Genomic DNA, 72089 nt, shown 5'->3' with positions numbered 1-72089 from the left:
ATACAGTTCTTACCAAAGAAGAGGAGGATTTATTAGTACACTGGATTTGTACTATGGCTAAGGCCGGATTCCTCATAACAAAACTCTAACTTCTGGACAGTGCGCAGCACCTGACTGAACAACCGCAACGTAAAAATCCCTTTGTTTGTAACCGCCCAGGGAAAACTTGGTACAATGCTTTGCTGAAGCGCCATCCCAATATTGGCATTAGAATGTCACAAAATCTGACATCAAGCAGGGCAGAAGTAAACTTGGAAGCTATAAGAAACTGGTTTGATGAGATAGATAAATATTTAACGGAGAACAATTTTAAGTCAATTCTTCAAAGTCCCGAAAGATTTTTTTAATTTAGATGAAACTGCTTTCCTTCTGAACCCCAAAGGAAACAAAGTGTTGGCCCTGAAAGGAGAAAAAAAATTTGTGCCAGCAAGTGAATAGTGACGAGAAAGAATGTCTAACGGTTTTGTTGACTGGAAATTCAAATGGTGATTTAGCACCTCCATTGACAGTGTTTAAATACATTAGATTACCACAGGAACTAGCAGAGAGAGTACCAAAACAGTGGGGAATAGGTAAATCTGAACCAGGTTGGATGACAGGTCCATTATTCTTTGAATTTATAACGAATGTTTTCCATCCTTACCTTCTAGAAAGGAAAATACCACTGCCAGTCATTGTGTTTATTGATGGCCGTGTGTCACATCTCACCTTACACACTAGTAAGTTTTGTAATGAGCATGGGATAATACTCGTAGCTTTGCTTCCAAATTCTACACATCTTCTTCAACCTATAGATGTTGCTGTCTTTCATTTGTTAAAGGAAAGTGGGAAAAATAAGGTACATCAGTGGAGATTGGAACACTTGGATCAACCAGTGCTTAAGATGATTTATTTTGCACCCTTACTGGAACAAACTTTGGATGAGTTCATTAAACTGTCTGTCCTGCAGAATGGATTCAGGAGAAATGGACTTTTTCCATGGAATCCAGAGGCTGTAAACTATTCAAAAATTCCAACAGTGAGTGATGATGTTATACTTACTACTCACAGAACTGCCACTTCTGAAAAATTAAACTTAAGATTTGGATTAGAGGTCCTAGAAACATAGATTGGGAAATATAAACTTTGATGTTTTGAGTCTTCAAGTGATGTGTGGGAAGGAAATGTAACTGACCAGTCTTTGTTTTTGCTTTGGAAGGAAATTAAAAATGATTGTCATAATTCTATCCTTTCCCAGTCTGTTGATGACACAAACAACTGTGTGGCAAATCAAAATGAAAAAGTGGAGGAAGGAAATGTCCATCCAGAAGAAAAACAAAATAATGAAGTAACTGAAAAAAAAACAGGAAGACATGAAAAGCTTGGCAGGCAACAACCAAAATAAAGAAAGGAGACTTACGTAACAGTCCAGTGTGCGTGACACCCATGAATTCAATGAAAAATTCTGATTTTCCTCAGTGTGCTTCTAGTAGAAATATTAATAGGAAATCAGGGGACCAACTAATACCCTCCCCATTCAAACGTGCATTATTTTGGCCACAGAATACAGGAAAACAAGGGAAAAGAATATTAAGAGAAAAACTGCCAAGTGTTGTGACATCTACACAGTGGCAGGAATATCATCATAGGAAGGAACAACTGAAGCTACAAGAGAAAGACTAAAAGCTGAGAGAGCAGAAGCACGAAAACTGAAGAAAGAACAATCTGAGATTGCTAAGAAACTCAAGAAGCAAACTAAAGCAGGGAATCGTAGAAAGCCAAATGTGCAGAAGGAAAGAACAATTTCAGTGTCCTCAGATTCTGAAGCTGAAGAATGGAGTGAGTCAGGTAGCAGTATGGATGACATTAGTATGCTCCCTGATAGTGACGTCTGATGGCAAGGAAGACGACAATTCTGATCAAACAATTATAACAGAAAATGATACAGCAAACACAGAAGAAAATACGAATACATTTTATAAAAATGGCGAATTTCTTCTTGTTTCTTTTCCTGGAAAGAAGAGATATTTCAAATATGTTTTTATTGTTCAGCGTGTGTTTGAGGATGGTGAAATAGAAGTAATGGCTCTAAAATCTTGCAACTGTCAGAAAAAAGTTTATGTTGATGAAAATGATGTTAGTGTTATTAGTCCATCACAGGTTATTGACAAGCTTCCTTACCACTCTCAAATATCACTAATGAACATTTGAAATATGAATTCCAAAACAGTATTGACAGTGATGTGCAGACTAAAGTTATTTATTTAGCGTCAACTACTGAATATTTTTCCTGTCAACTACTGAAACTTTAGTGTCTCACTAGTGTCACAAGAAACCTATCCAATTCAATAACCTTGAAGCGGTAATGATCACCGTCCCACGACCCAGACCTCGTCGACTGCTTATAGTCAGTCTCTCTGTCACCCCAGGCACAGAAATTCCGAGGGCCTTCCTCAGATACGTGGCCACTTTCCAAGAATATATCCTAATGGCCGCCCTTAACGCTAGACACGAACTCCTCGGGGACACAGGCATCAACAGAAATGGCGAAGCACTCCTTGACTTCCTGACCATAGAAAACATGACGAGAATACCGATGACGACATACACCTTCGTAGCAGAGATGGGTAGTTCGCGAATGAACGGGTGCAAAGGAACGGTCACCAAGATGAACGAAAGGACCAAGGAACGAATTCCAAGGAACGATCGGTTCATAGTTCACTTTGGTCGCGGCGGTCTACTTATAGTTCCCGGGAATGAGGAACGATCGGTTCATAGTTCACTTCGGTCGCGGCGGTCTACTTACAGTTCCTGGGAACGAGGAACGATCGGTTCATAGTTCACTAGTACAAATCGGTCGCGGCGGCCACTTCGGCAGTTCCCGTTCCAGCCTCGGTCGCGTGCTCGTCTCAGTCTCGGTCTCCCTCGGCCACACTCTTCGTTCTTCGCATGACCGCCTATCTCAGTTCCACTGCCGGCTGCTCCTAGATAGTTCAGTATCCAGTTGTTCGTTTCGTTCACTGCGCTCGCCCATTTTACGTGTGTTCCAAACTGTTCTTGCACTTAGGTCTGGCTATTCAGCGTCCACGAGCGGTAATAAGAAAGTATTTTATAGTTACGTAAATTACATAAAAATTACATTGTATGTAATAGGTACGTCTTTTCAGGTAACAAAAGGGCATATCAGCTCACTTCATTATATCGATGAACAGCAGAAGACATACTTATACCAAGGCAAGTTTTTTTTGTTATTCATATATTTTTTGGTTTCATTGACTTGATTTAGCAACTAACTTTCAATAATTTGCTTATTTTTAGTGTAAGAAAATTCATATAAAATGATTTTCGTGTATCTTTCATATAAAAACATTACATTTAGCAAGGCTCTAATTATTTTTAAGTTTGGTAGCTTCCAATTTGCATTACTTGCTAGTTTGGTTTCTTTGAAAAAGAAAAAAAGTGGGTTGTGGGTCATCTTGGCTCAGCAGGAAAAGCGGTGTCTCTCCATTTGAAAAGAGATAGATTGCCATAAAAACGTTTTTACTTATTATCTCAAAAACATTTGTTCAAAAGGAGTTTTCAAACCAAAAACTTTATTACTGCGAACTTTATTATTATTATTATTACTACCCATGTGGAGTTGCTAGTCTCCCATCGGGCGCCTCCCCAGGTGGCGGATAAGGGAATGCCCACCAGATATGGAGGGTACCGGGGAAATAAAATACCCGGGGTGGACCAAAACTAGCAACTACTGCCTTGTAGTTTAGGTATTGGATTACCAAAGGCTAAAGGAAGAAAACCTTGAGCAAAAATTACCTGGTCCTCCAGGTTGGGGGTTAATGCAATGGGCCAACTCCCCATTCATTGGAAAAACCTCACTGGTTAAAAAGCCTATAAGATTATAGCAGGACGGATATAATAGGAGACGAAAAAGGCTAAGAAAACGGACTGTCTTAATTGGTGTATGGAATATACAAGGATTACAAAATAAAGTAGGAGAAGTGATTAAAGAAATGGAGACTAGAAATCAAGATATTATTATATTCCCAGAAACTAAGAAAAAAGGACGATGTATTGAACGAATAGGATCATATACACATTTCTATAGTGGTGTCCCAAAAAATCAAAGAGCAAAACGGGGGATATCGATATTGATGAAAAACAAATTCAAAAGAATGGTCACAAACTGGGAACCTATTGATGAAAATCTGATTAAAATTAATATTGATATTCATGGATACAAAATTACTATTACAGGAGTATATGGAATAAGCGAAGATGAACCAATTTGTAAAAAGGATGATTTCTATAATAATTTAAATGGAATCATAGAGGATATCGGGAAAACCAGGGAGATTATTATTGCAGGGGATTTTAACAGTAGAACTGGAAGTAAAATTGGAAATAAAATTATAGGACCATTTGGAGAAAATGTTATAAATGATAATGGTAATAGACTTATTGATATCTGTGAACAAAATTCATTGAAAATATTAAATGGCTTTTATCAACATAAAGAAATACATAAATACACATGGCATAAAGATACACTGAATCAAAAATCAATAATAGACTATATTATAACTAAACAGCAAACGAGGATAAAAATACATGACGTAAGAGTATATAGAGGGGTAACTCTTAGCGATCATTATTTGGTAAATTCCAAATTTTTATTCCCCTTCAGAGGAAAAAGCACTGAAGAAAATCGAAATTGTCCTATAGAAAATATACAAACAGAAATCAAAATTCCTAAATATAATTTGAATAGTTTTGAGAATGAAAGCACAATATTTTTATATCAAAAGAGATTAGATGAAAAACTGGTAGAAACAGAGTTTGATAATACAGAAGATCAATATCATTATATTGTAAATAAACTACATGAAGCCGCCAAGGAAGCTTTAGGAGAAACAGAAGAAACACGTACAAACCATCCATTATACTACTGGAATGAAGAAATTAAAGTGAAATTAAAGAAAGAAAAATATTTAAAATGGTTAAATACCAGAAATCTTCAAGATAAAATAGAGCTTAATGCACAACAAGCGAAAATCCGGAAAAAGGTTGCAGAAGCAAAAAACAAAGTTTGGGAACAGTCATGTCAAAAAATTGAATCCTATATTGGTGGTAAAAGAAACACAGAAGCATGGAAAACTATAAAAAATTTAAGAAGGAATTCCAAAGAAACAACACATATTAAATATATTACTCATGACTCTTGGGAAAAATATTTTAAAAGTTTATTAACAGAAAACGCCGCAAGCCGGTCCCAAGCCCGGGCCCATCTAAAAACAAGAGGTTGGGGAAGTGTGGAGGGGGAGGAGTAACAACCTCGTAAAAAAACCAGGGTCCGTCCGGCTCCAGATGGTAGCACCCTGTCATAGGGCCCCTGCCTAGGGTTACTAGGTGAAACCCAGCCAACGGTCTCAATGGCGGAAGAGGAACAATTTCCCAACGGCAGAGAGAGCGGAAGAGCTAACTCCAGGGCTTACTACCTTGGTTTTAATTTCGGATTCGGGGCAACCCGATCCCCCAATTTATTATCCAACAATTACTGCAAAGCATGATGGGAACGTCGTCAAAGATAGACACTACTCCAAGAGGTAGACCGAATGGCAAATCCTCCGTTGTTCGTAGAAACAATGCAAAGGGGTCAAAGGATTTTGGAGGACCCCAACCAACATGTATGCAGCCCTCAACACTGAAATTTAAGAAAGCAACTATGTTTGCAACCCTAAATGTAAACACTCTAATTAAAGTAGGAAAATTTAAATTATTGATTGAAAAGCTGAACCAGAAAGAAATTTTAATATGTGCATTACAAGAAACAAGGTTTTTAGATGAAACTGCTTTAGATTTTGAAAACTATCGTTTATTTAAAGGAAAACCAGGTAAAATCTTAATGAAACAAATGCCATACCTGGGAACAGCATTTCTGGTACATCACTCAATTTTAGATTCAGTTACTAACTTCTACTCGAGTTCTGAGAGACTATCCATTCTTGAGATTAAATGTAAAAACAAAGGATACTCTATAATCAACTGCCATGCACCCATAAACCAGGACAACAAAAATAACCCGGAGAAAGTTGAAGAATTTTGGGAGATACTTGAAATGGAACTGGATAGATGCTCAAAGAAGAACATAAAAATGTTAGTAGGCGATTTTAACGCACAAATAGGAAGGGAGAAAAAATACCATGGAACAGTAGGCCTCTTCCCAGGTCACAAAAGAACTTCAAAAAATGGAGAAAGGCTTATAGAGGTATGTAGGCATTTCAACTTGAAAATAATGACAACACATTTCAAAAAGCTGAGCCGAAAAACTAAAACATGGAGATCACCAAATCCACTTCTCGGAGAATTCCAAATTGACCATGTGGCTATCTCACTTCATTGTCAAGAAGAAATTCAAAACACTAAAGTGCTGAAAAGCCTTGATGTTGATTCAGACCACTATTTGACTACGATTAAATTCAGACCACTCCCATTTCGAAAAGAGAAGAAAACCTTTTACAAAATTCCAAAATATAACACAGAAACGTTAAAAAATGAAGAAATTAAACAACGGTTTCAAAGAGCATTGCACAAAGATAGCGATGGCATATCCACAATAAATAAGGAAGCGGGATGGGAGGAGATCAAAAACGAAATAGTTGAAATAGCAAAAGAAAATTGTCTCGTGAAAAGAGTAAGAAGACATCCATGGTGGGACAATGAATGTGATGAGAACCTGGAGAAGAGACAGAAATTGTGGCAGAAATGGAACTCCACAAAAGATCCTCAAGATCTTGACAATTTTAAAATTCAGAGAAGAGAAACAGCTAAGCTTTTCCGTAATAAAAAAAGAAGACAATTTCAGGATAACCTAGAACAGATTGAGGAAGACTTTAAAAGAAATAATTCTAGAGATTTCTACAAAACTTTTAGAAAACAGCTAACCAAATACCAATCCCCAAATTTATGTTTTAAAGATGAAGAGAACAAGCTAGGTTTGACAAACAAGACTAATTGTGAAATATTAGCAAAATATTTCGAGAATCTACTAAATTGTGAACCACCCAAAGATAAAATGAGTTTTGAAAACCACCGAAATACTAATACCGAGTCAAAACCTCCAGACGCTGAAGAAATAAAACACATAATACACAGTCTAAAAAACAATAAAGCCCCAGGTGAAGACTCCATAGTACCAGAAATCCTAAAAATAATGGATACCAACCTCCCACAAGTTTTGGAACATATGTTTAAGAAGATCTGGGACGAAGAAAGAATTCCTGAAGACTGGCAGTGTGCCCTGATACACCCACTACACAAAAAGGGGGATAAGATGAATGTTAATAATTATAGAGGGATCTCGCTACTACCAGTAGGATACAAAATTTTGTCAAGGAAATTACTTCAAATCGTGGAGCCAGTTCTGGATAAAAAAATAGGTGAATATCAAGCAGGTTTTAGACAAGGTAGATCCTGTGTTGAACAAATATTTAACCTGAAAACACTAATTCGTTACAGAATCTCAAGAGGCCAGAGATTTGCAATAGTATTTGTAGATTTCAAAAAAGCATACGACTCGGTAGATAGAGAAACATTACTGAAAGTATTGGAAGAATTTGGGGTCGATACGAAAACAATTCAAATTATCAAACAGACGCTAACAAACAGTAAGGCCAAAGTTAAATTTATGGGTGAAATTTCAAGGAAGTTCGAAATTAAAACAGGTGTTAGACAAGGTGATGGTTTATCCCCAATCCTCTTCAACTGCGTACTGGAAAAGATATTGAGAATATGGAAAGAAGAACTCAAAGGCACCAAGAATGACATCAGAATTGGAACAAAAAAAGAAAAAATAGAAGTGGACTGTTTAGCTTTTGCAGACGATCTGGCAATAATTACAGAAAACGAAGAAATAGCTCAGAACTACCTGGAGAAACTACAAGAAGTTTCGGCCAGAGCTGGACTGCAGATTTCATTTGAAAAAACCGTGTATATGTCTAATCATAGAAATAACAAGAAAAATCTTATTACTAAATACGGCAATATTAAGAGAGTAGAAAAATTTAAGTATTTAGGTGAAATAATTCAAGTGAATGGTTTAGACAAGAGTGCAAACCAGGCGAGAGCAAGGAAAATGGAATTTGCTTTTCAAAAAACCAAAGACATATATAACAAAAAAAACATTTCGATTCAAGCTAAATTAAGACATTATAAAACTGTCATTAGACCAGAATGCCTGTATGCATCGGAGTGCCTAACTCTTAACAAAAAGGGGGAAATAGAAAACATGGAAAAGAAAGAAAGGAAAATTTTGAGAAAAATATTAGGACCGAGAAAGATTGGAGAAGAGTACAAGCTAAAGAGTAATGAGGAAATATACAAAACTATTGAGAAAGTGAGTGAGGCAATGCGTAAACGCAGACTAACGTTTTATGGTCACCTGTCGAGGATGGATGGAAACAGACTAACAAGAAAAGTGTTTGAACATAGTAACAGGAACGAAAAAACCAACAATAAATGGATACAGATGGTGAAAAAGGATTTGGCCTATTTTAATGTCACCCGTGAGTCAATCAGGGACAGGGAAAAGTTTAGACAAATAGTGAACGAAATTAAGTGTTTTCCAGAAGAAACGAAACTAAAGAATAATAACAGGAAATGGTCGGAAGAGCGGAGGAGGAACCACTCGAAAATGATGAGGAAATATTGGGAAGAGAGAAAAAAAGATCAAAAAGCCGGGCAAGTGAATTGTTGAACGTGGTCCAAAGATGGCCGAAATCGAAAGAAGAAGAAGAAGAAAACAGGGAAGAATACTTGGGAAACCCTGAATATAATGAAATGATAGATCTACAAGCAGAGAATTACATCCGTTTGGAAACAGAGACAGTAAAAACTGCAATAAAATCTTTAAAGAATGGAAGGGCTACAGGCATTGGAGGTATTCCTGCAGAATTATTAAAATTAGGAACAAAGAAATTAATGGAATTGTTAAGAAACATTTTCGAAAGATGTTTAAATGGGGAAGATGTCCCAAATGATTTGAAAGTAGGATATATTTCAGTGATACATAAAAAAGGAGTGAATAATGAGTGTAAAAATTATAGGGGAATAACAGTGACCAATACCTTCAGTAGAGTATATGGAAGAATTATTAAATATTTGTTAGAACAAGAATACAAAGAAAAGGAGGCTGAAGAACAAGCAGGTTTTAGAGCTGGAAGATCAACTATTGATCATATCTTTTGCCTACAACAAATTATTGGAAAAAAATGGTTCGGGCACAACCTATACATTTAGTATTCATAGATATAGAAAAAGCCTATGATAGTGTGCCTTTATCCAGTTTATGGAAAGCTTTAATATCAATAGGAATAAATCCAAGAATAATTAAAGCAATTCAAAATTTATATAAAAATTCTATTTCAAAAATAAAAATTGGTAAATATCTATCACATGGATTCCAAGTCACAAAAGGATTACGTCAAGGATGTAGCATCTCACCTACATTGTATAAAATATATACAGAAGTAACTTTACAGAATTGGAAGAAAAAATGTCACGCTATGGGAATACCAATAAATGATAGAACAATATACTCGTTACAATTTGCAGATGACCAACTGATTATAGCCCAAGACTATGAGGACATAGAGTATATGACCAGAAAATTGATTCAAGAATATAAAAAATCAGGTCTAAATGTAAACATGAATAAAACAAAGAACATGGTAATTGGTGGAGTGAATGGAGACTTAATATTAGAAGAAGGGATGGGAACAATAACAGCTACTGAGGAATATAAATATTTAGATGTGAAAATTACAAATGATGGGAAACAGGACAAAGAAATTAGATCAAGAATAAATTCTGGAAAGACGACAATCTCTTTATTGAATGGAATTCTCTGGGACAAACACATAACAACTGATAACAAAATAAGGATTTTTAAAACAATAGTTAGGAGCATTATTACATATGGTTCAGAAGTGTGGACAACAAAATGGCAACTGAAATCAAAATTATTAGCCACATAAATGGATTTCTGGAGACGTTCAGCAAGAATATCAAGACGAGAAAGAATAAGAAATGAAGTAATCAGAGACAAGATGAAATGTAAAAATTCAAATATTGATTTCATCGAGCACAAACAACTTAAATGGTATGGACACATCAGACGAATGGAACAGGAAAGGCTAACAAAATGCATAATCGACTGGGTACCAATTGGAAGAAGAAAAAGGGGACGACCACCTGATACATGGATACAGGGAGTTCAGTCAGCAATGAGGAAGAACAACATTCCTGAAGATTTATGGACAAATAGAGAAGAGTGGAGAACAATAATTAGTGACTTACTGTAATCTAGAATAGGTGCTGGAAAAATGTACTCACATTGTAAATCCAGAATAATAATAATTTATTATTATTATTGCTGCATTAAGTTCAATAATGCAACATAAAAAGGTAATTTTTACTAAGCGTGTGACGCAAGTATGATGAGAAAACCACATTTTATTTTATGCCTCCATAAAGTCTACTTCGCTACGAACTCAGAGACAACCTGAAGTATATATAGGGTGTAAACGATTATTATTTACAACGTAGCATAGCTATGTAGTGGAAGTCGAAACGAAGAATTTTATACAAGACACTTGTGGTCTATTAAGTTGGGAAACAGCCACTAACAGGTTTACAGGAGTACATGTGCTATAGCCCATGCGCGTCGCGTGAGATTTTCATGTTCTCTTTTCCAGCTCTCTACACATCGTCATCGATTGTTTCGCCATTGTTGCTTGCATTAGCTTGTTATTTCTTCACTGCCTAATTATTACATGTTTGTCTGTTTGTTGTATCTGCTCGTAACGGGCAACACAGCGTCCGTAATTGGCGAGCAGTCTGTACTCGGGGCCGGTTTTCCGTGCGCCACCATATATTATTTCCCTGCGATCAGCCACACAACGCTACAGTTGGCTAAACGACAGGTTCTGCAGAATCACAGAAATTACTTCTAACAATTTGTAAGAATTCTGTAATGAATAAAAACTCTATACTCCAGGGGGGGGATGTAAGTGCCCCCTCTTGGTGCCCTCCTTCCTTTCGTCACCTACACCACTAGTTTCCAGTTTTTCATACGAATCATATACCAAGCACAAATGAACAGTGAACGAGTAAAAATGAACGGTTCCCAAAGAAGAACGATCAGCAGTGAACTAGTTCCCAAGGATGAACGAGTTTGCCCATCTCTACTTCGTAGGACACGGTGGCAACTCCCTTCCCGAACACATCCTCCACAGTCCAAGCTTGACAGACACCATTACCACAGCGACAGTAGGAGACAGCATAACGAGCGACCACCGCCCCATTCTCTTCAGCACAACTGCAATTAACCCTCCCCAACAAACCTCCAAAACTATACGACTATACTCAAAAGCAGACTGGAAAAAATACCAAGAGACGATAAACAACAATCTACTGGCACCACTGACTATTAATAACGACTTCGAGTTAGACTTAATTAACGACACAATCGTGGACACAATAAAAACAGCCATCTCCACCAAGACCATTGAACGCTGAAAACCTCTTCTACCCCCTGACGCACTAAAACTCATCAGAAACAAAAGACAACTACACACAAAAATAGTAAGGACAAACAACCCAGAAATCAAAACACTATGGAACAGGCTGAACGCGAAAATAAAACGACTTGTCCCGGAACATCGACAAAACCAGTGGGACAACACATGGAAACAACTTGACAAGACAAAGACGCAAGTTCTGGACGAAATTCGAAACTCTCACAGGACAGAACACTGACAGGAAATGCAAACTGACAACCGACAACACACCCACAATCAACGACAAAGAAATTGCAGAGGCATTCAAAAAAGTTTTGGTCAATGCCCACAGTTCCCCCCAAGACAACCTCTTCGACGAACAATTCAGACAGACAGTCACGGACGAACTCCCTCCCCCCCCCCCTCCTCCATATGGCCACTGTGCCCTCCGAAAACGATCACGACTTATTCCAGGGCACAACGGAAAACGAAGTAGCAGACGCCATCATGTCCGGCAAGAACTCAGCCCCAGGCGAAAACGGCATTCAAAGAATTCGTCTCACTAAATGCCCCATCATGACTAAAGCCCCCCCTGCTGACACTACTGTTTAACTACTGTATGATGCATGAAACCACCCCCACAGCGTGGAAAGAAACAAAAACTATAATGATACATAAACTGGGAAAACCAAAAACAGATCCGAAATCCTACCGCCCTATATCCCTAATAGACGTCCTCAGAGAAACCTTAGAAAGGATAATAACCGACAGACTGACAAACTTTACAGACAAACTGCAAAACATCCCCCCTTCTCCAGTTAGAAGAGATAGATGAAGCAATAAAGGACTTCACAGACGTCCTCCACGCCTGTGCTCGCTCTACAAGCGTCAGGCTCACCACAGAGCCTGGCGCCAGTGCGTGCCCCCTGACATCTGGGACCTCATAGGTTGCGTAAGCTGTGGCAGCGTCATCGCGACCCAGCTGACCGCCGCCTGGTGCGGCGGCTGGAGGACCAGGTGAAACTCCGACTACAGGAGCCGCTGCTGGGAGGAGATGTTACGGACCGCCGAAACAGAGAGTAGTAGACGCAAGATCTGGCAAATAGCCCGGCAGCGGAAAGCCCCCACCAGAGAGAACAGGCCATTCCACGGCGAGAACGGTCTAGTGTACGAAGACCAAGAAAAGGCTGTAGTAATTATTAGAGTCACAATTCCGAACTCACGTCATCGACAATTACGAGAGTGATAGGCAGGAAAGAATAGTCATCGGACGAGTGACTCACATTAGAAATTCGCGCTCAAACACAGAATTCGTGCCCGTAAACGAGCCGACAGTAAGTGCACTTATCAAGCGGCAGGGAAACCACAAAGCTCCTGGCCCTGACCACATCCGCACCCCACTCTAAAGCACCTTCCGCCTCCCGCCATAACATGTCTGGCAAGAGTCTTCAACGCTTGCCTAAAACTACCTACTTCCCCTCAGCGTGGAAAACTGCTAAGGTAATCACCCTCCCCAAACCTAATAAAGACCTGCTCCTTCCAGAAAGTTATAGACCATCTCCCTACTCAACGGCATGAGTAAAATACTTGAGCTGCTCTTCCTCTCACTCCTTCAACACTTCCTTACTGAACACAACATCCTGATGCCTGAACAGTTTGGATTCCGCGCTGAGTACTCCACAACCCAACAATGCATGCGCTTGGTAGAGCACATTTGTCTGGCGAGGTCAAAGAGAGAATCTACAGGAGCAGTGTTCCTGTACAGGTATATACAGAAGGCATTTGATCGCGTTTCGCACGATGGCCTAACATATAAACTAGATCAAATTGAATCTATTGTAGATCTCAAGAGCCACTAATGTAAAAAAAAAAAAAAAAAAAAACTCCAGGCCCCTCTTCAACTGGCTGACGACACCACCTCCCCACAAGGGAAAGTCCTGAACATCGATGACTTCCTCAAAGCCACGACCTTCAGTTTGACCAACCTTTTCCAAGGGCGCAAAGATGAAGCAATATACGCAGTCAGACAAGTGGCCCAACGCTTCATTGACAAAGACCTAATTTATAACCAGACCGGCCAACAAGTCACGACCACCATAACACGTCGCTCCTACGCACACACACTCATGACAAAGACCTCGCCGACTCGCCCCCTGCCCCCCCCCCCCCAGACTCACCATGCATACCTGCTCTAACAGGCACACCACTAACCTGATGTTCTTAAATCTTAAATGCGGGAGGCATCAGGAATTAAAAAAAAAAAAAAAAAAAAAAAAAAAAAAAAAAAAAAAAAAAAAAAAAAACCTGTTAAATGATATCCTTGCTAGACAGGACATAGACATCGCTGGCATAGCCGAGACATGGACCAAACAGTCACACAACGTCAACATTAACAGAGACTACGATAGCTACATGAAACATCGAACAGACGGCAGGGGCAGAGTTGCAATACCTTGAAGCGGTAATGATCACCGTCCCACGACACAGACGTCGCCGACAGTCTCTATGTCACCCCAGGCACAGAAATTCCGAGGGCCTTCCTCAGATACGTGACCACTTTCCAAGAAAACATAACGAGAATACACCTTCGTAGGACACGGTGGCAACTCCCTTCCCGATCACATCCTCCACAGTCGCAGCTTGACAGACACCATTACCACAGCGACAGTAGGAGACAGCATAACGAGCGACCACCTCCCCATTCTCTTCAGTACAACTGCAGTTAACCCTCCCCAACAAACCTCCAGAACTATACGACTATAAACAAAAGCAGACTCGAAAAAATACCAAGAGACGATAAACAACCAACTACTGGCACCACTGACTATTAATAACGACTTCGAGTTAGACTTAATTAACGACACAATCGTGGACACAATAAAAACAGCCATGGAGACAGCCATCCCCACCAAGACCACTGAACGCTGGAAACCTCTTCTACCCCCTGACGTACTACAACTCATCAGACGCAATAGACAACTACACACAGAAATAGTAAGGTAAAACAACCCAGAAATCAAAACACTATGGAACAGGCTAATCGCCAAAATAAAACGACTTGTGCCGGAACATCGACAAAACCAGTGGGACAATTCATGCAAACAACTTAAGAAGACAAGGACGCAAGTTCTGGACGAAATTCAAAACATTCAGAGGACAGAACACTGACAGGAAATACAAACTGACAATCGACAATACACCCACAACCAACGACAAAGAAATTACAGAGGCATTCAAAGAAGTTTTGGTCAATGCTCACAGTTTCCCCCCAAGACAACCTCTTCGACGAACAATTCAGACAGACAGTCACGGACGAACTCCCCCCCCCCCTCCTCCTCCTCCATACAGCCACTGTGCCCTCCGAAAACGATCACGACTTACTCTAGGGCATGACGGAAAACGAAGTAGCAGACGCCATCATGTCCGGCAAGAACTCAGCCCCAGGCGAAAGCGGCATTCAAAGAATTCGTCTCACTAAATGCCCATCATGACTAAAGCCCCCCCTGCTGACACTACTGTTTAACTACTGTATGATACATGAAACCACCCCCACAGCGTGGAGAAAAACAAAAACTATAATGATACATAAACTGGGAAAACCAAAAGCAGATGCGAAATCCTACCGCCCCATATCCTTAATAGACGTCCTCAGAGAAACCTTAGCAAGGATAATCACCGACAGACTGACCAACTTTACAGACAAACTACACATAATCCCCCCTTCTCCAGTTAGGTTTCAGAAAAAGACACTCAACAAACAACCCCCTACTAAGACTTACCACAGACATAACAAGACACCAGAACCTGGGACAATGCACACTCGCGGTCTTCCTAGATATCGAGCGCGCATTCGACAAGATCTGGCACGACGGACTACTGAAAGAACTACTAAAACTAGGACTTCCACCTAAGATCGTGAGACTCATACAATCACTACCACAAGACAGACAATCCCAGGTACACGTAAATGATGAATCATCCGCCTCCTCTTCCCCACTAGCAGGAGTAGCGCAGGTTGGAATAACCTCCCCCTGCTATATTCACTATACACACAGACGTACCAACCACCAGTAGACCTAACGAACAAGTCCAACTCAACGCAGACGATACTGCCTATTGGAACTCAGGACCCTCAACAATCACAATCAACCGAGAAACGGCAACATACATGACGAAACTACAACAGTGAATGCAGAAATGGCGCATAAAACCAAATTCACACAAAACTCAGCTAATCCTGTTCAGATACCGCGACATACCCAAAAAGACGAGACAACACCCAGAAAACATCACTCTAACGCTGTGGGGAACCAGACTGAACATGACCGACAAAGCAAAGTACATAGGAGTGACTCTAGACAAGTATCTAAACCTGGATGACCACGTCAAAGAAACACTGAACAAAGCAAGACAACGTCAGTCCCTAGTAAGACGAGTCCGGGAAAAATACCATGGCTGCAACGACAAAACAGCTATTAACATCTACAAAACATTTGAACGTCCCCTCTTCGAGTATGCGGCGGTCCCCTAGCCTACATGTCTCAAACAAAAACTGAAAGACGCATACTACGTAGCATACTGAGACTCCCACCCACCACACCCGGACAAGAAGCACACGACGAAGCAAAAGTCACACCACCGCAGACGGGATTCGCCGTTCTCCGCGCACGTCATGGCCGATGCGTACTAACAAGTCGCCCTGACCTCACACAGCTCTTCACAAACAGACCTAGACATAAAAACAAACCGAAGTTCAAGTAAACATTTCCGCCCCGAACAATTATACACAACATACTAACAACACACCCAGACACAATCCACAGTCATGAACACTCGGCACAGATGATACTAATAGCACAGGAAACAGCAACTCCACCGCACCTTCTGGCACTGGATCCAGATTCCGACCCAATGTGAACTCCCACACAACTTGTAACAACAACAACTCTGTACTGTTGTGCATATAAGTAATTGTTTTCATCTGATTTTACGATAACCTTGTGTAATTGATGTTCTGATTTCATTTCCCTTTGTTTCATGCCATTATGTTAAGAAAACTGTAAATAAGTTTCAATGTGAATATTAATGTTTATGTTAAAGGTCATGTAATATTGTAATAGAACTGAAATGTAACAAATGTTGAAACTGTTGTAAGATGTTTAAAACTGTAACTGTGCGTCTGGTCCATACGTAGGCAATGTGTTAGGATACGTAGAATGCAAAACCTCGGGTGAATACCCGGTCTGTCAGGGAGCGGTAAAAGGCGGATGGCAGGCGAGCGCGGGAAAATGCGCACGAGCACTGCACGGCACAACGGGCACAGTAGTAGTTGGAGTTTGGCACTGGCTTGAGAAACTCGTTCTGGAGCGAGGGGGGCTCTCCTGAAAGACATAGCTTCACTGAGCCTCGGGTATGCCGTTCCAACGCCCACACAGCATGGCAAAATTCCTAGGCACTAAATCGAAAAGTATTGCGACGCTAAGAAGAATTTAAGTGCCGATACGTCAAGAGTCATAGCTGTGGTTGTATGTGTGCTCTGTGCCTCGCCATCTTGCCTCCCGCCAACCACCGCAACGATACTAGCAGGTTGAAATTTTTAGTACTGTATTCGTGTGGATCAGAGAGTGAACTGTGTGTTTGGTGCAATAATAACCTAAATTTTACCAGAACTTTTCCATCATTCAATTATCCCCACAACTAACCTAGACAGGGTCCTTTCCACACGTTGTGCAATCCTAGTGTCCCGAAATGAAAATTAAAAATTGTGTTAATAATAATTATTTGCAGAACGAGCTATATTAGAATGGTGTTTAAAGAAATGTTTTGTTAATGAACCAGTAAATGAATAGCGAAGGTCTAACGAAGTCGAAAGATAACTTTAGCATTGATATAGTAATGAAGTTTACTATTTCGAGACAGATTTAAAGGCACTTAAATGAGCAGTAAATAAGATGAAATGAGTAGTAACTTATATACTGGAAATCTTGAATGAATAATAAATTTAGTAATTTTTTTTTTTTTTTTTTTTTTTTTTTTTTTTAAAGACAGCGATCATTACAGTTTCAGGGTCGCCCCTTCATTCATATGTATTCTGAAGTGTGCTAAATTGGTTTGACCAGCAAAAGTTAAAGTTAAAAGTCAAACTTTATCAGTGTTTTATCTTTATCAAAACTGACATTTTGTGCGTGGCATGAATGTACAATTTCAAGGGGAACCTATGCCCGATTTTAATCAAATTAGTAGACAGTATAAAGTTTTGTAGTAAACATTATAGAGTAGTGTAATGTATTCATGATTTTCCGTATCAGTACAGAACGTGAAACTATCAGTTCAATAGATTTTCTGGTTCTAAAATTCTACTATATCATGCAGTATTACAACTTGTTTTGCATGAATATATACCAACTTGTACAGGGAAGAAACTCAGTTAATGCCTAATTAGGCTGGCGACCGTATTATTGTCACGTTGGTAGTATCTTCTGGTTTGCTTTTGTTCCATCCTGACGTGTGATTGCATTTCGAACTTACTTGACGGATCATTGTTATTACAGAGTGGATGTAAGTCTGATTTGCCACCATTCAGGTACACACGGTCGATATCTATGCGAAAATCCTTTCTCATAAGGTGAATCCCGCTCACTTACCATAGTACAAGTACTGTGTCAGGGATTACAACCGGTACAATCTAAATATTGAAAACCCACAGGCCGTGACTGCCACCTAGCTGGTCATTCACTTTTTCGTAACCATAGATGTATATACGACCTATACTCGGGCCGCTGAAACATGTCACTTCTAGATCACTCCCGAAGCTCGGTAGAGTTGTTAGTATAACTAACAAATAAGTGAGGAACGGGAGGCCCCGCGTCTTCTGAACCAATAAGAGCACCGAACAAAAGCCGGTTCCGGCATCTTGGCTGTGTTGGATCAGAGTTACCGCACACTGGGGGAGGCGTTCACTTTTTCGTAACCATAGATGTATATAAGACCCATACCCGGGCCGCTGAAGCATTTCGACGGGGTGGACCGGTAGTGAGCGGACCCTATATTGCCGCGCGCTGCTGGGAGATACTTTGGGAGCGCTACGCTAGCCGTAGCATAGCAAAATTCGTCGTGTGCGTTGTGCGTGCACAACAGAGGCAAAATTGTCATGTGTGGGTGAGCATGCTTCGCGATTGGTGAGCAAATTTGTCGTGGGAGGACTCGGTCATGCTCCCTTTGTCCTGCAGCTGCTGCCGGTCTACTGGCAGCGCGGTTACAGCGATGGCCGTGGTTTTCTAGTTCACCAGTCGTCTGATCTGCCTACGCCGTGAACCGTTCTGTCACTGCCGCAGGGCATCCTCCCTGCTCCTCTGATAGTAGAGAAATTCCTACACCAGGGCCCGTGGTGCTAACCGGTTACCCGCGCGTAGTCAATGGTAGAACTGGCGCTGTTCGGGAAGACATAACCGTGCCAACGAACAAACAAGTAGTGCACCTGGGCAGTGCATGTCAGGCTTCAAGTACCGCTAACACAGACATCTTGGGTAAGCCCAAAGCCCCAAGTCACTGGGCACCCGCGGCCAACCCAACTCAGCCATAACAAAAGCAAAAACATGAGTACAGGAAGCAGACGTGATGCCAGCGCCTAAGCGTCCGGCCCCAAGCCGGCTCGCTGAGGAATCAGAACATACAGCTAGTGAAGACATGAGGGGGAAACTGTTGTCGCTAATATCCCGACCTCAAACAACTTCGCACCGATCGCTACCAACGGTGAGGAAACAGTCGAAAAAAAAGCCCACCCGTCCCTCGACCTCGGGCGCGCAAGCGCAACCGAGGCAGAAACGGTAAAAGGTGACTCCAATCATAGCAACAATTGTCAACAACACAATGGTTATTATAAAGGAGGTCGTCCCACATCTAAGAGGTGGACTGAACACGTCATGCAGGGGGTCCTTGGTCAAATTTCAACCCTCCATTCCACCAGATTATAGATTTCTCGTGGATTATTTCACACAGAAAAAGATACCATTCCACATGTACCCAGCAACTGAGAAAAAACATGTACAAAGCGGTGATCAAAGGTCTCCCCAGAGACACAGATGCCGCACAAATAAAGGAGCTGCTCATCGAGCGTCACTTTCGGGTTATTGAGGTCAAGCAGGAGACAAAGGCATCAGACCCATACAACCCAGGGGAGGGACGTAAGAAAAGAGCATCTTTCAAAGTCATACTCCACCCAGATGAGAAAAATAGGGAGCTCTTACAAACAAAACTCTTCATGAATTGCAAGGTTACAATAGAAAAATACAGACAGCCTGAAGGCCCTGTGCAGTGCCATCAGCTGTTCCACTCCGCGGAACAGTGCCACCATCCCCCAAAGTGCCTTAAGTGTGCCGGCCCACACTTAACAAATACTTGCAAAAAGAACCGTGCAACCCCGGCAAAGTGCGCCTTATGTGGGGGCCATCACCAGGCCAACTACAGCCACTCCCCCCACATGCATACAACTGATATCTACTCCCCCCCTCCCCCGGTCCTCAAACGGTGCTACTGTCGCGAGGCGCTGCCGCCTCTGCGATGTCGCAGTCCACATCTACGGCCAATGCGCAGGCAGCTAGCTCTGCCACCGCCAACAGCCGCAGAGTGACTACGCCGGAGCGAGAAGCCTTCCCTTGGATTCCCCCACCACGCGCCCCGACGGCTGCCGTCTGGGCCACCCCTCTACGTCCCCAGCACGCTGAGGCAACACCTTCTAACATACAGGCCTCCCAGCCAAGACGAGTAGACCATGTGACGTCACTTCCACTAGGCCAGTGGTGGAAAGACTGATTTTGCTACAACTAGCGCTGCTGGTGGCCAAAACTGGATTTAATAGTCATACCAACCATGCAACGAAAGGCACCGGTAGAATACATTGTTCATTTACTTGAAAATGAGTATATGAAGCACTGCAAGAAAAAGTAGCGCCGTTTACAAAGCAATATGCGATAAGAAATCTGCACCGTGAGATACTGTGCTTGATTTGTATGGATTTACCTTTATAAGCAATTCGAAATTCTGTGTTTATGTTGGCTAACCTACCCGGGAAACAAAACTTGTGTTCTGTTTACCTTCAAAGTATAGTGGTTGATTCGTCGAAATTACATCTCCGTTTAACTCTGAGATTTGATTTAATCGTTCGAAATGGTGTATAAGGGTTGTGTTCCACGTTGCAGAGGAAATTACGAAAATGGGCCACGAGTAGATGTGTTTTCTTTTCCTAAAAGCACTTCCCAGTTCCACAGGGAATAAATATTCTGTGCCACTTCCAAAACCTCACCTTAAAACAGGAGCCATACTATCCATTCTGCCAAACTGTCAGAAGTATCTTTCGTCAGCTTCTTGTTCGAGGGAAAGTGGAGATGAGAGACGAAAGCGTCTAGAAAATAGAGACTTAGAAATAGCTATTGCAGCGAGTGTAGCAACTCATGCTCAGTATGAACAGGAAAGACATTTTGTGGACTTTAATGGTTTCATTAAGTGTTTCAGTGGGTATCAAGCTGCCTAATGACTGGCATCTGATGAAGTCAGAAAGTTCCATAACTTTTGTTCTAATAGACGTCAAAGATATTCCTACACTTCTGTGTTCTGTTGTGGTGACTACTGACCTGAGTATGTCTTTATATGAAGGTAAAAGTGTAATCTCAAAACTTGGTACAAGAAAGTTCCCTGTAACTATAAACCATTTAAATGACTTAATTAACACTATTGATAACTTGAAGAACTTTACTAGGAAAAACAATGGCAGCACTGGAAAAGACCACTTGCTATTCGTTACTCATTATTTGAAAGATATGGCAAAACATTTTGATGAGAGTGAAAGTAACAAAATAAATTTTCTATGTGAGCAATTGAATCCAATGGGAGTCCACAAGAGCCATTACAGATACTCAACAGACTGTATTATATTTTGTAGTATTCTATTTTCAATATCACCACATGCTTATAAGTTTATAAGAAGTACACAGTATCTTGTGCTACCTCGTCCTAATACCCTGCATAAAATCTGTTCACATTTTCAAACAAACCCAGCAGCTGAGCAGCTAGGTGGCAATTTTCTGACGTATATAAAACAGAAATTCCAGTTTCTTTGTGAATCAGATCATGTTGTTTCACTAATGTTAGATGAAATACACTTGAAACTTTATTTAGACTTCACAGGAGGTAACATTTTGAGTGCTGCATTCAATTTTAAAAATGTGGCAACTAGTGCTCAGGTTTTTATGATACAGAGTTTGTTGTCTTCATATAAAGATGTAGTCCACATTCTTCCAGTAAAAAAATATAAATGGTGGAGGACTTTTCACTATAATAAGGAAAACAATTTCTGGACTGCATGCAATAGGTTTTAAGGTAGTCCGTGTTGTTAGTGACAACAATTCAGTTAACAGAAGGGCAATGTCATTCTTTGCTTCCCCTCCTCAACTGTCAATTGTGTACAAACACCCCTGTGATGACACTGATCCTCTTTATGTTTTAGATTCTGTTCACATTTTAAAATGTGTCAGAAACAATTGGATTAATAAAAAAGATCCTGATCAGACAATTATGTACCCCCAGTTTGAAACAGATTCAGAAAATACACAGCTGTGTATGGCCAGATCCTCTTCAGTTAAACAACTTCACGACAGAGTGTACACAGATAGTAAAATTTGCCAATAAGCTTAATTTAAAGTCTCTTTTTCCAAGTAACCTGGAGCGATAAAATGTCAAACTTGTACTTAATGTTTTCAATGAGATGACTGTTCAAGGTTAGCTAGCCTTGGGGGAACATCATCATATTGAAAGTTTTGAGAGCACTGCTAAATTCATTAAATTAATTTGTACATGGTGGAACATTGCTAATGTTAGCTCACCCGGTAAAGATATCCGTTTCAAGGATGCAATGCTGAAACCACTCTCAAGCACAAGTAATGAAAATATCAGATATTTAGAAAGATTTCTATCATGGCTGGATAAATGGAAACATATTTCTGGTAGTACATTTGCATTATCCAGTGATACACATTTGGCGATATCACATACCACTCATGCCCTTCTACAACTGATCAAGTATTGCACTGAGGAGCTGAATTTTAAATATCTTTTTCCAGGTAAGATTCAGGCAGATGCTCTAGAAGCAAGATTTGGAAAATATCGAACAACGGCAGGATCTCAGTATTTGGTATCTTTGAGACAGGTATTTGAAATTGAATCCAAGCTAAGAATTCAGACTCTGCTGTCCTTGAAAATTTCATCCTCTGCTCTTGGTGAAGTTGGCATAGATTTAGATTCTTTTGAAAGTGATTGTGTAGATGATATCACCTTACCACCACCATCGAACTTTGAGAGCATAATGAATTTCAGTGAAGAACAAGTTCAATCTGTTCAGGAATACTTGCCTGTTTTCACATACTAGTCAGGGTACTGTGCCAGAGCTGTTCTTAAGAAGCTGAGGTGTGAAACATGTAAAACATACTTAGTGCTTGATAAAACATTATCAGTAATAGAAAGTGATGAAAGCTATGAACTTATAAGAAAGGTAGATAGAGGTGGATTGTATTGCCCTAATAATGAGGTCATTAATGCTGTTATTTTCACTTATTTGATTGTTAAAAACTTGGTGTCTGGAGAACACGAGCTCTCCTTCATGAGATGTACATCCCAGAGAAATCTAGTTATAAGATTAGGTGTTGATGTAATTAAAAGGGAAGATTTTTGCTAAGTCTTGTAGTCAGGTAGATCACACTGATGACAAAATTCTTCCAGTCTGTAGTAAAAGTAGCATGTAATATATTTCTCAATAATTATGTTAAAAAAATTAATGACAGCCATATTGGCAGTAAAATGAAAAAGGGAAAACTGTCAACTGTAAAGTAGTTTAGAATAAATTTTGTGACAGGTTAACAAACATTTACATTTGTCATTCTCTCCTAATTCCTACTTTTCTCTACTTGATGTGTCAACTGATATTGGCTTTATGTACACATGGGATGAGACAATGGCCTCACGTGGATCACAAGAAATAGGTTCTTGTGTTACAAAACATATTACTACAAGAGCTTCAGCTTCAAAACATGTTGTCATGTATAGTGACACTTGTACGGGGCAAAATAGGAATTTGAAATTTGCATTGAGTCTCATGAAATTGCTTCACACCAGTGTTAACATCGACATTATGGACCATAAATTTATGGTTAGTGACCACTCCTATCTTCCTAATGATTCAGATTTTGGATCTATAGAATCCTATGCAAGAGATAAAACAGTTTATGTTCCTGCTGATTGGTGCTCCATAATCGCAAAATCAAGAAGAAAGAAAGCTTGTATTGTTACGCAAATGTCACGTGAAGACTTCAAGTCTACGAAGAATCTTTAACAAGCTAATACAAGGATAAAACGAAATGACGCTAAAAAAAGTGTCGTGGCTTGATATGCAGTGGATTCGTTTACTGAAGAACGTACCTTTTATGCTCTATTACAAGGAGACTCTTAATGAGGATTTTCCATTCTCCGCTCTATGTCTAAAGACAGCCAAACCAGGAAGGCCATTTTCACTTGGACGTATTGCTATGGAAAACCTATACCATGGACCAAGACCTGTAACCAAGGAAAAGAAAAGGGACATGCTATATCTTCTACCATACATTCCACCCATCAACCATGCTTACTTCCAGGGACTTACAACAGCTGAAGCAACAGTAGATGATGCAGGCCCGCTGGATGTTGTTGATACTGAACGTGACTGAACGTTGTCATAGCTAAGAAAGCATATTTCGCTGTTCCGGTGCTCATAGAAATTTGCAAAATTATGGCTTGCACAGTTCTTCTCCAGCATGATGGAAACTGGAGGAATACCAAATACCCTTAAGAAAACAAAAATCATAGCGATACTGAAACCAGGTAAACCAAATGACCAATCAAACAGCTACCGCCCAATTGCCCTTCTTAGCATGATCTACAAACTACTGGAGAGACTTACATGTAACAGAATAAGTCCAGATATCCTTAAGTGTATCCCTGTGGAACAAGCAGGCTTCCGGCCAAACAGGAGCTGCACAGATCAAGTCCTCTCACTAACTTCCTACATCGAGGCAGGCTTCCAAAGACAAGAAAAAAACATCCGTGGTATTTATAGACCTGACAGCAGCTTATGATACTGTATGGAGGCAAGGCCTGATTTACAAACTACTCCGCATCGTGCCATGTTTGAAAATGGCTAACCTTACCAAAGAGATGCTCTGCAACAGACCATTACGAGTGATACTTGGAAATTATAGGGGCAAAACAATGAAGCTCAATAATGGCTTGCCCCAAGGATCAGTCCTGGCACCACTACTTTTCAGCATGTATATAGCCGATATGCCTAATACTAAATCTGAAAAGTTGGGATATGCAGATGACTGGGCCATAGCTACACAACATCGAGATATGGAGCATACTGAGACTGTCCTGACAAGCGACTTGTCATTGCTGGGAACCTATTTTCGTGAATGGAGACTACAACCTAGTCCAACTAAAACTGAGGCTATGTGTTTCCACCTGAATAATAAATTGGCTAACAGACGCCTTAAGATATGTTTTCATAACAATATTCTGCCTTATAATAAAAATCCAAAATGCCTGGGAGTGACATTACATAGAAGCTTGAGTTACAAACAACACCTCATCAACACTGCTGCATAAATCCGTACTAGGAACATTCGAGGGGGTGGATCGGCCGTGAGCGGACGCTATACTGCCGCGCGCTGCTGGGAGATCCCTTGGGAGCGCTACGCTAGCCGTAGCGTAGCAGAATTTGTCGTGTGCGTTGTGCGTGCACAACGCAAGCAAAATTGTCGTGTGTGGGTGCGCACGCTTTGCGATTGCGCCGCAAATTTGTCGTGGCAGGACGCTTAAGTGGTCTCTTTGTCGTGCATTGTCGTGCAGCAGCTGCCTGTCTACTGGCAGCGCGGTGGCGGCGGGGGCCGTGGCTTTCTAGTTCACCGGTCGTCTGATCTGCCTCAGACGTGAATCATTCAGATACTGCCGCAGGGCATCCTCCCTGCTCCTCCAAGAGTAGGGAAATTCCTGCGCCAGGGCCCATGGTACTACCCGGTAACCCGCGTGCAGTCAATGGTAGGGCTGGCGCTGTTCGGGGATACCTAACGGTGCCAACGAACGAACAACCAGTGCCCCTGGGCAGTAAATGTCAGACTTCAAGTACCGCTGACACAGTCATCTTGGGTAAGCCCAAAGCCCCAGTCTGCTGCGGCACCCAGTCACTGGGTACCCGCGGCCAACCAACTTCAGCCATTATCAAAGCAAAAACACGTGTACAAGACTCGGACGTAATGCCAGCGCCTAAGCGTCCGGCCCCAAGCCGGCTCGCTGAGGAAACAGAACAACCTTCCAGTGATGACATGGAAGTAGGGGGGGAAACTGTTGTTGCAAACATACTGACATCAAACAGTTTTGCTCCGATCGACACCGACGGAGCGGAAACGACCGAAGCAACGACTACCCGTCCCTCGACCTCGGGCGCGCAAGCGCAACCGAGGCCGAACCAACCGGGAAAAGGTGCCCCCAATCCTTGCTACAATCTTAAATGGAACGATGAAAATCATAAAAGAGGTCGCCCCAAAACTAAAAGGACTAAATACCTCATGCAGGGGGTCCTCGGTAAAATTTCAACCATCAACCCTCCCCGATTATAGATTTCTAACAGACTACTTCACCCAGAAGAAGATTGCGTATCGTATCATACATACCCGGTCATTGAGAAAAACTCATACAAGGCGGTGATCAAAGGCCTCCCCAGAGACACCGATCCAGCAGAGATAAAGGAGCTCCTCCTTGCGCGTCACTTCAGGGTTATCGAGGTCAAACAGGAGACCAAGGCATCCGACCCGAGCAACCCGGGAGAGGGGCGCAGGAAGAGAGCTTCATTCAAAGTAATACTACACCCCGACGAAAGAAATAGAGAGCTCTTGAAAATCGATCTGTTCATGAACTGCAAGGTTACGGTAGAGAGGTATCGCCAACCTGAAGGCCCTGTCCAGTGCCAGCAGCTGTTTCACTCTGCAGAGCAGTGCCACCATCCTCCAAAGTGCGTCAAGTGTGCCGACCCACACTTGACAAACACATGCAAGAAGAGCCGTGCAACCCCGGCAAAATGCGCCCTATGAGGGGGAGATCACCCAGCGAACTACAGCCGATGCCCCACACGAATACAATTGATGTGTACCCGCGCCCCTCGGTCGGTAAACGGTGCTGCCCTGTCACGAGGTGCTTCCGCCTCTACAGCGCCGCAGCCCACATCTGCTGCAAACGCGCAGGCAGCTAGCTCTGCCTCCGTCAGCAGCCGCAGAGCGACTGCACCGGGGCGAGAAGCCTTTCCCTCGCTTCCCCCACCACGCTGCTGCCGCCTGGCCTCCCCCTCCACGCCACCAGCGCACTATGGCGCCCGCAGCTGCCGCGCCGCCTCAGTCATTCCGCTGCTCGACTCGCTGCGACGCACCTGCTACTGTCACCGCGCACGTAACGCCATGACTGTGAAGCAGTTTGCCGCTGCACTAGAAGCCCTCACCCATGCGATGGGGTTCACCGGCTGCCACCAACGTCAGCATAAGCGCAGGCGAACGCAGCAGAACAGGAAGGGCCTCCAGTGCTACAATTGCCAGCAGCTGGGGCATGCTGCGCGGGAGTGCACGAACGCCGTCGCGTGCTTGAAGTGCGCGGCGGCTCACGACACCCGCAGTTGTACGAAGCCCCGTGGTATGGCCAGCAGATGCGCGAACTGTGGCGGGTCACACGCCGCAAACTCGCGTCGCTGCGGCTACCTTCGGGAGTTCCGCCGGCTGTCCGTCGCACCACGTCCTGCGACGGCGTCAAGCGCCTCGACGGCCGCCCCGCCTCCCCGCCCCGGCGAGGGGTGCGAGCCGCGCCGTCTTGAAGCCGCCACCGACCACGCCATGGCCGGCTTCCAAGCCGCCTTTGCGGCCGAAAGGGCCGCACTGAAGGAGGAGCTCGCAGCAGTCCATCGCCAGCTCCAACAGCTGCGCGATGAGCTGCGGGCTAACAAGAAGAAGCCGCCAGTTCCCGCCGCCGCCCCCGCCGTGAGTCGTCCGGTGGGGGTCGATGCGGCCACTCAAACAACCGCCGCTCCCCCTCCCGCAGCACTGCAGGAGATGGCGCCCATGGAAACAGATGTCCCGCCTGAGCTGCCCCCTCCAAGGTGGCAGCCGCAAGCAAGGGCGCTAAGGCGCCTCCTGTCTCCTCGCAAGCCGAGAAGCCAACGAAGAAGAGGAGGATTCGCCTCCCGTTTCCTGACGCGACCAATGTGCAGGTCGTCCTGAAGAACATTGCCGCGGCACTGAAGAACGGGTCCTACCCCCATGCAGACCAACCATATCCCTTCACTCCGCCAGACCAGCCCATACCTTCCCTCCCCCATCGACCGCTTCAATTTCGCACGTACAGATACCGTGACGCGTTTATGGAAGTGCTCACGAAGAAGGAAATAGCCCTGATAAATTCACACCCCATGTTCACCCCCTCTCAATGGGATGCCTTAGTCAACATTATAGACGTATTCGTGAAGGAAGAGTTCCGGTCTGGTCGGCGGAGGATGGACAGCGAAACTATGGAAGCCATAGAAGACATTGCACGTAAACAACGCCAGTTTCAGTAACGGACACCACGCGCGGCCATTGCCCCAGTAGCGGAGCATTAGCTTGAACCACCAGCCAGTCACTTCGGCCCTTCGTTTTCCATTTCTCTCACTGTCTCTCTAACTATCCTTTCATATTTCTTTATAAAAAAAATAAAAAAAAAACCAGCAAACAGTCAAGGACAACACCACCCGTCATGTCACACCAACATTCTCACCTCACCAAATAAGAAGGAGAAGCGCATTAAAAAAGCGCTAGAACTTCGTTCCCTGCTGAGGGTTCAGCCCTCCATCATGTGCGTCGTCGTCGCGCCGCCTCAGTCGGCTGCTGGCCAGCAGCCAGGGACGCCGCTCGGCGTCTTTGACGAGCTGCGTCAACTGTTTGCCGGCTTCAGCCTGACAAATATCATGTACACAATTAGGGACACCATGGCGCGCGTGCGGGCGTCGCCTGATGGCCTCAGTAAATTCATGGCCCTCGCAGAGGGAGCACTCTCATTATTCGATGTATTTAATGGATCCCCCTAAATCCAGAAAGTACAGCATTTTAACTTTTAACGCCAATGGCGTAAAAACACAGAAAAACATCCTAGAGGAATTTCTAGACCGGTATGCGATCGACGTTGTGTGCCTGACGGAAACCCACCTTAAGCCCAAGGACCGCTTTTCTGTGAGAAATTACTGCATCCATAGAGTAGGCCGCGAGCGCGGCGGAGTAGCGGTTCTTGTAAAAGGCAGAAGGTGTTTCCGCACAGTGGACCTACCGCAGACACACGGCATCGAGGCAGCCGGTATAGAAATCAAAATTCAAAACACTCCGTACACCATCATCTCCGCCTATCACCCCCCGGGTACCACCATACTGAAACAGGACCTTCAGGCTCTGCTGGGTACTGGCGCTCGTGTGATTATGGGAGGGGACCTAAATTCGAAACATACGGCCTTTGGCTGCCGCGCCGAGAACAGAAGTGGTGAGAGATTGCATAGACTCGTCGAGAGGCGTGCCGCCCTCAGCGTCATCGCACCCGACGAGCCTACGCATATCCCTGTGGACCCGACAAAAAAACCCGGATATCCTGGATATTTTTGTCGTAAATAACTTCGCTCTCGACGCGACAGTCACTGTGCACTACGAGCTGAACTCTGACCACAACCCGGTCGTTATGAACATAGCCAGTGTCGAAGACGAAGCCGGGAGGATGGCAAAAACAGAAGTAATAACAAACTGGGACTGATACAAATACCTGGTGGGTGAGCACGTGGAGGAAATCCCACAGATGGAAACAAAAGAAGAGATAGACGAAGCAATCACCAACTTTACAGACGTCCTCCACGCCTGTGCTCGCGCTACAAGCGTCTGGCTCACCACAGAGCCTGGCGCCAGGGACCTGCCCCCTGACATCTGGGACCTCATAGTCGCCAAACGCAGGTTGCGTAAGCTGTGGCAGCGTCACCGCGACCCAGCTGACCGCCGCCGGCTGCGGCGGCTGGAGGACCAGGTGAAACTCCGATTGCAGGAGCACAGGTCAAGGCACGCGGGTCGAAGGTGGCCACGTGGCAGAAGCGGTAGCGGACTTCTCCAGCTAACGACTCGCGCGCGAGTACGTTTAGCGGCAAAATTGTGTGTCACCGTTATCGTGGCTGCAATACAAATTGATCAGTATCAATTTGTATTGCGCCTAGGGACTGTTAGGGCACGACGTGAGTCAGGACCCCCTTCGCGTGGGACCAGTCCGCGCTCACTCGTTTAGTACCTACCCATAAGAGTTCCTGTCATCCTCATGGAAGCCAATAACATCGCTGCGAACGTCGCGGCGGTGGTCGCCGCGTCAGAGCACGCTCTGGCGGCGGCCTCCAATGCCCCGACCCCCGCGGCCGCGCCTCCAGGGTATCGCCCACTCACAGCAGTCGAGCTTTTCGTGGTAATGAACCGCATGGCCAAAGCCGCCACCGCCTCAGAACGCGAGGCCGCGGAAAAGGCCTACATAAGGTTCATGCAGTATGATCTCGCCGCCGCACTGCCAGGCGCAGCCAATGAAGAGGCCAAGGTACCGCCGGGAGCCCCGCCAGGCGTGTCCACGCAAGAGGACACTGCACTGCCGGAGGCGGCTCCGAAGGGAGCAGCACCACCAGGCTTGGCTTCTCAAACAGCTAATGTCCTGCTGCCCCCCCTCCCCCCCAACGGTACAGGCCAATCAAGAGGCTGCTGTTCTGCCAGCTGCGCCTCAACCGAGTGAGGACATTCCAGAGGCCAACCTGGAATAATTGATCCGGGAGGGAGAGGCCATGGAACACTCGCTACCGTCTCGAAAGAGACCTGCAGACGCGATTGACGACGATGAGTCGTCCGCATGCGCATCTTCTGTTAACAGGCTACAACAGAAGAAGAAGCCGCACGCGCCAGAGGGCGCCACTGACGACAACGAGGCCGCCCACGAAGACGCAGAGGGATTTGTCGTCCCAAAACGGCGGCACACGGCGCGGGCAAAAAAGCTCGAACCGGTGCAGCCAATAGGGACGCACAACTCTTTTTCAGAGCCACCTGAAGAAGAGACCATAGAAGCGGAGCAGCAGGCACCACAAACCAAAAAGTTACCTGCCCCCCCGCCAATCGTCCTACTCTGGAAGGACACCTTCAGGTCCTTGCTAGAGAAGTTCAAAGAGGTGACATCCTCTTCAAAAATAAGATGGCAAGGGAACGATCTATACAGGTCTCAAACATGGCCGAATGCAGGAAGGCCATGCTTATAATCCAGGAGACGGGTTATGCTGTTACACGCATAACGCAGAACCCATTAAACTCCTAAAGGTGGTTTTCCGGCGCCTTCCTATTAGGATGGAGCCAGACCACCTGAAAGAGGAGCTGCACACGCTGGGTTACAGTGCCCAGTCAGTCACCCTCATGAAATCACCCAGGACCAGGAGAGACATGCCCCTGTTCCTGGTTGTATTGCCAGACAACATAGAAGCAAGAAAAATCTTCCAACTTAAGGAGGTTGCTCGAGGGGGGGTAGAGGTGGAACCACTCAGAGCAAAAGGCAGAAGAGCGCAATGCTTTTCATGCCAGGGCATGGACCATGTGTCCCGTTTCTGCTCCATGCCGCCCCGCTGCGTAAAATGCGCGGGAGCACATCAGAGCAGAGAATGCAAAAAAAACCACTGGAGGAGAAACCGCAGTGCTGTAACTGCAGCGAGCCCCACGTGGCTAGCTACAGGGGCTGTCCTGCTTTCAGACGGAACACAGGAAAAGGAGGGAAAGCTGTGACATCGCGTAAGGTACAGCAAGGTATCAGCTTCGCCTCGGCCACCACGGGAATCAAGGCAAACCAACAAACCCGTCAGGTAGCAAACGCGACCACAACAACACCTGAAGCAGCCCAGGCCACCCCCGCAGCCCAGCGAGCCGCCACTGAGGCGGAGACAGGAAGGCGTGAACAGCGCACAGAGCGCCCAACCCGCGCCAACCCACCACCAGAAACGCCTGCAGAGCCAAACTCTGCCACACAGGCACCCCCGACCGCAACTGCGGCCACCCATACTATCCCAGCAGAGCCGAACGAGCTAAGTGCACTCCTGCACTCACTCAGCACTCTGCTACAACAACTGCCAGTATTGGTCACGGCAGTCACGGCGGCCCTCCAGGCCGGTACCGTCCCCCCCACGCCTTGCCATGGATAATGGCCTCATACATGGACTCACCGTTTGTGGCTTTAATGCAAACGGACTGTACCGCCAGCAAGGCGAGTTTAGACAGTTTCTGCAAGACGAGGCAATCGACATCTGCCTCGTCTGCGAAACTCATCTGAAGCCAGGCGTAAACGTCAGAGTAGCAAATTATTCCTGCTACCGCTACGACAGGCCAACGGCCGGAGGAGGCACGGCTGTTTACGTCAAAAGGACAATCAAACACCACCAGACGCACCTACCAGACCTCAACACCCTAGAGGCCACTGGGGTGAACGTGAACACTGCCATCGGGCAGATCACGCTCGTGTCGGTCTATAGACCACCCAGGGGCAACCTGGAGCCGACCGACTTCGACGAGCTGCTGACCGTGGGGAGGCGAGTGTTCATTGCGGGTGACCTCGACGCGAAACACACGCAATGGAACTCGCGCCTCACAAACATCAGCGGCCGCCGACTCCTCCGAGCCACACTTAGGAATGGCGCCTACATCCTAGGGCCATACGAGCACACCATCTTCCCGGGCCGTAGACAGTCAGACGTGCTCGATATCGCCCTCATCAAGGGAATAGAGCAACACGTAACAGCTAGTATAGTCTGTCTGTAAACTGAAGAGCGAGCAGCGCCTTTGGTGGGGGAAGTGGCCTTTCCCGGAAGAACCCTGCCACTGGCCTACAGGGCCACCCAAAATCAGTTGCCCTGTTACCCGTCTAGCGGTGTAGTTCAGCGTGCAGTGATATACTGATATACGTCGTTTCTGTTTGTGGAATCTTTGTTGCCAGCGTCAGTCAGTTGACTTTGTGTACTCACTGATATACTTCAGTATCCCGAAGTGATGGATAATCGCCCTGCATTGCAAGAAAATGTGCGGAATACGAAGAAGAGGAGGTATTTGCGGAGTAACGAGCGTTCGATCGTCTCTAACGTTATTACAGCGTGTGTTAAGGAGGCAACACAAAAAGAACTGTTGGTTAACATTAACAGCCCCAATCAAAGGGCTGCAGTTTATGCAAACGTCAGCCTCGCCACTATAGGACGCATAAGGAAGGAACGTGAAAACAAGCCGCATGGTTTACTGGAATCGCCGCGAAGGAAAACTGAAAATTTAGGGAGGTAACCCATCGTCATAGACAGTTTCACAAAATCAGTCATTCGACAAACGATGGAGGACTTTTACATAAACCAAAAAATAGTGCCGACATTACGGAAATTGCTTAATGCCGTGAAACAAAAAATACATTTTCCTTGGCAGAAAGATGTTTTACACAAGACATTGCGTGAAATGGGATTTACCTGGAAAAGATCTGTAAGTAAACGAAAGATTCTCGTAGAAAGAACGGATATAATTGACTGGCGATGTAAGTATCTGATCCAAGTGAGGAAATTAAGGGAGCTAGGCAGAAAATTCTTTTATATTGTTGAAACTTGGGTGGACAATAACATTACTTACAGAAAATGTTGGCAGGGCCCTGGCGTTGAGGGCATTATGGACAATGTTAGCGGAAGCAATAGGATTATAGTGGTGAATATTGGATCAAAAGATGGGTTCTTACCCAACGCACAGTTGGTTTATAAAGCGGGTTGTGCAACAGGAGACTACCATGGGCAAATGAACTACGAAAATTTTTCTAATTGGATATCGAATAAAGTGATTCCGAATCTGCCACCGAACTGTGTTATTGTTATGGACAACGCTTCATATCACAACAAGGAACACAACAAAGCTCCAACTAGGTCCTCGAATAAAAGCGAAATGATTGAATGGTTATTAAAAAATAAGGTGGAAGCTGAGTTGACAATGAGAAAAACAAAATTATTTGATTTAATTAAACAACATAAGCCGGAAGACAAAGTATTTGAAATTAATAAAATACTTGAAGCCCATGGACACACTGTGCTGCGACTTCCACCATACAACTGTGACTTAAATCCAATTGAAATGGCGTGGGCAAAGCTCAAGAATTTCGTCAGAGGAAGAAATATTCTTGGAGATATTTGCATGACGAAGTTGCTGCAGTTGGTGAAAGAAGGTATGTAGACATTTTCTGAGCTTCCATGTTTTATTCCGAACTAAATTTTGCCGTAACCGAAAGAGAGCGTATACAAAAACTTGTCCCAATTGTTACAGGTTTTGAAACGATAAGTCAAGATGACTGGAGTGCATACTGCCTCCATGTGGAGAAACTTGAAAGAGAATATTGGGTTAAGGATGGGGTTATGGAAGACATAATAGACGCTATAGTTATTAATTTAGAAAGTGATGACGACGAGGACGACGACGACGACGACAGTAATGATAGTGACAATGTTGATGATGACCTCTAAAATACGATGTATGTAAACAGGCAATGAATATTTTTTTGAAAAATATGTTGTGTGTTCTTTCAAGCCTGACTCTGCTCATACACTATGAAATTTCTTTTGGTAGAAATGTAGTACATGGTAGTAAAAGATTTTCCAAGATAAATACAGTCAAATGTTGTCCAAAGCAATAAATACCATTATCACTTGTTGTACAAAACCAGGAATAACTTGAGAGCTTCATGGTAAAATCAATTAACGTTTCGCTAGCAGAACGTGATTCAATCACGTAATACATTTAATGCCTAGAGAACAGCAGCATTTGAATATACTCTGTCACTAAAACTCTATCTCGGTTACTATTCACATGATTCTAAGGAATATTGCTTAAAACATGTGTGCAATAGCTAATCTAAACACTACTGAAATTTCTTTCGAGACACGTATACCGATTCTGGACTTCTATGTAAAAAGCTTGACATACAAGGTGCGTTCACATATTAATTTTTATTTTTTGGTAAGAACTTTACTTGTTAATCTACAACAATGTTATCCTATTCAAAATATTCCCCAGTACATGCTATACACTTATGCCAGTGCTTTTTCCAATTCCCAAAACACTTTAGGAATTATTTCCTCGGGATAGTTCATAGGCCTTTTGACTGCATTTTTAATCTCACCCATTCTTGTAAAACTGCTGTCCTTTAAGGCCTGCTTTGAAATGTTTATACCACTTGTGTGTTCTGGGTTTACTCATAAGAGACTCACCAAAAGCAATATTTAACATTCCTAAAAATTTGATACACTTTATTCCATTCTTATAACAAAATTTAGTACAGATTCTCTAATCTATTTTTATACAAAACAAATAATAGTTGATGCTACCAAAACACATATAACTTTTTTGACAACTGAGAGCCGGCCGCGGTGGTCTAGCGGTTCTGGCGCTGCAGTTCGGAACCGCGGGACTGCTACGGTCGCAGGTTCGAATCCTGCCTCGGGCATGGGTGTGTGTGATGTCCTTAGGTTAGTTAGGTTTAAGTGGTTCTAAGTTCTAGGGGACTTATGACCTAAGATGTTGAGTCCCATAGTGCTCAGAGCCATTTGAACCATTTGACAACTGAGAACTGGGTAAATACCCAATATGCAAAACATTGCACAGATACTTTTCAGACATGTTTACGAAGAGAGTGGCAAAAAAAGCAGTGCAAACCGAACTAATACAAAACACGGAATTATAAATTTCTGCTTACTTTTTAAACACTCTTCGTGTTGCAAGAATTGTTAAGTTCCAATGCAGACCCTTTAAAGAAAACTTCTACATTTTAGTAAGAACAAGCCTTAAATTCTACAGGTTGATTGCACTATATCTGGTTCGTCTTACGAATAGAGGAACATACATTCACATGAAGAGGCATTCGGTTCTATGTTTGTAGTAGAATACTGACTTCCGTTCTTATGTTAATATTATTTACTCTATAATGTTTTGTTTCGAAGAAGCTATCGTCTTTTGTTTTCCTTATACTCTTAATGCATTTGTCTAAAAATAAACACAGCCGGGACGTATCTGTACGCGGCGTCGCCACAGATATGAAGCGGGCACCGCCGCAGGGCCGGTACTACGTTGTGAAACAGCCTGTAGAAGCGCCCTGTGACGTAGCAGGGTAGGCAGAGTGGGGACTCGCTTGCTCGCTCTTCAGTTTACAGACAGACTATACTCGATGTGCCCTGTCGTCAGACCATGTGCCTGTAGTCTACGACATGGACATAGTAGGCACAGCAGTACCACCGCGTCGCCGAAACTACAGGCACATGGACCTAGACAGGTACCAAGAGGGCGTTACCAACCTTCTAGTAGACGCACCAAACGTGGACGAAGTGGGCGCCGAAGCTGCCCTGCGGTTACTAAACCGCCAGCTACTACAAGCAGCCGAAGCAGCCACCCCACCTCCACCACCACAACAGCCAGATCACTCCCGCCGCCTCCCACCTCAAATACGTGAAGCGATCAGGGAGAAAAACCGAGTGTTCAGGGAATGGCAACTCACTCGTCAACCAGCCACTAAAAATCGCCTCAATCGCATGCAGCGAGAGATCAAGGCTGCAGTTGTGGCATACAGAAACCAAAACTGGGCCGACCTAGTGGAAACACTAAACCCAGAGGACGGCAGCGCCTGGCGCACGGTCAAGTCCTTCCTGTGCCGACGACAACGGGTCCCCCCACTACATGTCGGACAGGACATCATCTGTAGCCCCGACGCAAAAGCAAGCAGCCTGGCTGACCACTTCGAGGCGTCTTTCACGCCTGTCGGAGACCACCTCGATTTGGAACACATCCGTAGAGTAGAGGAGCAACTGCCTATCTTCCTGACATCGCGAGAGGAGGGTGATGAAATAGAGCCAATCACGGAAGAGGAAGTCGCGGCGGAACTACAGACGCTCAACACCAGGAAAGCAGGAGGCAGCGACGGAGTAGACAACCTGCTACTTAAGAACCTACCTGCAGGGGCTCACCAGCCACTAGCAGCGTTATTCAACTGGGTCCTTCGTACAGGGAACTACCCTTCTGAGTGGAAACACGCAGAAATGGTAGCCTTCCCCAAAGCAAACAAGGACCCACGACATGCCTCCAACTACAGACCGATCAGTCTACTCCCTTCACTTTCGAAGGTGTTCGAGCGTCTGTACGCCAAACGGCTCCTCCAACACCTCACAGAGGAAGGTGTCATGCCAGATGAACAATTTGGTTTCCGCAGCGGCCACTCCACAACACACCAGCTCCTGAGACTGGTCGAGGAAGCCATGCGGGCTCTGGAGACGAGGGAATACCTAGGGGCGGTATTCCTAGACGTCACCAGAGCTTTCGACTCCGTGTGGCACGACGGCCTCGTGTACAAGCTCTTTGTACACGGGGTACCGACGTCACACGGAGTGCTGATCAAATCATATCTGGACGCAAGGACCTTCCACGTCAGGTTAGACGACGGAAAATCAACACGACGGCAAATCAGAGCAGGAGTACCGCAGGGATCTGTTTTAGGCCCCCTACTGTACACAGCCTACACTGCAGACGCCCCGCAGACAGCGCGAGTAAAGATGGCACTATATGCCGACGATACCGCGCTGTTCGTGCGGAGCATGAATGCAACGGAGACCAGGAGACAACTTCAGCTAGGCTGTGACGTCCTGGGCGCATGGTCGACAAAGTGGCGGCTGAAGTACAATGCCGCAAAGAGCCAGGCAGTTATCTTCACGAGAAGAGCACTGCCACCCGATCTCCAACCGGTCAGCATCATCGGAGGTCCCATCCCATGGAGCAAGACCGGAAAATACCTCGGGGTCACTCTTGACCAAAGGCTCACATGGCGACCACACGTCCAGGAAGTCCGGGACAGAGCTATAGGACGACTACGAGTCCTGTACCCTCTGTTAAACCCCACATGAACCCTTCCTCCACACCATGGCATCACACTCTACCTGGTACTTATACGACCAGTGCTGGAGTACGCGGCAATGGTGTGGGGAAATGCGGCAGACGTACACCTCGGTGCACTACAGAGGGTGCAGAATCGAGCGCTGAAGCTCGCTCTGCGCCTCCCTAGGCGGTACTCCACAGCTCAATTACACGAGCAAACAGGCATTCCGCTCCTCAAAAATAGGTTCCAACAGTCAGCCAGGCTGTTCTATGCGAAGGCCGAAACCTCGCATAACCGGCTCGTAAAGGACCTGGGCCAACAAATACACCACAGGCCAACTACACGTTGGCCTGATCTGTTACGGGAGTAACACATAGGAACACACTCAGGACGCCAAGAGCGCCCAGCATGGACAGACCATAAAGACAGGCAAATAAAAAATCTCTAACCCAAAGTACTAGCAGGAGTAGCACCAAGTGCTTAGCCTGCATCCACAACGAACCAGGGCAGGTTCGTTAGGTAAAGAGCGAGCGAGCGAGCGAGCACAGGAGCCGCTGCTGGGAGGAGATGTTACAAACCGCCGAAACAGAGAGCAGCAAACGCAAGATCTGGCAAATAGCCCGGCAGCGGAAAACCCCCACCAGAGAGAACAGGCCACTCCACGGCGTGAACGGTCTAGTGTACGAAGATCACGACAAGGCGGAAATAATGGCACAATCACTAGAGTCACAATTCCGAACTCACGTCATCGACGATGACGAGAGTGACAGGCAGGAAAGATTAGTCGTCGGACGAGTGACTCATATTAGGAATACGCGCCCAAATACAGAATTCGTGCCCGTAAACGAGCCGACTAAGTGCACTCATCAAGCGACAGGGAAACCACAAAGCTCCTGGCACTTACCGCATCCGCACCCCACTCCTAAAGCACCTTCCACCTCCTGCCATAACATTTCTGGCAAGCGTCTTCAACACTTGCCTAAAACTCACCTACTTCCCCTCAGTGTGGAAAACTGCAAAAGTAATCACCCTCCCCAAACCTAATAAAAGCCTGCTCCTACCAGAAAGCTATAGACCTATCTCCCTACTAAACGGCATGAGTAAAATACTCGAGCTGCTCATCCTCTCACCCCTTCAACACTTCCTTACTGCACACAACATCCTGATGCCCGAGCAGTTTGGATTCCGCTCTGAGCACTCCACAACCCAACAATGCCTGCGCTTGGTAGAGCACATTTGTCTGGCCAGGGCAAAGAGAGAATCTACAGGACCAGTGTTCCTGGATATAAAGAAGGCATTTGACCGCGTCTGGCACGATGGCCTAATATATAAACTAGACCAAATAGGGTGCCCAGGACATCTAATACCGATCATTGATTCATTTCTTGCGGAGCGTCAATTCTTCGTAAGAAGTGGATCGAGATCGAGCCAGACACGACCGATTGCGGCCGGAGTACCGCAAGGTTCGGTCTTGGGTCCCGTTCTCTACTCAGTCTACACTAACGACATACCCAAGCAGGTCGGCGGGAGGGATTGCTCTCTACGCCCACGATACAGCAATCTTCAGGAGCTGTCGTAACCTTGCATTCATACGACGCAAGCCACAAGAACACCTCGATACCATCATACAGTGGTGCAACATCTGGAAGATCAAAGTTAACCCTGAAAAATCCCAAGCCATATACTTTACGACCAGGCTGAAATTCCCAGACCAACAACTCACCATTGGTGGTCGGGACCTAGTCTGGCGTAACCGTATCACATACTTAGGTCTCGAAATAGACAGACGTCTTACGTGGCAACAACACATTCACAAAACCGCGAACAAAGGGTGCGCCCTCCTGTCGCAGCTATACCCCCTCCTAAAGGGTGACGGCCTCACCCTAAACTGTAAAATGCTTCTCTGGCGTCAGCTCATACTACCGGCCATCTTGTATGGATCGGAAGTATGGTCGATGGCGTCAGACACCACGCTGGCACGATTACAGCGACTGCAGAACAAAACCTTCAGATTCATCACAGGCGCTGACAGATACGTCCGAAACACACAAATAAGAGAATTTTTAGGCCACCCAACCATATACTCCCTCATAAAGGAGAAGTCCACCAAACTTTATGAGAAAACACAAACATCGCCCCACCACCTCATACAAAATTTAGGTCGCGAACACCCCGATTTTCAACATAAGCGCCCAAAATTAACATTCACCCGTCAATTTAGAGACATTTAGAGAACACATACACACACACAGAACAAACATTTACATAAAAACACGCACACAGCACAATATCTCATTTTCATAAATCCCCAAGCGCATTACTTGAAGTCAGACGGGCACAGCCCAGTGGCACTTCGGTACCCTATAACAACCTGAGAGCATCTGCTGGGGCTCCTCCGTCTCTACCTTGCGATGCTCTGCTTTGGGACTAGTCTACTCTGCGGCAGAGTACTGTTCCCCTGTTTGGCTGAAGAGCGCTCACACCAAGATGGTGGACACAGTACTGAACCAAACTATGAGGAATATTTCAGGTACAATAAAATCAACCCCCATTCACTGGCTACCTGTACTGAGCCACATACCGCCACCTCACTTACGAAGAGAACATGCGCTTTTCAGAGAATTTAAAAAAATACAAGACAACCCGCAACTTCCGATTCACGCTTTGAGCAATGGCATTGACAGAGATAGATTGCGCTCTAGACATCCACCTCTTATAAGGGCCAAAGATCTGGAGGAAAATGGTTTCTGTCTTGAAGAATGCTGGAAAGTGGAATGGGAAGAATCAGCACCACCACAGGTAAACACCTTACTGAAACCGTTGAACAGACCTCCAGGCTTTGACTTACCACGTAAAACCTGGACCATCCTCAACAGGGTCAGGACGAGCCACGGTCGATGTGCGGATTCTCTCCACAAATGGGGAAAAGCACCATCCCGAAAGTGCGACTGCGGCGCTGAGAAGCAGACGATCCGGCAGTTCATTGCAGAGTGCCCTCTGAGAGCCTACTCAGGTCAAACAACGGACTTCCTGGATGCGACTCGAAGTGCAGTTGAATCTATTAAAAACCTAAATGTTAATTTGAAATTATATATATCCTGTTCATGACGTACCTTTATTTAATTCTTTATGTCTTGTTTTTAGTGCCAAAGTTATAAAGTTATTGTAGCAGCTTATTTCTCTATAAACGTGATTTGTACTTGCCATACGCTAAATAAAATCGTTGTACTGCTCTTAGTTATTTCTGAAATATATCATTTGTCTCTAAAAATACCTTTTGGTTTTATTTAAATTTACTGCAAATACAAGATTGGTTAAAGGCAAAATGGTGTAAGACATTTGGGCCCTTCAAAAGACATATAATTTTGCATTAAACCATTTTCAATTATGAACACATTGAAACAATGACACCTTCCTGTGATGTAAAACACAAAAAAGTGGCATTGATTTATTGTGGAATTTATTATAATGCTTCTCACAAAACCTGCTGTTTCTCAAAATGCATGAAACATGACTTACCTTACACCACTTTGGCTTTAACCCCCTCAAGTGCACTTATCAAGCGACAGGGAAACCACAAGGCTCCTGGCCCTGACCGCATCCACACCCCACTCTAAAGCACCTTCTGCCTCCCGCCGTAAGATTTCTGGCAAGCAACTTCAACGCTTACCTAAAACTCACCTACTTTCCCCTCAGCGTGGAAAACTGCTTAGGTAATCACCCTCCCCAAACCTAATAAAAACCTGCTCCTTCCACAAAGTTATAGACTCGTCTCCCTACTCACCGGTATGAGTAAAATACTCGAGCTGCTCATCCTCTCATCCCTTCAACACTTCCTTACTGAACACAACTTCCTGATGCCTGAACAGTTTGGGTTCCGCGCTGAGCACTCCACAACCCAACAATGCCTGCACTTGGTAGAGCACATTTGTCTGTCCAGGGCAAAGAGAATCTACAGGAGCAGTGTTCCTGGATATAGAGTGTTCCTGGATATAGAGAAGGCATTTGACCCCGTCTGGCACGATGGCCTAACATATAAATCAGATCAAATAGGGTGCCCAGGACATCTCATAAAGATCATTGATTCATTTCTTGCGAAGTGTCAATTCTTCGTAAGAAGTGGATCAAGATCGAGCCAGACAAGACCGATTGCGGTCGGAGTTCGGCAAGGTTCAGTCTTGGGTCCCGTTCTATACTCAATCTACACGAACGACATACCCAAGGAGGTCGGCAGAGAGATCACTCGCTACGCTGACGATACGGCGATCTACAGCGAAAACTGCAAGAACACCTAGATGTCATCACCCAGTGGTGTAACGTGTGGAAGATCAAAATTAACCCCAACAAAGTGCCAAGCAATATACTTTACAACCAGGCTACAACTCCCAGACCAACAACTCACCATTGGTGGTCGGAACCTAGTATTGCGTAACTGTATCACATATCTTGGACTAGAAATAGACAGGCACCTCACGTGGCAATAACACATTAACAAAGCCGCGAATGAAGGCTGCGCACTCCAGTCACAGTTGTACCGCCTTCTGAAGGGTGAAGGCCTCACATTAACTTGTAAAATGCTTCTCTAGCGCCAAATCATGCTACCAGCCATCTTGTATGGCTCGGAAGTATAGTCGATGGCGTCAAGACACCACTCTCACAAGGCTACAGCGACTCCAAAACAAAACTTTCCGGGTCATCACAGGTGCTGGCAGATACGTCCAGAAAAACACAAATAAGAGAATTTTTAGGACAACCAACCATCTATTCCCTCAAAAAGGAAAAGTCTATCAAACTTTATGAGAAGACACAAACATCGCCCCACCACCTCATTCAAAATTTAGGCCGCGAACACCCTAATTTCCATCATAAACGCACAAAATAAACACTTACGCACCACTTTAGGGACTTTTAGAAAACACAAACACACACACTGAACAAACATTTACACAAAAACACACACACAACCCAAAATCTCATTTTCATGAACCCCAAGCGGATTATTTGAAGTCAGATGGCACAGCCCAGTAGCACTTCGGTAGCCTAGGTCAACCTGAAAGCCTGTGCTGAAGCGTGTCACTTCAAGGTCACTCTCCAAGCGGCGTAGAGTTGGTAGTGTAACTAACAAATAAGTGAGGAAAGGAAAGCGCCGCGCCTTCTGAACCAATATAGGCGCCAAACAAAAGCCGGTTCTGGCGTCGATGCTACCACGTTGCCGGATTACGTGTACTCAGCAAAGAAGTGCAGACAGAAACGCAAGGAATTGGCTAGAAGTGAGTAGTAAGTTCGAGGCGGAAGAAAAAGAAGAGGAAAAGAGAAGACAAAGTCGCCAGCGACAACCGTACCACCACAAATGGTAGGTAAACCAACAAACGAGGAGACGCCACTAAATACGACAAAAAAAAATTCACCCCATTAACATAACCCAACAACTGTAACAAAATAACATACCCTTTTAAACTGTAATAAAATAAAGGTAATGAAATAAATATATGTACCCCTACGGCCGAATAGAGCAAATAAGACGCACTCTAACGGCCTGCCCTATTCCCATCCACATCCCCATCAGGGAAGGGAGTGAAACGATTTAAAAAATATATAAAAAAAACACTCGAGGAGCCATCAGAGTAGGCTAATTTCCATACCAGGGCCGGTGGCACTGCCCCGATACCCGTATGCGTGCAGAGTAGGCCAAGTCAGCCCATGGCTACCCTACGGTGACAACCAAGTGGGACTGAATAGAGACAAACCATTGGTGCGACCACACAAATACATCACACAACTCCAACATGGACACCGACGAATTTTAGTCTACTGGATGCCAGAGACACAAAGTGACCGATAGCACTTAAAATGAGCATGTATTCTAAAGGTCGTGGTAGGGGACCTATTCACCCTGGTCGAGGCCGAGCGCACCAGCGTGAGGTGTCTTTTGATTACGAAGAACAGAGGCGATACGTTCAAGAGAAAGAATCTTTTAATGGTCCAAGAAGAGGTACAGCAAAGTCTAGAGGACCACAACAACGTGCACAATCACATCGACGTGCTATTGAAAATAAAGAATTGAGAGGAAAATTACTATCTAAGAGTATTGATGATTCTCCACTATTTAATAGATGATGCTTCTCAGAAGAAGCTTGACGAGATGGAAGCCAATGATACTTTGAACACCATACAATTAATGATTATAACACGATCTATTGGCTTTTCCTTGTCAATGACATATATGTATTACAGTGGTACAGAACGACCACAATATGTGAGTATCCATCAAGCATATCGTGTGTACCTTGCAGTGTTTGAAACAAAGACGTATGAGATTAAGAAAACTCAAGGTGCAGTCTCTGAATACAATGATGAAATTTATCAATTCCCACAGAATTTATAATTGCATGATCTGGCACGTACTGTCATGATGTATCCTACTGTCATTAAGAAGTTTCTTGATATGTTGGGACCTTTCATTGAAGATAGATGTAGACGATCGAGGAGGGACACCGCACAACCAACCAGGGACCCCCTCACAACACCAATACCAGAACAGGAACAGCAACGCCAATTAATGACAACCGGACCGTGATGTATGTTTTGGACAATCTTCCACACGACTTCACTCAAAAGACAATGGCCGCGAAAATTAACTCTTTCGTCGAATATGCAGTGAGGGCGTAAATCAAATCCCTGAACGTAGTCCGAAATGGGAGGGCGTATCTCAACACCACCAAAAGAGGACAGGAAGACTATTTTCAAAAAGTCTTCAGAAACCATATCACCTTCTCAGTAACAGAAAATCTGCGAGCCAAGGCAGCTCATGCTAAGGTCTCTCAAACCACCTCTTAGCGCAGTTATGAAAAGAGTTCCACTCGATGTCGAAGAAAATGACATAATCGACCAATTGCGCAATCAGGGCCTGAAAGTTGAAGGTCATGGCGAATCACCTCCCGATAAAGACAGGCTCCCAAAAGAAACATTCGAGTAATTTCACGAGACCAAGACACCACTGACCACATCCTGACAAAGAAAGAAGCGGAGCCATCCAAACTTCCCCCGCCGCAGCCGGCGCAATGCAGGCACTGCCAGGGCTTTGACCACGCCGCAGCGAGCTGCAAGGCCCAATCAAAGTGTCTGCAGTGTGGTGGAAACCACAAACTGAACAGGTGTTACACAAAGAACCTGGAGAAGTACTCCAACTGTGGCGGCGACTACTCGGCCCTGTCATATAAATGCCCTAAACGACCCAAGGCAGAAGAAAAAAAGGAGCTCCACGCACCCATCAAGATCATGGACGAACAGGAGATAGTCCTAAAAAAATGACTTCTTACGATCACTTACCGGTGCACTCGTCAGCCTGTTCCAAGACAGGCGAGAGGAAATTATCAAAATGGTCAACGAGGTGTTGCAGCAGCTACTTAATAAAAGCGTAAAGGCAACCCAGTCGGGCCTCTGCCTGCATGTAACAGTGGCAGACAGAGTCAGCTCGGCAACACAATTAGACATTACATATACAGTGCAAACACCTACACAACACCCCAAGCGCAATTCGCGCGCACACAAGCACCAAATGCCACTCATAACATGCCATACTCACACACAACCAAAATCAAGACACACTAGAACTCTCCCCACACAAAAGCCACGAAACCAGCATGGCCGACCCCACACAGCACCAACAGCTGAACCTCCTCTTCGCCAATGCACGAAGAGTTAAAGATAGGCGCACACTCCTCACACACATGATGTTACGTTACAACATACACATAGCCAGCATCGCCGAAACCTGGCTGACGGACAGACAACAATGCAATATACCAAAATATAATTCTATTTTGACGAAAGTCGACATGTTGAGAAACGTGGCTGTTGTACTTAAGGTTTATAATTTATATAAAAAACAGGTACCAGCTACATGTATGGTTTAAAAAAGGTTTATTATCTTCAGACCATGACCGGTTTCGGATTTTTCTTTACAAATCCATCTTCAGATGGCTATGTTGCCTCAATCATAGACACACTCTCTCAAAAAACAAAAGTAAAAATTGCTAACAATAAGTCTTTGCAACAAGCGACAGCCACAATAACTATGAAAGACAAAGATCAGTAAAATATGTAGCCCTACCATATATAGGCCCACTTTCATATAAAATTTCCAACTTATTCGAGAAGAAGAATGTCAAATCAGTTTCTCTACCAATAACAAACTCCAACAAAGAGTCATACACTCACTCCCACACAATAGCATACCCGATAGAAGATCTGGAATATATAAACTCAAGTGTAACTGTCCTAAATTCTACATTGGCCAAACAGGTAGAGCTTTTGAAACAAGATTCAAGGAACACCTTGATGCCCTACGTCTGCAAAACCTAAGCAAATCTGCTTTTGCCACCCATCTTGCAGAAAACAATCACACAGTTGAGAACATAGAAAACAACCTGCAGATATTACACCTCAAAGACAAAGGTTTCACATTGAATCTCCTCGAGGAGATTGAGATTCATACACATAAAAACGGGTTCCCTGATCTCATTTTGAATGAACAGACAGTCAGTTAACACCCCCTTCCTAAATAACTTTGAAGAAGCTTTCACTTTTTTAAAATAACTTAAGCCTAATATTCCATCAAAAACATTCAGTATACAGGCCCCAAAAACTGCGTATATGTCATTGAAAAATAGCATAATCAAAACATGTGCATTGCATATTATGTCATATATTAGAATTTATCTCCTACTATTGTAACAACTAATTAGTAACACACAGTAATTCTGTACTACATATAATGTTTGTAATCTTATTTGTATGTAATTTTATTTATTCCGTTTTAGATTAATTTCATACAACAGCAAAGAGATATTTTACTGTACCCATATCGACAATACAGCATCTGTAAGTTAACATCGTTATGACTGTAACCTCTTTGCAAATATTGTTCTCGTTTGTAATGTGAAGCTGGGCCACGTTTTGTAAACGTTATTCGTGTGTGCTGCGTGTGTAATTAAGATGATAGGTTGGAAGTGACGTTCATTGACTGGAATAGCACTCACATAGTGCATATTGAAAAGTGTATTAAGCTTGCGTTCGAAAACAAACGCACGAATATTTCATCAGGCAGAACTACACAGCTCGTTAAGTACACTAACCTGCAAGTTTACTAATGTTTATAAAAACCATCTCATGAGCAATTAGATTTTGTAAAAGAAGTAAATATTTCGTAAAAATACCATTACCGATATGACAACAAAAATATTTCTTTTCTTTCCCAGTGCAGCAAACGAATAACACAAACAAAACAAGGTCCAACTAAGAATGCTTGTAATCTGCCATCTGAAGATGGATTTGTAAAGAAAAATCCGAAACCGGTCATGGTCTGAAGATGATAAATCTTTTTTAAACCATACATGTGGCTGGTAGCTGTTTTTTATATAAATTATAAACCAAAATATACGCCGGGAATGTGTCGTCGAAAATAGGCCGATTACTGAAGAAAAATAAAATCAAGGTTATCTTCCGTCCACCAGCAAAGAACCGGGCCCTGGTTGGATCCGTTAAAGACGATTTACAACTGAAGAAGGCAAGCGTCTACAAAATTCCCTGTGAATGTGGCGCTGCATATATTGGCCAGACGACAAGAACTGTCCATGAACGATGTATAGAACATGAAAGATACACCCGTCTGCGGCAACCGTCAAAATCGGCAGTAGCAGAGCACTGTATTTCTTTGGGACATTCAGTGGAATACAATGTAACAAAAATTTTATCCCCGGTGTCCGGTTTTTGGGATTCCGTAATCAAGGAATCAGTGGAAATACGTCTTGCCAATAATCTTATAAATCGTGACAACGGCTTTCAGCTGGATAAAAATTGGAATCCTGTTATTAAAATTATACAATCACAGCGGAATCGACAGTGTCATTCGATACTCAATGACTAGATGAACCTTTATTTCCACCACCGAGGGCAGCACGTACAACTCGGCTATGCTGCGCATGTCAACACCTGACGCATGCGCTGTAGGATGCCAGTACATTTCACATGCGCGAGATTCGGCATAAATACCGCGACTGCACCTGGGCTCTTCAGTAGTTGTGTACTCACCTGATGATGGCCGGACGTCTCTGGGCCGAAATATCGTGGCAGAATGTCGACGGGATCCGGCTGAATACCCGGAAATTATTAGAAGAAGAAATACGCCGGGAAAATTTCAGAAGTCACATCAAAATATAATTGTTTTCAAAAAGACAGATGGTAGAGGTGGAGTCGCGCTGTATGTGCGTAACAAGATAGCCGCAACTAAAATCCCTCCCCCTCTAAGGGGAGAGAATGAAATGTGCTAAAAATCTTGAGGAGCCCAAGATGTCATTAGATTACTGGGAAAGCCTGAAGAGTTACATCAGAAGACTCTACGGGGTGGAGATGTACCAGCCTATCAAGAATCTGGGCAAGCTTCGACAGAGGAAAGGAAGGATGCCGTGTTCTCTCAGTTTTTTGCCGAGATGTCGAGATTGAGAAGTGGTTCCAGTATTTGCCAGAATTAAACATCACATCCACTCCAGAGCGGCGAACAAGATAAAAAACAGAGTCAGCGTGGCACTGGTGAGAGAGATGATCTGAGATATGAACCACAGACTAGATTTTGTAACAAGAGAGCTATTACACCTTTACCTTACCTTTCTTGACAGCTTCCTTAACAGAGGAAGACTAGAACTGGGTTGTAGGGAATACTGCAGTCATTCTGCAGTGGGTGGATTAGGATGAGAAAATACGCTGGCTTCTGAGGGACCCTGCATCTAGACCCTCGCAGTGTGACCCCACTGACAAGGTGGACAAGACGACCAGGGCTGTTATAAAGGAGACAGGGATGCCAGATAAGATCAGACAACTACAGGTAAAAGCACCAGTACCACCTAGACTATGTGGTTTACCTAAAATACACAAGGAGGGCGTGCCCCTACGCCCAATTGTCAGTAATACTGGGGCACCTACGTTTGCAACAGCCAAGTACTTGAAAGATCTGCTGTCTCCATATGTGGGAAAATGTGTTCACCACATCTGAAACTCGGAAGACTTCCTGCAATTCCTCAAGTAACTATGCATGAGATTCCGAAATCATGGTTAGTTTTGATGTGGTATCACTCCTCACTAGGGTCCCACTGAAAGACCCACTAGAATTTATTGCGGAAAAATTTGATGAAGCTCTGTTGGATCGGTGCAAGCATACACTAATATTCACGTGTTTCCTGTATGGGAACCAATATTATGAGCAAACTGAAGATGTAGCTAAGGGCTCCACAGTATCCTCTGGTTGCCAACACAGCTGCCGTTCCTGGATTTACTAGTTAAGTGTGTATCGAAAACCCACACACACTGATTTATATCTGCATGCCAGCAGCTGTCACCACTCTGCACAGAAGAATGGAGTTCTTAAGACATTGGTCCACAGAGCACATGTCCAGTCAGACCAAGAGTGTCTACCAACAGAAATAAAGTATCTTAGAACAGTGTTCTTCAAAAATGGATATACTACCAAACAAATTGAGATGGCACGCCAACCAGTCACTACAACACAGGTTCCAGAAGCAGAGCAAGATGAAGCAAAGACGGTCGCGTACCTGCCCTATGCTGGTTCTATTTTTGCCAGAATCAGTAGGACCCTCCGTAAACACAACACCAAGTGTGTTTTCTGTCCATCCAGCAAGATCAGGGGACTGGTGGGAAATGTTAAAGACGGCCTCGGGTTACGGACACCATGCATTTACAATATACGAGGCGTATTTTTAAAGTAAGTAGCGTTTTGAAATTTAAAAAAAAAAGACGTGCTAAGATATCTCAATTTTATTTTTATATGAAAGCCTGTACATTGATCTACTTTTCTATATAATTTCCGTCAATATTGAGGCACTTGTCATAACGTTGTACCAGTTTTTGAATACCCTCCTCATAGAAGTCTGCCGCCTGACTTGTTAATCACTGCATCACCACTGTCTTGACTTCGTCATGAAGATGCTGACCACCCAGGTGTTTCTTCAAGTGCAGGAACAGATGGTAGTCACTGGGCACAAGATCGGAGCTGTACGGAGGATGATCTAGAGTTTCCCATCGAAAAGATGTGATGAGATTTTTGGTCTGATTCGCCACATGCGGACGGGCATTGTCTTGCAGCAAAACGATGCCCTTGCTCAACTTGCCATGTCTTTTGTTCTGAGTTGAATGGCGCAGATTCTGCAATGTTTTACAGTAAGCTGCTGCATTGATTGTCTCATTACGAGTCAGAAATTCCACAAGCAATACTCCTTTTCTGTCCCAAAAAACTGTGCACATGATTTTCCGGGAAGAAATTGTTTGCTTAACCTTCACTTTTCTGGGTGAATCTGAATGCCGCCATTCCATGGACTGTTACTTTGATTCTGGTGTGACGCAGGCCGCCCATCTTTCATCTTGATGAAACACATGGGCGGTCAGCGTCTTCATGACCAAGTCAAAACAGTGGTGATGCAGTGGTTAACAAGTCAGGCGGCAGACTTCTATGACGAGGGTATTCAAAAACTGGTACAACGTTATGACAAGTGCCTCAATATTGACGGAAATTATGAAGAAAAGTAGATTAAGGTACATGCTTTCATGTAAAAATAAAATTAGTGAGATATCTTAGCACGTCTTCTTTTAATTAAAAAAAATAAAATTATTGAGATATCTTAGCACGTCTTCTTTTAATTTCAGAACGGTACTTACTTAAGAAACACGCCTCGTACCTTGTCAATGTGGCATGTCCTACATTTGCTAGACGACAAGAACAGTGGATATCAGGTGCAAGGAATATCAAAGGCACACCCGATTAAGACAGGTGACGACATCAGCCATTGCTGAACACTGTCTAGAACTAGTTCATGCCTTGAGTTATGACGAAACCAAGATTTTTGCACAGACACCCAGATTTTGGGACAGTGTTACAAGGGAATTGATAGAGATAAAAGTAACGGACAATCTCATGAACTGCGACATGAGGTGGCAGCTAAGCAGAGCCTGGGATCCTGCTCTGGAATTGTTAAAGGAGCAATGGGGACAGCTGCAGCACTCCATGAATAGAAGAACGCACGGGCCGGACAATCCATTTGTTGTGGGTACCTTCCCACTCCGGTATCCTCTATAATGATGAAGTTGATGCATTAGCCAAACAAGCGGCAACCTTAGGCACCGTCCTGGATCTGCACCTTCCTTGTACAGACTATTTACGTGAAGTCAAGGATCACGCAAGACAACAATGGCAGGAAATGTGCAACGTTTCTCAACAGACAAAAGGCGGTTATTACGCAGTGCTACAACCTCGGATTCCTTCACAGCCATGGTTCATGAGGACACATCTGGACCGTTCCACGATTTCTACCATCATAATACTCCGCTTCAATCATGCCTCTTTCCCACAACATCTACATCGGATCAACGTTTACAGTTCACCAGCATGTGAGTATGATCCTGAGTCGGAAGCTGATGTCAACCACATCTTATTTATGTGCCCCAAATTTGACCATGAACGGTTGGTCTTTCTGAAGACATTGCTGAGTATAGGCTACCATCTCCCTCAATCAGCTTCTTCTCTTTTGTGTACTACAGACGTTCGTCTATATAAAGTGATAGTTAACTTCATCAAGAGTACTGGTCACAATCTGTAGGTTTTAATGGTGTACGTAAATTATGTCTTGCTGATGAAGATATTTCAGAATTGGTGTGAATTGTAAGCCAAGACAATTATTTTCCAATTCAATTCAGTTTTTAAAACATTATGTACAAAACTGTAGCAGTTAAGCTTTTTATTCTTGTAAATATGCATTTCTGTATTTGTTTATTCAATTATGTGTACATTGTCACTATGTGTTGCCGATGGCTAAATTGAGTACACACTCAAAGGCCAAATAAAAAAAAACTGATTCCGAGTTAGCATGCCGTGCGAGGAGGACCACGCTACTCAGGCGCAGGGTGCGGCGTATCGCCGCCCGTCGGGACTGGCCCGGGCGACCGAGCCAGCCCCGTCGGCGGCCCCATCCAGCCCCCCACGTACGACGACGCAGCAAATGACGATGGACTACGCCACGGCATATTCAAGGGATGCCTGGCCCCTTACGGGGGAGCAGGTGTACCTCATCATGCACCGATTGGCACGGGACACCGATTACCCGGAACGTGCTGCCGACGAACAAGCTTTCCGCTTGTTCCAGCAGCACTTAAGGTGAATCGGTCGCGTGGTCTATGAAGAGGAGAGAGTACCGTCGGGAGCCCTGCCAAGTATGTCGAATGAAGACGACACTGTTCTGCCAGCGGCGGCCCCGACGAGTGTTGCGCCACCAGTCCCAGTTGCATAAGAAACTGGTGCACTGCTGGCTGCCGCTCCGGTCTCTTCCAGTGAAGAGGCCACAGATATACCGGTTACTGTACCGCCAGGCGTGACGAAAGAAGACGTCACAGTCCTGCCACGTGACAGTACGATCATAGAGGCCAACCTTGGCGACCTGCTCGAGGCAGAAGCCATGGAAACATCGCAGCCCTCTAGAAAGAGGCCTGCAGCAACGACTCCTCCGAAATCTCTGATTCTAATTGCAGGCGGAGTCAGAGGAAGAAGATGCCGGATGTTCCTGCCCCCTCCGAGGCAGACCAGGGGACAGACGACGGCTTCCTTGTCCCGAAGCGGCGGCAAGCGGCTTGAGACAGTGCAGCCGCTACCGACAATGAACTCGTTCGTCGATGTTCCAGACGAACCAGAGGTCATGGATGCTGCTGAGGCACCCAAGAGGCGGGCACCCGCCCCGCCACCGATCACTGTGTCGTGGAAGCACACATACAAAACCTTCCTCGAGAAGTTCCAGGCAGTGACGACCTCCGCCAAGGTCAAGTGTGTCCGTCGGGACTTGTACAGAGTCTCGATCGGCACAATGGACGAGTATCGAGCTGCCATGCGGCTCATAGAGGAGGAGAAGCTGCACTGCTTCACTCACAACGCGGAGCCGGTGAAGCAGCTGAAGGTGGTCTTTCGCCACCTCCCGCTGCGGTTGGAGACCGCGCACCTGAAGGAAGAACTAGCAGTACTGGACAACATGGCTAGCTCAGTCACAATTATGAAGTCCCCCAGGACGAGGCGGGACGTGCCGCTGTTCTTGGTTGTCCTACCGGACAATTTCGAGAACAGGAAGATTTTCCAAGTGCAGATTGTGGCCCGGATCGGAGTGAAGGTGGAGGCACTCAAGGCCAAGGGGAGGCGCGCCCAGTGCTTCTCCTGCCAAGGCCTTGACCACGTGGCGCGCTACTGCCCGATGCCGGCCCGCTGCGTCAAGTGCGCCGACACCCACCAGATTCGGGACTGCACCAAGAAGAGTGCTGCAACTATAGCGAGCCACATGTGGCGAGCTACAGAGGCTGCGCTGCCTTCAGACGCCGCCCACGACAACAAGGACGTGCAGCAACCGCACGAAAGGTGCAACCGGGCACCAGTTTCGCCTCTGCCCAGGGGGCGGCAGATGGCTTTCCCGGCGATACGACGTGAGGACGCGGCCGAGTCCTCGCCAGCCATCGCGGCTACTAAGCAGGCAGCTGCCACCAAGGACGACCACCGCCAGGGAGGAAGGCAAACCCGTCCCCCCACCACAGCCACGCCTCAGGCTGCCAGGCGTGCGGCTCCGCGAACGCACGCGGCTGCTACTCCGCGCCCCGCCGCCCCCGCACCCGCAACTGTGGCGCCACCCGCGCCAACACCAGGACCGGAAGCAGCAGACCTGGGAGCACTGCTGAGCTCCCTCTCTGCCCTGCTCCAGCAACTGCCGGTGCTCGTCACCGCCGTAACGGGGGCCCTCCAGGCCGCTACCGTCGCCACGAAGCCGCACCATGGATAACGCCCTTATCCATGGCCTGACCATCTGTGGCTTCAACGCCAACAGCTTGTTTCCGCAACAAGGTGAGTTTCGTCAGTTCATGCAGGACGAGGCCATCGACCTGTGTTTGATCTGCGAAACTCATCTTAAGCCAGGAGTTCACGTGAAGGTAGCAAACTATGTTTGCTACCGGAACGACAGGCCGACGGCAGTCGGGGGTACCGCCATCTACGTCCGCGCCTCACTCCGGCACCACCAGGTGCTGCTCCTGGACATGGCCACCCTGGAAGCTACCGGGGTGAATGTCACCACGGCTGCGGGGAAAATAACCACCGATTGCATCCAAGAGCCCTATTTCCATGCCGCCTGTGCGTGGACTGGCCGACTACATCTAAGTTGGAATCCGCCACGTGTAGGACTAGGGGGAGTAGGGAACAACCACCGATTGTGACACACACCAGATATGACGTAGGATAAGTTAGTTTGTAGATCTTAGTTATAGGAAATTAAGATAGGGACTGCAGCGAATTTAACATCGAGGCCTGCCCAGTGCCAGGGGCATGCTCTTCGGGGTTAGCTCGAAGAGCAAGGCATGTGAAAGTAGGTTTATATCTTCACTAGCACACATGTGACGCTGCAGAATACATACACAAATTAAATTAGTTATAGGAATTAGGTATAAACAGTATATGTAGATAATAGATGCCCATTGTTTACTAATAACTGTAGCTCACTTACTAAAACTAAACTAGCTGCAAAATTTATATAAATGTATAACTGTTAGGACCTGCTAATGAATTAAGGAAGTGGGTTAATTTGTATAATTATAATGGTTTAATAATAAAGAACACCTGCAGGAGGCGGATGTCTACGTGCTGCTGACGTTTGGGGGGGGGGGGGGGGGATCTTCATTGCAGGTGACTTCAATGCGAAGCACCCGGAATGGAACTTCCGCCTCACGAATGTCAGTGGCCGCCAACTTCTTCGCGCTGCCCAGAGGAACGGCGCCCTGGTCCAGGGCCCGCAGGAACACACCATCTTTCCGGCCAGGGGACGGTCGGACGTGCTCGACGTCGCCGTCATCAAAGGCATCGAGCACCACACGACCACCGCCACGCGGTGTGCGATGTCGTCGGACCAGCTGCCGGTGGTCTTCGAAATTGACATCGCTGGAGCCACGCTCCCGCCACGTCGGCAGACATATCGGCGCCTGGAACGTGACAATTTCAGGACAATGTCCTGGAATCAGTGACGGAGTCCCCCGACCCCGCTGCAGTGGGGGCGGATGCGCCCTTCAGTTCTTCACGTGTCAACTGCTGCAAGCAGCGGACGCGGCCTCCCCTCCCCCTCCACAGGGTACCAGGGACTTCTCCCAGAATCTGCCGCTTCCCATCCGGGACGCAATATGAGAGAAGAACCGCCTATTCCGGGAGTGGCAGTTCACCCGCCAACCCGCGACGAAACGGCGCCTCAACCGCATGCTTAGAGACATCAAAGCGGCGGCTGAGGCGCATAGGAACAGCGTCTGGTCGGACTTCGTCGCCTCCCTCAACCCCGAGGACGGCAGCACATGGGGGACAGTGAAGTCCTTTCTGCGCAGAAGGCAGCGCATTCCGCCTCTGCTCATCGGACAAGACGTCGTCTGCAGCCCTGACGGCAAGGCGGGCGCCCTGGCGCACCACTTCGAGCTGTCATTTACCCCGGTTGATGACAACATAGACGAAGAACACCTCCACCGGGTTGAAGAGCAGCTCCCTGTGTTCCTGGAAGCCAGGGACGACGGGGATGAGATCGACCCCCATCTCCGATGAGGAGGTGGCGGCGCAGATAATGGCGCTCAACACCAAGAAGGCTGGCGGCGCTGACGGGGTCACCAACCATCTCCTGAAGAACCTGCCAGCGGGAGCTCACCCGTTCCTGGCGGGCATCTTCAATCAGGTCCTTCGCTCTGGGGTCTACCCCTCTGAATGGAAACACGCAGAGGTGGTGGCAATCCCCAAGGCGAACAAGGACCCACGAGATGCCGCCAACTACAGACCCATCAGCTTGCTGCCGGCACTCTCCAAGGTGTTTGAGCGCCTGTATGCCAGACGCCTGCTCCGCCACGTGACAGCGGAGGGCATCATACCTGACGAACAGTTTGGCTTCAGGAAGGGCCATTCCACCGTCCACCAGTTGATGCGGCTGGTAGAAGAGGACATGCGCGCCCTGGAGACTCGGGAACACCTTGGCGCGGTGTTCCTTGACGTCTCCAGGGCATTCGACTCCGTGTGGCACGACGGCCTCGTGTACAAACTTTTTGTGCACGGGGTACCGACGTCGCATGGAGTCGTCCTTCGTTCGTACCTAGCCGAGCGGTCCTTCCATGTCAGGCTGGATGATGGGACATTCACCCATAGACCCATCCGTGCTAGGGTGCCGCAGGGGTCCGTCCTTGGGCTTCTGCTGTACTCCATATACACCGCCGACGCCCCGCGCGTGGCGCCAGAAGTTGGCGCTATATGCGCTGTTCGTGCGGAGCATGAAGACTGTCGAGATGCGCCGTCTTACCCAACGAGGTTGCGATGCCCTTGGCGCCTGGTCGACCAAGTGGCGCCTCAAACAAAACGCGGCGAAGAGCCAGGCAGTGGTGTTCACGAGACGACCACTGCCTTCCGATCGTCCGCCAGTCACCATCATGGACAGCCCCGTCCCATGGAGCAAGACTGGCCGCTACCTGAGTGTCACGTTGGACCACATACTGACATGGAAGCCGCACATTGAGGACGTCAGGGTCAGAGCAATAGGGCGCCTACGCATTCTGTACCCTCTGCTCAAACCTTCGTCTACGCTGCCTCCTCACCACGGCATCACGCTGTACCTGGCGCTGGTACGTCCAGTGCTGGAATACGCGGCCGTGGTGTGGGGCAACGCAGCCGAAACACACATCAGCAGGCTGCAGAGGGTGCAGAACAGGATGCTCAAAGTCGCTCTGCGCCTGCCGAGGTTATACTCGACCGCTCGGCTGCACGAACAGACAAGAATCCCCCTCCTCCGCGACCGCTTCAAGCAGTCGGCGCGAAACTTCTACGAGCGGGCCGAACGGTCCGAAAACCGGCTTATCAGGGGTTTGGGACACCCTGCACACCACAGGCCAACTACTCGTTGGCCTGACCTGTTGCGGGAGTGAAACTTCCGCAAAAGAGCCAGGACATCCCCAGCCAGAAACACCTAGAGGCCAATTCGAGAAGAGAGGAAGTCCTTCCGCAACGAATGATTTAGGCAGGAATAGTAGTAAACTGCTTAGCCTGCTCCTTCACGGGTCAGGGCAGACCCGGAAGAAGAGTGAGAGAGTGAGTGACGCTCCAGAAGATCCGCATTCAGTCTCGCGCTGGCAGTCGTAGCGCCCGCTTCGCTCGCCAGCGCTGTAGACGCCAGAGTCTGCGTCTTTCTTAAGACGCGAGCAGAATTGTCGAGTTGAGGCGGCGTGCGACCGCCTTCGCGTAGTTGGCCGCTGCCGCTTACGCCGCCGCAGCCTCTGAAACTGCCGCCGCCGCTACCGTCGTCTTTGCCGGTACTGTCGTACACCCGGCAACTCCAAAAAAAAAAAATTGTCGTTGGGTTGTCGTACCGAGATAGGGAATAGGTTAGAATAATTCCGAAGAGCCGGAATTTAGGGTCTGTTAGTGCTAGGGAACGGTGCAGAGCCAGGACCCCTGCTGCGGCGGGACCAGCCCGCGTTCTGCCTGGCCAGATCAAAAGCTAGGGCCTAAATAGACACTCGCGTGTAGGGTCCCTCTCCATGATCCCTCCCTGTCCCCCCAAACGACATCGGAAAGGGCTGAATGAAGCTCGAGCCCAATCCCAAGATGAGTAGGACAAGCCACACTCCGAAAGAAGCAAAACAAAGATCACCATCATGTCCACCCAACATAGATGTCCACCGGAAAAATGACAACAATCAAACTCCACAACACACTCCACAGCCCGACTCAAGCCAGGAGCCAAATCAAGAAAATGAACACCCACAACGGGCCTCCCCACCCACAGACTCAGACTCCAACTTGGAACTCAAGACTGCCAAGGGGCAGACGTTCTCCAAAACGTCGGCAACACATAAACCAGACCACTCCAACAGGGCTCTCTTTCGAGAGCGAAAATATCTACCAAGTCCTCGACCTCATCGATGAGCTACAAACGGCGCTGCTGATGCAAAACAAGCCGAAAGAGCCAGAGAAAAATGACATTTCGGGCGAACCATCCACAACCGAAAGCCAGAACGCCGAACAACGGCAACAGGCACCGCAACACACAATAAAACCCCAAGCGGCGCGCATCATGGCCACTAACAAAGTACCACCAATCGTGGTTAATCAACCATGCGATTTACAAAAACTAAACAAGTCCCTAAAGGAAAAGATCAAGGGGCCACTAAAAGCCATCTTCCGCGGAGACAGCGTTTAATACCATTTCGACACAGCGGAAGACTACAGGGAGGCAGAAAAATACCTGAGAGAGGAAAAGCTACCCTACGATGGCCACCAACTTGCCGATCAACGCTGTAGGCGATTTGTTATGAAAGGGTTACTACCCAACACGCTGGTAGACGAAGTAAAAACAGCGCTAAAACAAAAAGGCCACCAAACCGTGTCCGTTTTCGAACACAAAAAGAGAGACAGAGAGACCCATCAACTCATTCCCCAGGGAACTTACCAAATTGCAACGCCACAAATCAAAGAGGCCGACAAATTGTACGACATATGTGGCTTGTTGAGGATGGTGGTACGCGTGGAGGCATACAGGCCGAAAAACGGTCTTGCGCAGTGCCATCGATGCCAAAGGCTAGACCACACCGCAAACTATTGTCAGTTGCCAGCACGATGTGTACGATGCGCTGGACTGCACCACTCCAAAGACTGCCAGAAACCACGAACAGAGCCACCCACCTGCGCAAACTGCAAAGGGAGCCACCCAGCAAACTTCAAAGGGTGCGAACATTACCTAAAGAGACTAAAACCATTCAGACCAGCCCAAGGCCAAAACACAACCCGACAAAAACACACAAGAACGGAACTACAGACGGACTCAACAAGACCCGCTGACAGAAGACAGACATTGGCAAATGCCACCATCACAAGAGGCATGCGGTCAACCGACCACACGTATTCAAATGTAACGTCACCCCACAGCGACACCCAGAACACGACAGAACCATGGCCCCAGGCACCCCAACACAACAACAACTGGACACTCCACCGCAACAACCACCACCAGCAGACCACATGCCCACTGAACTGGGAACAGCACTGGCTGAAATACTGTCCACAGTCCAACAATTTAACAAACAAAACCTTACGACAACGATCATAACAACGGCCAACAAAATACGCGCAGCACAAGACAAAACGGCAAAGGCAGTAATCCTCCTGGAAGCAGCCATAATGCTCACGGAGTAAAAATGGCGGGCCACAGAAGGCAAAAACGAGACATAACCATTTGCGTCTGGAACGCAAATGGCATCAATCGCAAAAAGACCGAAATCCAAGCGTTCATTACTGAAACGGACATTGATATCATGCTGGTTACAGAAACCCACCTGCAGCCATCAGACAACTTCTAACTCCGAAACACGACCTGTTACAGACCCGAGCGACGAAACCAACGAGGTGGAGGCACAGCAAAATTCATCAAAAACACAATAACCCACGACCCAGTGAGCTGCCCAGAACTACAGCAGATGGAAGTCACACTCGCTAAAATAAACACCGATGACGGGGCGATGCTAATCGGAGCCACATACTTCGCCCCCAAACGCCAGCTTCTAGAAGAAGACTTACGAACAGTGCTAGATCTCCACCCCAGAATTCTCTTGGGGGGAGACCTAAACGCAAAACATCCCTTTTGGAACTCGCGGATAGTGAACCCGAAGGGAAATAAGCTGCAATCATTAGAAGAAACGCTACAGTTTATCGTCCAAGGGCCAGACGACCCCACACGAATACCACTCCTACCCCAACAGAGACCAGATGTCCTTGACATTATAGTAACCAAGGGCCCAATAGGCAATGTGACAATGACAGTCTGCAACAACCTGTCATCCGACCATCACCCAGTACTCGTCAATATCCGTAAGAGCAGACCACCATCTCAACCCCCAAACAAATCCACTGACATAAACTGGGACCAATATAGAACAACATTAACAGCCACCACCCGACCAACCACCGACATCACCACCGTCAACAAAGTAGATGAAGAAATACAGAAGCTAACCAAAGGTGTCCAAAACCGCCACCATAACAACAACTATCGAAAAACAGCAAGACAATCTTCCCCCACTACTGCAAGATCTCCAGCACCTGAAAAACAAGGCGCGAAAACGATGGCAACGAACGCGCGACCCTAGGGACCGGACAGAAATGAACAAGCTAACAAGAGAACTGCAAAAACGTCTCACAGAATGGAGCGCCGAAACATGGGACGACCTGATGGAAACAATCAGGTTCCAGTCACAGGATGAATGGCAGTTAGTCAAAAACTTAAAAAGCCGGCAGGGAAGAGGGTCCTAGTGGGCAAACAAGGCGCCGTGTTCGATGCCCTGGCAAGAGCCGAACCACTGGCGGACACTTTTGAAGATCAAAACTCCTTACCCTAGTATGACGTTCGCACACGGGAAGACCACGAAAAAGACAACATAATGAGACGCGAAACCGAAGCACTCAGAAATACAGTACCAGCCATACAACCAGAACTAGCCACACCCAGTGAAATAAGAAAATAAATATGGAAAAGAAGCGGAAAAACAGCACCAGACCTTGACAGAATAAAGCACATTCATCTCAAAAACCTCCCAAGAAAACCCCTTGTGCTCCTGACCAGAATAATAAACCTATGTCTACAACTAAATTAATTCCCAACAACATTGAACAAAGCGAAACTCTTAACAACTGCGAAAGCAGGCAAAAACCCTAGCCTACCAGCCAACAATAGATCAATAAGCCTCCTACAGACCATGGGGAAAATCCTAGAGAGGGTAATACTAAAGCGCATACAAAAAGCCCTCACTGAAGATAACACCATCCGGGCAGATCAGTTTGGCTTCCAAAGGAAAGTTTCCGCCGAGCTCGAAGTACTTCGGCTAACAGAACACATCTCCCAAAATTTGAACTACGAAAATTCAACAGCCGCCACCTTCCTTGGCTGGGAAAAAGCGGTTGACAAAGTGTGACATCAGAACCTAATATGGAATCTCTTAAGACAGAAAACCATCCCGACCACCTACGTCAAAATTATAGACAGCTTCATTTCCAACAAACACTTCGTGGTCGAAATTGACGGGAAACACTCATCCATACTACCGTTGAATGCACGAATTCCCAAGGATCAGTTCTTTCGCCAACCCTGTTTAACATCTACGCAAACGATATCCCGCTGGAGACAGGCGTAAACATTGCCCAGTTCGCTGGCGACACGGCATTTTTCACAACCGGTAAACCACACCTCACCAACATCAAAAGGCTGCAGCGGCAAATGTCCCTAGTGGAAGTATGGTGTCGACAAAATAAACTGCAACTGAACGCAGGGAAATCAGCCGCAGTCTACTTTACGAGAAAAAGACCAATCCTTGAAGAAAACTTGATACTAAATGCGCAGGAACTACCGTGGAGGGATGAAGTAAAGTATTTAGGCGTCACATTGGACAGGAAGCTGCTCTACCACCGGCACATCAAGGAAAAGAAAAAAAAAAGCCCAAAACCTAGAAAAGGCCCTCTTCCCCATTTTCAAAAGTAAAAACCTAAAACAAGAAACAATACGAACACTGTACAAAACCAGAATCCTGCCGACGATGACGTATGGCTGCACCTCGTGGGGCACTGCAAGCAGAACCACCAGACACCAACTACAAATCGTCCAAAATAAAGTGTTGCGCTGGATCCTAGGCGCCCCATCATCGGCACGCACCAGAGACCTCCACGAGATCATGGAGATGGACATGTTAGACGAAACAGTCAGGAAATTAGCAACACGGGTCCATAACAAGCTAGATATCGTAAGAGATAACTGCAGACATTTGATTAACGTAGGCACCAGCAAACCAAAGCAATGGCACAAGCAACACGTTCTACGTAGCATAATTGAAGAGCCAGCAGACTAAACTGACACCTAGTAGATTAGAGTAAACATGAACACTGTAGATAGATTAAAGTCATTAGCCACTTCTAGTAGATTAGAATAAACACACAACGCTGTAGATAGATTAGAATCATTAGCCACCTCTCCAAATAAGTGTGTAGAAAGTTCATAGCTCATAAGGATAGGCAGGCACGACTCAAACACTACTCACTAAAATAAACTAGTACTCGCACCCGAAACCAAAACAAAGTACGACAGCCCAATGGCGAATCGCCTCGGAAGAACCAAGACGACAACGAGAACGTCCAACCACACAACTCCTGAAGAGGAAGGGCAGACCACCATCCAAGGAGGCGGACTGGCGGACGAAGTCCGTAAACAATAACATTCCTGTCCCCCGAAGTTAAATAAAGAGTGCCACCACAGCACAACCATGCAAACACACACAAAAATACACGGCGAATCGGCAAAGCCGACGGGCCTTTCATCAACAAAGTGACAACATAAAGAAAAGATCGCATTGAGCGGGAGAGGACCGCAGGGAGAACGCAACGCCTTGCACCCCAGAGAGAACTCCAAACGCTCTAGGCCGAAGATGGAACAGCCAAGAGCGGGTCTGGTGGGCGCGAACCGCAGAGGGAACGCCTGCAACAGCCAATGGAGGGAGGAAGGCCACAGACATAAATACTGGACCGCCTAACACATTCAGACCCACTATAGTAGTCGAAAATTGGAAACAAGCCATACCCCAGGAAGCCCTCAACCTAATACGACACAAAAAAACAACTTTATAGACAAATCAGACGCGACAACAACCCAGACCTAAAAAGACAATGGAATAGATTGAATGCCAGAGTTAAAAGAATCGTATGCGAACACCGACAAAGACAATGGGACGACACATGCAGAAGACTTAACTACAGGGAAGGGGGGAAATTCTGGCAACGCTTTAAAACGCTCACGGGACAACGACGGACAACAAACACTACATTACTAGTGGATAATGAACCGACAACAGACAAAGCAGAACAAGCAGATGCATTTCGACAAGTACTGCAGCAAGTTTACTCCTTCCCACAAGACGCAAAATTTGACGACAACTTCAGACAACACGCCGAGCAACAGCTGCCTATAATCCTAAACACCCCAACGACAGCAACAGAAGACGAAAACACGCTGACAGCAGAAATCACTAACGCAGAAATAATCAATGCCATATACTCAGGACGTAACACAGCTCCAGGACAAAATGACATAAGACGTATACACCTTCAAAAAGCCCCAGCCCACCTCCTGACACCCATCCTCTACCTCATCTACAACTATTGTCTCACAAATGAAACGCTACCCGCCACTTGGAAGACTAGCAAAACAATAATGATACCAAAACCTGACAAACCAAGGACTGACCCAAGATCTTACAGACCGATATCTCTACTCGACGTCATAGGGAAAACTTACGAAAGGATACTAACTGACCGCATAAAAACGTATGTAGAACGCAACGACATCCTCCCTCTGACACAATCAGGCTTCCGACAAAATCACTCCACTAACGACCCGTTAATCAGACTGACCAACGGAATAACACAAGGCTTCAACATAGGACACTGCACGCTTGCAGTCTTCTTAGACATAGAGCGTGCCTTCGACAAGCTCTGGCATACAGGACTGCTCTACAAACTGAGCAAATTGGGCCTCCCGACCAAAGTTATACGACTAATACGGACGTACATCACAAACAGGAAGTGCAAGGTACATGTCGGCGGAGCCTACTCCCAAGAATTCACACCCCAAGCAGGAGTGCCACAAGGGAGGTATCCTATCCCCGCTGCTGTACGCGCTTTACAAGGCTGACGTACCAACGACAACAACCCCCAAAGAAACGGTAGGACTGTATGCTGACGACACCGCCTACTGGTGCACAGACTTGTGGACGACAACCATACAACAAAAAACACAGACCTACCTACAAAGATTAGAAAACTGGATGACGACATGGAGAATCCGACCAAACCCAACCAAAACCCAAATGGTTTTATTTAGACACAGACACCTGACGAAAAAACGACAACAAAACACAAATGACATACAACTGACGCTGTGGGACACACCACTAAGACTTAATGACACTGCCAGGTACCTAGGAGTGTACCTAGACAAGTACTTAAACTGGAAGACACATCTCACTTATCTGCTAAACAAGACGAGGAAAAGACAACGCCTAATCAGACAAGTACAAGGACGTTTCCATGGATGTGACGACCACACGGCGATACACACCTACAAGACGTACATCAGACCAGTGATAGAATATGCAGCAGCCCCCCTAGGAGGCTTGCACAAACCGGTAGCCGAACAACTCTACTCGACCGAAAGACGACTTTTACGCAGCATCTGTAGACTGCCAAGGCTCACGCCTAGAGACGACGTATATGACATCACAGGCGTGGAGCCGCTACAAAACAGACTGACCAAACTCAGAGCGAACTACGGTAGACACATATTAACGAAACGCCCAGACATGGAAGACATTTTGACAACAAGACCGCGAATGAACAGACGACCAAAATTTAAGTATACCCAACCAGCGTGTACAGTAGCACAAAACACCAGCCAAGAATACCCAGACCTCGCCCCCACCATGGAACCACTAACACAAGGCATCCAACTTCCCCCACACCTCACCCAAAGACACAGAAACTGACCCCAGAATATACACACAAACGCGCCTGCGCGCACACGCAAACACACAAAACATACACAAGAACTGTAGACCTAAGCTACATCTAAAAAGTAGCATAGAAATAACAAATTAAACATTAAAAGTAGCATACACACCAAACTACGGTACTACTATCGTATGCTACAACCTCAATACACACCAAAGTACTCCAAGAAAACAAAGAAAACAATCATAACGGAAAATACGGTATAATTTATAAAGAAACACTATATCACAACATGACTTAAAATCTTTAATACTTAAACCTCAACCTCTAACCTCATTTTATGTAATATTTTTGTACCTATCTAATATCCTTGTACCTACTTTATATTTTGTTTTATTTTGTATTATTGTATTATTTTATATTCCTGCATTTTTATATATGCTATATCTTTGTATACTCAATATGATCAAATGCACTTTGCAAGAAATATTGAACTAATAAATAAATGAATGTACGAGTTATGTACAGCAAATGGCTGAAAAGGGCAATGCAAGCCCTCAAACAGCCCGCCCATCCCCATCAGGGGTGGGAATGAAAAGTGCAAAAAACACATTCAGACGAGCGGAGCAGCCGAGCAGAGCGGTAGTCTGCAGCAGCGTCAGCGGCAGCCATCGAGATCTTCAGACCGCGCCAAGGCAGCCGCGCAGGCCAGCCAGCGGTGAATGAAGACCTCACGGCTCTGAGATCATAGCCTGCAGAGTCTCACCACCAGCATTACCGCTTGCGGTGCTGGGAAAAAAGCAGAAGTATTGTCGTGACAGTGTCGCCTACGGCACTGCTCAAAAGAAGCAAAATTGTCGTCAGCTACCACAACTGGTAGTCAGCAAAGTGTCGTGCCCTTACACACCCAGTGTCGTACTACAGGTCAGATCTGTCCCCCCTCCCCCTCCCCCCTTAAATAGGGACTTATCCGTGCCAGGGCCCGCGGATACCTTCAGGCGAAGTGGAAGCCAATACGACGGAAACAAGCAAGGTGCCAACCAAGCGCGAAAACAGCACTCCTCTGTACGACCACACTACTGACAAACCAACAATGGACAACCGGCAGAACCATCGCCAACCCCCCCCCCCCCCACCACACCACCACCGCCCCGTGACAGCGGCGACTCACCAGAATCGCCGGACGGAAGTTACAGACCACACTCCTCTTCCAGTGCGTACTCGTCGGGACGAAGCAGCCCCAACAATCACTCTGAACCCCTCAGCAACTCCCATGTCACCACGTATGTCATTACGCGGCTTCCAGCGGAATGTACTCAACCGGATCTAGCTTCCCTCATACGCAGGTTTTTCAGACAGGAGATCATAGACAATATTAAACACCTTACTGTAACCAGGGACCACAGAACCAAGGGCAACAAGGCCTTCCTAGACATTAAAATGAAGAATATAGAGGTTGAAATACGCCGAAAGATACGAGAGTCAGGTTACCCAGAGGCAGACGTGCGACCACAAAAACCCCGCGACGGAAGGGGTACAGTCAGACGCAAACCAGAGCCATCCCTAAGTGTCGTCATCAAAAAAAATCCCGGTAAACACCAAAGATGACTCAGTCATCCAACAACTCCGCGACCAGGGTTTGAAAGTAAAGACTGCATGGAGAATCACCTCAAAGGCAAATAACGCCCCAACAGAAAAATACAGGGTCATTACGCATGACCCGCAAACAGTGGACAAAATGCTGGCGGAAGGCGTGGTGATAGATTACAAAAGAAGAGCCGCAGAACCCCCTCATGACCCCCCACCACAACCGTCACAGTGCGGGAAGTGCCTCGCATTCAGTCACACAACGGCCAAATGCACTGAACAGGTGAAATGTGCGCGATGTGCAGGCGCCCACAGCCTCTCCCGATGCAAACAAATGGAGAAGCAACAGTGCTCCAACTGCGGCGGTGAACACTCGGCACTGTCCTACAAGTGCCCCCAGCGCCCAAAAAAAGCCACCAGCAGTGGAACCACGGCCCCCATCAAAACAATTGATGGCCCAGAGCCCCTCCCAGCAGAAGAAATCTTTCCAGAAGAGGTAGTACTTAAGGACGACCTCATCAGACTCCTCACAACGGTCTTGTTGGATTTATTTCAAGACCGCCGTGAAGAAGTATAAAAATCCATAGACAGAGCATCCAGACAACTTCTCCAAAAGGGCATGTTCGCTACACAAGCGAGAAACTCACTCCACGTAACAATAACAGACTGCTGGGACCCAGAATTACAAACACAGTGGCACCCACAACACGACCACACACCACGGCCCCGCTCCCCCTCTCCCACTCCACCGCAAGACCCACGACACCACAACCAGCGCGAAACACACACACACACACACACACACACACACACACACACACACACACACACGCACGCACGAAAGTAGGAAAGTACACCCCACTCACCCACCCACCTCACCTCCCCCTTAACATGGACGAAGCCAGAGAAGTAAATCACCTGAACCTCCTTTTCGCAAAGACGAAAGGAATAAAAACCAAACGCCCCATACTAATGCACATGCTCCACCAAGAAAACATACACGTCGCTGCTTTCGCCGAAACATGGCTCAAAGACGGAGCCAAATGCGACCTCCCAAAATACAATACGTACAGGAAAGACAGGCAGGACGGCAGAGGAGGGGTGGCTATCTACGTCAGCAACACAATTGCGGCGAAAGAGGTCACCCTCCCCGCTGCCTTTGACAACACAGAAGCCATCGCGGTCGAAATAAAAGACAACAACAGGCGAACACTCAAAATAGCGTGCATGTATAACCCCCCCAGGGACTGTACTGCAGGTTCAGTTCATTCAGTACTTTACTTCACTTCCCCGATCTATCCTAGTAGGAGACTTTAATGCCAGACACCATAGACTTGGCGACAGAGTAGACAACGGAAACGGACGCAGACTATTTGACCTTCTGACCACAGACCCGATCCTCCGACTCCCACTAAATAAACCTACTTTCATAGGACACCAAGGTATCTCAGCCCCAGACCACATCCTACACAGCCCCGACCTATACAATTCACTCCACCTACCCCGAATCGGAGACTCCATTACCAGCGGCCACCTACCCATCCTCTTTTACACATCCACCAACCTCCCCCCTCCGCCCCATCCCCACAGAAGAATAATAAGCCAATACAACAGAGCAGACTGGGAAAAGTATCAGGACACTCTCAACCACGAGCTATCCATTCCTATAACAATCACTGACGAAGACGACCTACATCTGGTCACCAACAAACTCGAAACAGCTATCACCAAAGCGGTACAGGAAGCAGTCCCCAATAAAGTAGTGGAAAACTGGAAACCCTGTAACGACAAATGTAGATATAATAATTTTTTTCTTTATGAATTTAGATAAATTAATGTAAGCAATGTTTTGAACTTTTTTTCGGTTCGTATCGTGATGTTAAAGAAACTGTGAGTAACTTTTGAAATGAATATTATTATTTATATTAGATTTCAAATAATGTGGTAATCAAAGGGAAGTGTATTTAATGTTAAAACTATTGTAAGATGTGAAAATTGTAATTTATACACTTGGTCCATACGTAGGAAAGGTATTAAGATATGTGAAGTAGAAAACCTGTGGTGAATACCCTACCTGTAGGGGAGCGGGAAAAGGTGGAGGCAGGCGAGGCGGGAAAACGCACACTGGCGCGGTTCGGCACAACGGGCACAGTATTACAGTCGGAGGCGAGCAACAGTCGGAGTTGGGCATCGTTCGGAAGTACACGTACTGTACCGAGGAGGCTACCCAGGAAAAGTGGATTCCATTGAGCCTCGGCTGAACCGATTCTGACGACTACTTGGCATGGCTATATTCTGAGGCACAAAGTTGGAAAGATACCGACGCTAAGAAGAAGGAAAGTGCCGCTGCAGTGAGAGCCTTAGCCGTGCTTGCATGTGTGCCGTGCTTCTCGCTATCTCGCTGCCCGCCATCCGCCGCACCGACTTGCACAGGTCAAACATTTATTTCATCTTTAAAAGTGTATCTGTGTGGACCAGTGTCGAAAATGTTTCTGACTGTTCAATAATAACGTGACTTTTATCAGAATTGCTTCAGCCATGACTTATCCTGATCACTGACCTAGACAGGATCCTTACCTCGTATTGTGCAACCCGAGTATCCTGAACTGAAAGTTTAATGTTAGTGTTAATGAAAATTATCGGCAGATTAATCTATGCTATAAAGTAGTTTAAAGTCCTGTGTGTCATTGCAAATGTTGAGAAAGAACAAAAGTATGACTAAATTGGAAGAGAGTTTTTTTTGAATTGAGTTAGCGATGTTATTTAATTAATTTGAGACAGAAATAATGACAGTTAAATTATTCAGAAGTAAGACAAAAGAGTAGTTATCCATAGATTGTTAAATTTGAGTGTAAATTTGCCTTCAGTACTTAATAGTTTCAGTTTAACGACCATAACAGTTTCAGCCCCCCCCCCCCCCCCCCTTTCTCTTGTCCATTCTTTCAAACCTTGAAATGTGTTGATCAGATTTGACCAGTAAAGCTAAATTCTATATTAATCCTAAGTGAATTAATGTTTTTCCATCTTTAATAGTGACATTGTGTGTGTACTTTCAAGATTGCTAATTCTAGGGTAATCCACGCCCGATTTCAGTCTGATCAATATACAAAATGCAGTTCGTAGTAATTATTGCTATGTGGTGTTGTGTAAATTTAGCTCATCCAAATTAGTACAAAAAGAGAAAACTTTAGTTCAGTGGATTTTTCCGGATCCAAACTTTGCCATATAACGCATCATTACTACGTATTACTATGCTTGTACATGCACCCACTTGTTCAAGGAAAAACTCACTCATTGCCTAAGTAGGCTGGCGACCGAATTGTTAATTATAGGTAGCATCTACTGTGTGTACTTCTTGTCCATGCGAAAGGGTGATTATACTTTGCTTTTGCTTGATACATCACTGTAGTTATTGACTGAGTATAAGTCCGATCTTGCTTCTATTAGGTACACGCGGTCAACTAATGTATTAAAATCCTTGTTTATAAGGTGAAGCCCGTGAACTTATTGCAGTACAGGCTTTATAGAGCTAACGTACGTCCGAGCAGGGCGGTAGCGTTACAACCCACCATCCCAGAAGCAGCACTAGAACTAATACGACAGAAGAAACGACTACAGCGACAGATGAGACGAGATGACAATCCAGACCTAAAAAGACAATGGAACAGAATAAACGCCAGAATCAAAAGACTAATATCTCAACACAGACAACGACAATGGGACGACACAGGCAGCAAACTGGACTACAGGAATGGGGGCAAGTTCTGGAATAGTTTCAAAACACTCACAGGGCAACGCCAGACACACGCCAACACCCTGATAGTAAACAATGAACCTTCAACAGACCCCCTCGAGCAAGCAACAGATTTGATGACATATTCAGACAACACGTAGACATGCAACTAGAAACCCTGATAAACGCCCCAACAACTGAAACCGAAGAACAGCAGGCCCTCACCAAAGACATCACAGACGTAGAAATAGAAGACGCAATCTTCTCAGGACGCAACTCCGCACCCGGACAGAATGAAATCAGACGCATTCACCTACAAAAAGCCCCCCTCCACGTCATAATCCCCATCCTATCCCTTATCTTTAACTACTGTCTACACAATGAGACAATACCAACAAACTGGAAGACAAGCAAGACTATCATGATCCCTAAACCCGACAATACATAGCTATACATAAACCAGGGAAAGATCGGGATGACCCCAAAAGCTATAGGCCAATCTTCCTCCTATGCCACCTGTATAAGGTATTGGAAAGGTTGATCCTCCAAAGAATTACAGATATGATAGAACCATTACTGATCCCTCAACAGGCAGGATTCAGACAAGGGAACAGCTGCACAGAATAGGTGTTGAATTTGACACAGCATATAGAGGACGGCTTCCAAAGGCGGCAGATAACAGGAGCGGTGTTTATAGATCTTTCAGCCGCCTACCACACTGTCAACCACAGACTCTTGTTGCTGAAGCTATACAACCTCACCGAGGACTACAAACTAACGCGTCTAATTAGAAATCTTCTGCAGAACCGAAAATATTTTGTACTGGCACCCACCCTCTTCAACACACACTAATGACCAGCCGTTACCAGAAGGAACACAAAGCTTCATATATGCAGATGACCGAGCAATCACAGCACAAGATCACAGCTTTGAGAGGGTGGAGCGGAAGCTAACTGATGCTCTGAAAGAATTAACTGCCTATTACAGGGACAATCAATTGAAACCAAATCCTTCTAAGACCCAGACCTGTGCTTTCCACCTCCGAAACAGACAGGCTAGTAGAACCTTGCAGATAGATTGGGAAGGAACCTCTTTAGAACACTGCAAGACTCCAAAATACCTCGGAGTCACTCTGGACCGTGCTCTTACATATAAGGAACACTGCTTAAAAACAAAGCAAAAAGTGGCTGCCAGGAACAATGTGGTTAGGAAGCTGACTGGAACAACATGGGGAGCACAGCCAGACACAGTGCGCACATCCGCATTAGCCCTCTGCTACTCTGCAGCTGAGTACGCTTGCCCAGTATGGTGCAGATCTACACATACAAATAAAGTTGATGTTGCTCTGAATGAGACATGTCGTATCGCTACGGGTTGTCTAAGAGCCACACCTGTGGAAAAACTGTACTGCTTATCCGGCATAGCCCCCCCCCGGACATCCGAAGAGATACAGCAGCGCGGAGTGAAATGAAGAAGGCATTAACATCCGAAGCCCACCCACTACATGGCCACCGACCGGCACAGCAAAGACTTGTGTCTAGAAAGAGCTTCCTTCACAGTACAGAACCACTCGCTGACACTCCACATCAACACCGGGAGAAGAGATGGCACGTCAGATGCCAGCATCTGGAGGAGTGGCTGATCCCGCAAGAAGTTCTTCCCCCAGGCCACACAGACAAATGGTCCACATGGAAATCACTCAACCGCCCGCGTTCTTCTGTCACAAGATCCAAGAGTAATCTGGAGAGGTGGGGCTTCCAGGTGGACTCTCTCCAGTGTGACTGCGGAGCTGCCGTGCAGACATCAACACATCTACTACAATGCACATTACCTCCAACTGTGTGCACCATAGAGGACCTCGTAAACGCTACACAAAGTGCACTGTACGTTGCAAATTTTTGGGCATCCACTGTATAGATTAAAATTACCTTATGTTACACAACACAATCTGTGTCTAATCATTTATTTCATTCTTGACTAGTTTAATTTATAAACCATAATGTATGTATGTATGTATGTAGTAATGTATCTAATATTTTTTTTTTTAGTTTGCTTCTCACACGATAAATAAAATAAAAAAACCCGACAAACCTAGGACAGACCCATGTCCCTACTGGACGCGATAGGAAAAACATACGAACGAATAATAACGGACCGCATAAGGACTTACGTCGAGACGAAAAACCTACTTCCCCTCACACAAGCACGATTCAGACACAACCGATCAACTAATGACCCCCTCCTTAAACTGAAAGACAGCATCACCAAAGGGTTCAACCAGGGACACTGCACATTCGCAGTGTTCCTGGACATAGAACGGGCCTTTGACAAACTATGGCACCAGGGCCTGCTGTTCAAACTAATCAGTATTGGCATCCCATCCAAAGTAGTCAGGCTAATCCAAACATATATCACCAACCGGACCTGCAGGGTGCATGTCGCCAATCAGGTGTCAGAAGCCTTTACCCCACTAGCTGGCGTCCCCCAAGGTGGCATCTTGTCCTCACTACTGTACACACTTTACACTGCTGACATACCTATCGTA

Source organism: Schistocerca piceifrons, chromosome 1, assembly GCF_021461385.2.
Source record: "Schistocerca piceifrons isolate TAMUIC-IGC-003096 chromosome 1, iqSchPice1.1, whole genome shotgun sequence".
Taxonomy (NCBI): Eukaryota; Metazoa; Arthropoda; class Insecta; order Orthoptera; family Acrididae; genus Schistocerca; species Schistocerca piceifrons.
The sequence above is the reverse complement of the archived record's forward strand: the minus strand, read 5'-3'. Positions refer to the sequence as shown.